This window comes from Sphaerodactylus townsendi, linkage group LG11, assembly GCF_021028975.2.
Source record: "Sphaerodactylus townsendi isolate TG3544 linkage group LG11, MPM_Stown_v2.3, whole genome shotgun sequence".
NCBI classification, from domain to species: Eukaryota; Metazoa; Chordata; class Lepidosauria; order Squamata; family Sphaerodactylidae; genus Sphaerodactylus; species Sphaerodactylus townsendi.
Genome location: NC_059435.1, coordinates 40,995,180 through 41,067,268, shown reverse-complemented (window position 1 = coordinate 41,067,268; position 72,089 = coordinate 40,995,180).

Below are 72,089 nucleotides of genomic sequence, written 5' to 3'. Positions count from 1 at the left end.
GTTGTAGAAGTGAGATACAAAAAAGAAATGAAATTAACCACAGAATAAAAAGTTTCATGTGTTAAATATATAGAGGAATTACAAAAAAAAAAAGTGATTGGGAAAACAACAGAGTTCATAGAAAACAATAAAGATTCTGTAAATAGTATAGCTTGATAATCTGGGATGCTTTAGAAAGCCTTGCTACTGGGAATTGAATTAATTGCTATGAACTCAGAGATATAATAAAAGAAGAGAAAAAAATCAAAAATTATCTTACAACAACAATTGAGTGAAAACAGAAGAACAGGAATTTAAAAAGAAGACCTGGTAATAAAAGTTAAAAAAAAGGAAATTGACAAAATTAAACATCAATTAGATAACGAATGAGATATAAGCAGTAGCAAAAAAACTTAAAATACTTGGAAGCAGAAAAATTTTGAATGGAAATTAGAACAAACCAGGAGAGAGATGACTAACAAGTAAGATTAAAAAACAAAAAAATAGTAGTTTAATACTGAAAAATTAAAAGATGAGGATACAAGAGAAATAATTACAGAGGAAAAAAAAAAAGATGAGAAAGAGATTTTGGTGAGATTATTTCGCTGAAATCTATATAAAAGAATCTTTGAGCCAAAGTGAGACAAGAAATGGAAAATTATTTAAAGAAATGTTAGAGATCCCTCAATTTAAGGACACAAGAAATGCAAAGATATTCTAAATAATCCCATTTAGTAAAAGAAGAAATTACTAAGATACAATTAAAGAAACTTAAGAAAGATAAATCCCAGGACCAGATAAAATAGCGGATAAATTCTACAAAATTACCTCAAGATTTAATTTGCCCCTATTTTGTGAGAGTCTTTGTGAAATGATATAATGGAAGGGAAACCACCGAATCATGGGCTACAACACATATAGTGCTTATTCCCCAAAGAAAAAGATGAACTAGCCTTTAAAAAAGACAATTTTAGACCCATATCATTTATTTGAATCAAAGATTATAAAAATTTTCACACTCAATTCTAGCCAAAAGACTTAAAAAAGGATGTTTAAGAAACTATATCTAAATATTCACCAGTCGGGTTTCTACCTAACAGAGGAAACAAAGATAATATTAGGATACTGGTAAAACCTGATAGAGTATATGGAAGAAAAATAGGTTAAAAGCTTAGTTAATATTTTTTTGGAGCCCTTGAAAGCTAAGGCATTTGACAATGTGAAGACTGGAAATTTTTTGAAAGAGGAAATAAAAGATTAAAAAGAATGGGAATAACAGGGGAGGAATTCTTAGAGGCAATTGATAAATTATATTTAGACCAAGAAGCCCAATTAATAATTAACAGGAGCGTTATCTAAAAGCCATTCCGATTACTAAAAGGAACTAGACAGGAGGTGCCCCCTGTCCCATACTCACTACTCTTTATAATTTATATAGAGATCCTGTTCAAAAAGATAAAATTTAGTAGAGACAATGGAAAGGGATATATACATTAAAAAGGACAAAATTACAAATACAAAAGTATCTCGCAGGATGGCCCGTGGCTCCCTGATAATAGAAAACCCTACAGAAAGAGATAAAAATAAGAGAAATGATAAAAGGTGATTGAAGAGTATGGAGGGAATAAGCTGGATTAAAAATCAATAAAAGATAAGACAAAAGTTCTTACATTAAATATGACACAAAAAGGAGGAAAGGGAAAGAAGAAACTTTTTCAATCCACAGGTTTTAGAGATAGCTAATAAAGTTAGATATTTAGGAATTTGAAAGCTTAGAGGGGAAAAAACAATTATTTATTTAGAAGATAATTACGGTGATGGGAATTTATGGAAAGAAATCAGCACAATGTTAAATCAATGGAAAAATATAACAGTATCACATTTCTGAGGCAGGATAAACATAATACAAAACATGTATACAAATTTCCCTAAAGAATGATGTTTCTATTTAAGAGAGCTTACGCCAATGAATTCTCTCAAGAGAAAACCATTACAAAATTGGCAAAAGGAAATCATAGAAATTTATTTAGGAAAAAAATCACTAGGATTAAATATACTTGCATGATTAGGTTTGAGAAACTGAGGAGGCTGACAGTGCGGTTTAAAATACTTATTTGAAGCAAATGCTATCTTGTGGATTAAAGACTGGATTCTATTAGAGGGAATGACCATTTGGTTCCTTTAATTAGAGGGATTCTATCTGATGAGAGGATGGCATGATTTCCTTTGTGGCCTGTGAAAAAGAGTTTAAAAGTACCAAAATTTTCCCACTCACATAAAATAAAAAGGAAAGCGATAGGATGGAGTGTGGAATAAATATAAAATATTTTTTACCAAAAACACCTTCCCTGGATATCCAAGATCCGAAACAATACAAAATAAAGAGCATGCAGACCTAACAAAATGGCCTACATACAAGGAGATACACTCAAAAAAGTAGGCCCAAAAAAAGGTATTAAAAAAGAAGAAGAAAGAACTTAATCAAGGAGAGAGATAAAGGAGTGTGGATGGTTTACTTACCGACAACTGAAAACTTTTCGAGAAGGACAAAATAAATTAGTGAGGAATTTGCAAAAAAAGAGGAAAGAAAAGAATTTAGATGTAAATTTGCTTTAAATGACTCTAATATAGTTAAAAAAAAGAATGTATAACCTACTGTTAAAAAATTTAAAAGCGGAAAAAGAAATGATCAAAGCGACTATGATCCTCATGGGCCAAGGATATGAAAAGAGTGATAAAAATGGAAGAATGGGAGGCATGTGTGGAGAGGAAACTACAAGCCATAAATTGCTTGTTATGTCAAAAATTTAAAAAGAAAATTTCTATAAAACATTCTATAGATGGCAACTATACTCCCATTAGATTAGCAAAAAAATAAGAAGGACTCTGATATCAGATGCTGGAACTGTAAAACATGGAAAGTAATGCGTTACACTCATCATATGTGGTGGAAGTGTAAAAGGAAAGTTGTAAAATTTTGGAATAAAAAGTGATTAATACACAATAAATAAGATCTTTAAAACTAAGTTAAAAAGGAAACCGGAAATATTTATTTTTGGGAATAACAAAGCGAATAACAATAATTAAGAAAAAATATAGGCTCTTTCTTTGTTTAATAACAGCGGCAAGATTAGAGAGAATAACTCAAAATTGGAAAAAGAAGTGTAACATCTATAAAATATTAGAAATGGGAAAAAAAAGAGAATATTTGAAATAATCGAATTGTATGATGAATTAACATGGATTCTGAGAACCAACCCGAAAAAATTTGTGAGAAAACTTGGCGCGGTAATTGTATTTCACAGCTACTTGGGCGTGGAAATGCGGATAAGGTTATCAGTTATAAGTAAAAAAAGAGGATTAGGATAGAAATATTTAGGATATATGCTAAGTTTTGAAATTATTTGTATTAGCAGAGATACTAAGCCATAGGTAGCACTATGATTTGCTTTGTCTTTACCCCTTTTTTTTTTTTCCTCTTCTAAAAAAATTCTAGAAAGACAGAAACAGCAACAACAACAATTACTAGGCGAAGACAAAGCGCCAGCAGAACTCACTTTTCTGTGAAAGTCTTATTTTTAGATTTAAGGAGGGAGATAAGAATCATTATGTCATGCCTAATTTAATTTTGTGGCGTGTAGTGGGATTGGCCAAGAAGGATGTTGGATATTACGATTAGTTTTCTTTTCTCTTTACCGTCAATATTGTATTATGTATTATGTTTATACTATGTGTAAGCAATTTTAATTTCAATAAAATTTGTAAAAAAAAAAAAAAAAAAAATTACCCCCATGGCCTGCAGCATTCCTAACTATATGTTCACAACATTCTTATGCCCTTAAAAGAATAACCACATTTCAGACTTTAAAAAACCACACGTGTTATATGCTAGAGTGATTTTGCAGTGTAATTCTAAACAGAGATATGCCCTTGTATTGAAGAGCTTTGAAGGGGATGGGTCTGTTTAGGGTTGCATTGTTGGTGAGCACCTTTAAATTTACTGAATTTCTATATGACTGGTTTCAGTACTCAAAATTAACTATTGCTGATATTTTACTATTACAATTTTTGAATTAGGAGGTCAGACACAATTACACTCAGCAAAACTAGACTTTTGAAAACAATGAGTTTAAGAAGATTGTAAACTATCTACAACAGAGTAAGAAATCTTCTTTAACAAATGGCTACAATATCATGCTATTATGACAGTGCCAGCTAAAAAAACACTTTCCTGGGAGTACACCCCACAAAGTAAAATGGAACTTATTTCTGAGTAGACCTGCTAAGCCACCATTGTGTAGTGGTTAAGATGGTGTACTAGGGGCTGGGAAACCCAGCTTCCTGCATGGTCCTGGGCCAGTCATACACTCTCAGCCCTGAACCTGGCTCATATTTGGATGAGAGATCTCCAAGGAATACCATGGTCATGATGCAAAGGTGGGCAATGACAAACCACCTCTAAAAGTGTCTTGCTTCAAAAACCCTACAGGCTAACCATGGGGCTTTCCCCACTGACAGAGTTGAACTGGTTTCTACCTAGGTTCGCCTCAGTGAATCCCCACTGCCACCGAGCTCAACATTGTTTTGTCTCAGTCCCCCCCCCCTCAGAACTGCGACATCCTTGTCACAGTTATGAACTACACTTTTCTGCCAGAACAAGGTCGATACCGCTTCGGAGCTTCGGAGTGGGGAAGCATCAAAATGACACCTCATCCGTTCAATCAATCACAAGCCGCTTTTGTGGCATGCGCAGAACAGGAGAGTCGTGGCAGGCAGAAAGCGCATGTAACTGTAAACTGTAAAAACTGTAAAAAAAAAAAAGAACGTTCCCATTTCCCGCCGTAACACAAGTGCCAATCATGATCGAGGAGCGAAACAGGCACCAAAATGATCCCACCCACTTAGCTCGGTTCCAGGGGGCCAACTCAGTTGCTGTGGGGACAGCCTGGAATCGCCCTCCACTGAAGGGAACCGAGTCGACCTTAGCTCCCTTCTGTAGTGGGGAAAGCCCCCATAAGTCAGCTGTTTTAATGGAGGAGGGAGAATGAGGTGGCTGATGATATAGGTGGGACATTTTTCTAAAGCCTAGCATACAAAATGAGAAATTCAAAGTTTTAGGTGGAATTGTATCAATTATATTCTTCATGGCTTTTTTTTTTGTTAGCTTCCTGCTCGGTGGTTTAAAAAAAAATCATATTCCTGTTCACACACCTATGATTTAAATGACATGACTTTTGCATGTTTAAAAGACAGTCAACCCTGTGATGGGAATGGAAGAAAAAAGGCTTTCTGCAGCTTTTTCAAACGTCTGCATTTGAAATACAATCTGAAGCCATGAATCAATAGCTTCATTCCTAGCATCTGAGCAAAGACATGGACATCTGAAAATAATACAGGATCATATGCAGAATATACATATATTTAAAGACAGGGACGTGATTATTTTCACGGGTGCACAAGTCTGAGCTTTTACCTGAGGCAAGAAGTACTGCTTATCACCTCGCCATGAAAATTGATCACATATGTTTTTTGAACTCTTGTGGAGCTAGAATTTGACAAGGTCTCCCCTCACGTTTTCTGCAGACCTTTTAAAAAAATATCTCTTAGACATTTCAAAAAATCTTTATTTTGCACACTAGTAATGGGGATCACAATAAGAAATGATGGGAGGTCCTGAGGGAACTTCCTTTATATTATATATTATATTGGATTGGATCCAGTAGAAGAATTGCCTCCCCCTTCCTGCCATTTGTCCCCAAGCTTCTCTCTGAGAATAGGTAGATAACCTAGCACCAAATAATGAAGAAGAAATGAACATGACCTAATTTATCCTTGGCCACTTAACACATACTTTAAAAATCACCATCAAAATTAGATCAGGTTTTGGTGAACCCCAAGAGGAAGAGAATGCAATGAAGAAGGAGTTACTACTGAGAATCCTTTCTATATGTGTCATCGTTTGCAATCCTAAAAACAGTTTCCTGGGAGTTAGCACCATTTAATAAAATGGGACTTACTTCCAAGCAGACCTGTCTGCCTTAAAGCTGGCACATGAAAGGCATTAATCTTAAGAACTGCCATAAGGCATAAGAAAGGCTGTCTCAATTTTATGTATTTCGTATGGTTTGCTTCTGTTGTACCATTTTATCTTTTCCAAAGCCTTCCCTATATTATAAAGATAACTTTCATTATCAGCGAAGAATTTCAAAGAAGTTTTTACAAGCTGCATAAAAAGGATCTCCCTCCTCCCATTCAGCTCCAAAATATAAATTACTTTCCTTCAAAACTGCTGTTTCCTAGGGCCTAGGTTTTCCTCCACTTTATTTTAAAAACCACACATATGAGTTCACTAAATATTTATGGATGTAATTTATGACTTGGTTGAGTGCCTCTTGCCAGAATTGAAAAGGATGTCTGTGTGTGGCCTAAAAAAATCCCATCTATGACTAGCCCTAAAAGCACAGAGGTGAACAGAAACTTCACATTAATACTGAAGCTGTCAAAGTTCAGTGGGGGGAAAAACCCCTGAACAATGACTTACTGCCCAATTCAAAGTCTCACCTAACCATCCAATGAATGCCTCATATAGGGCATTCATACCTGTTCCAGAGCAATATCACAAACTCATGATGTTACGCTTGGGGTACTGGAGAGTCACAAGAATTGCAAAGGTCATAGGAGAGAATCTAAGGTGCAGAAGACTTTATTGGGAGAACATTGGACGAACAGTATATTCAAAACAAACCAAATATTAATACGTTCCTAGTCACAATATCTCAAAGATATGAACACCAATCAAATTGTTCAGCCCAAACCATTAGAAACACCAAAACTGCTTTGGAATGTGCTTTGTTCCAATAAACCTGACAAATCAGCACCAAGGGAAAGGCCAATGGCACTGTATGAATAGAAAAGTGAATAAATCATCTTAAATTTCCGTCTTCTTAGCAAGTGTGACAAGATGGTCATTCATAGACTCAAGATTAGAAATCCTAGTACTGACTCAAGGGTACCACACATCTCCTTATGCCATCACTTGAACCAAGGCTGTACTTGCTTGGAGCTCCTTTATATATTATGCAGTGGCAAATCAATGTTTGCCACTCAGTGTACACAAGGCAAGCTGTCACCAATCCAGACTTAATCTTTGTGTATAATAATACCATTTATGAACTAATGTCCATTGCAGATCCATTGCATGTACTCATAAGAGTTGGAAGGGGGGAATTACTAGAGTACCTTAAAATGCAATGTGAGAAGGGAGTGCTGCAGTTACCTGTATGGCATTTTTATATCTTACAAATATATGATTAAAGTTCTGCTGCTGCTACATCTAGGTGGTGCAAGCTTATATATCCAGAGATATAAAACGAGTAATGATCCCAAGAATTCCAAGGAGCCAGAGCTAGCATGGTGAAATGTTTCACTTTTTGCCTTTGAGCCCCTGACACATATCCCAGAAAAACAAAACAGGTCAAATACTTTTACAGCCCCAAGCAGGTCCTAGGTGGCAAAAACTGGGAAGGCAAAAGGTTAAGCTATACCCTTCACTGTAGCAAAAAAAAATAGGCTGTGAATATGGAATCCATTGGAGCTAATGGTGGGAATACGGCACCAATGCGGGCAGAACCTTTGCAAAAGCCTTTTGATTACATTCTTTCCAAGAAGTTTGGAAGATAGTAGGTCTCAGAAAGCACAATGTTGTATGGAAGTTTTTTAAAAAGATTATCTTGTTTACATCTTGTGGTAGTGAATCTTTAAAAATTATGTGCCACAAGTTTAGGTTTGCCAGTTCGGCCTCAGCAAATACCAGGAGATTTTGAAAGCAGTGCCTATGGAGGGGGGAATATGGGGCATCACTTTTGGATGATATCCTAGGAATTTCCAATATCTCTACACTTTCTTTATAATTTTTACTATAGCCACATGGGAAATTTCTAGAGTGCCACTATGGAGGCCATTTTCTGGCTATTTTTGCTCCCACTCCTCAATTTCTTGATGGAGCAGGGGAATTGGGAATGAGGAAAGGGGGTAACCCACAGTGGGTGGTAAGTACACAAGATCCACTTTTATTTGCACTTTGCTAAGTACTTTCTTTTGCCTGATTTGAATCACTAGTCAACTTATTGAATGACACTTAGTTCTGGTATCAGGGATGATGAATAAAATTGGTCTCTAATCATGCTCTATCATGTCCCTCCCTCTACATAAGCATTTTCCCCAAAACTGAACTAATTTTTCCTCAGAGGGAAATTGCTCTGACCCAATCATTCTAAGTGCTCTTTAGTACGTTAGACATTTGGAGATGCCATATTAAAGCCTGCTCTTAAAATTCCATTTAATTTCCAAATAGCTCGCTTTGAAAAGTGAAGGAAGCTGCAGTGCGGGCGGGGAGGGAGCATAAACACCTTTGAACTCGCATAACTAGTTTCTCAATTCTTCAGCTCACAGCCACCATATCAGAAGAAAAACAGAGGTAATCTCTGAAAATACATTCCCACATTGAGGGATTATTCCAGTGGTGGGATCCAAAAAATTTAGTAACGGGTTCCCATGGTGGTGGGATTCAAACAGTAGCGTAGCGCCAATGGGGCTGGGTGGGGCATGATGGGGGCGTGGTTGGGCATTCTGGGGGTGGGGCATTAATAATTTCTCTGTTACTGTAAAAAAACTCTTACTGTAAAAAAAAAGTTCCTAATTTCTAGCTGGTATCTTTCTGTCCATAATTTAAACTCATTATAGCAAGTCCTATCGTCTACTGCCCACAGAAACAACTACTTCTCCTCTAATTGACTGCCTGTCAAATACTTAATACTTTCAAATACTTAATTTTGTTTCTAGAAATCAAAAGAAGGATACTTTCCTTAAACAAGGAACTTTACCACATTTCTAAAACATGTTTTTAAAACAGCCCAACAGGGAGAATTATCCCGTTTTCTACCTTCGCTAACCAGCCACATAGGAAACAACAGGACTTTATGTTTTTTGACCTAATGGAATTTCTAACCCCCTCTCGGCACACATAAATAATTAGTAACCCACTCTAGGGAACTGGTGAGAACCTGCTGGATCCCACCTCTGGATTAATCAGACCTGCTACAGGGGTGTAGGCTTGGGTTACAGTCTAGAAAACCCCAGAAAATTCTGAGTAAGAAGTGGATAGAACAAACTAGCTTTCTCCAAATAAACAATATAATATTGCTTCTTGGCTTTTGAATGAAGTTTTATAGATTTTTGCACTCAATTTGAATATTATTTGACAAGGAAAGGATTTTGCACAGTGGGATATTCTACTATTATAAACATTTGCATATTTTAACTTTGGTTGCCAGAAATCTAGGCCATTCAGCTTTCCCCCTCTCTAGTGGATAGTTTTTAGATCCTAGCTTAAATGTTTAGAAAAATATCATGTTCAGGCATCTTTAAATGTGTCCTTTTATGGGACTTTGCTTCCATTGCCACTGGCTAGAATCCATGGGGATTCCGAACCTGTCATCTCATTCTCAAATGAGGATTTGGGAAAGCCTGTTCAACAGCAAATTCCTCTATATTACATGTTCATACTGCCCACAATCAAGAGACCTTTCCTCTTTCCCCTGGTAAGCAAATTGCTTATCATAAATGTACAAGTCGCACCTTGTTCTGCTGAAATGCAGATTTCTGTCTGAATGGAGCATGTGTTAACTAGTCTCTGAAGCAATGTTCTCTCTCTCTCTCTCTTTAGAGGTCTTGCTGCTCCCTGCCAACACAAGGAACTGCTTTTTTGGAGTTTTTGCTGCTTGCTTTTCTGGAGTGCCCTTATATTCCATACTTGTCTGGGTGGCCAACTGAAAGGGTAACCTTCAAAAAGCAGGAGGATTTTTTATTTTCACTTGTGTTTTAAAGATCAGAACAAAAGTTTTAAAGGTTTAAAGGTTTATTTTTGTCAATGACCTACAGTCTTGACTAATGCCATTCAAGTGGACATTGTATGTGCTGTTCCTTTTCCGTATCAATTCAACCTCATTTTTCTAGCCTTGATGAACCCAGCACTAGTGACAGTCTGGGAGGATGTTGTCTGTGAAGCAAAGAAGCTTTAATTAATCCACTTTAAAGACATGCAGCACCTTGAAGTGTGAGTGGAATAAAATCCCTTAATTAGCTCAATGCTGGCACCAGCTCCATCTGGATACACATTAAGAAAAGTAGCTCTGAGTTGACAAAGGGAAGTATTTGGCTTCTCTTTGGCATGTCATTGGAGAGATAAAGAAATTTTCTAGCTAAAGACCTCTATTAGCATACGGCTAGCAATTTGCTCGTTTAAATAGACAGTGGGGTTTTTTAAACTATTGGCTACTTCTTTTTATTTTAAATAAATCTTGTGCACATTCTAGCTAAGGTTGCCTCCTTATTTAAACTTAGTTCAACAAAGTGTTTTTTTCTAAGGTACTTTAAACTTAGGTGCAAATGTAGGCTAAAATAAGAAAATAAAATCTGCATCTATTTAAATATATTAAGAAATATAAATGAACAATGCCATGGGTATTTTCTCTCCTCCTGGGAGGTTTAGCAACCCACATTTTCACTAAGTGAGCCCAGTATTTCTTAACTCCATGTAGCAGACATAAATGTCATATATTTGTGAGGTAAAATGAAAAGTTTCATTTTAAAATATCAAAATAATAAACTTTCTTCAGTGCATCATAGTTTTTAAGTGCAATTTTTAAAATCTTTTCATGAAGGTCATTTTGAGTCCCACTGTGTAGGGAAATAGTAGAGTGCAAATATTGAAAATTCAATAAATAAATACATTTAGAAATGTATTCCATATAACAAAAAGATGCTATGAGGACATTTTATTTCAGTCGTTTAACACTGCAGCCTAACATATTCTAAAATTCAGATTTGCAAGGGGGGTTACATTAAAAAGGGGAAATTCAGAATGTTCATCAGTATTCCTACAGGAAGTGCAGCTGTTTCCACACATCCAAAAGGGGGGGGGAACACAAGTAAGCAGAACTGGGCTATCGAGGGTGGTGATGTCAACAGGTCAGACCCAAGGATACCATTACATCTAGTTTGGCCTTGAGCTCTTCAGACACACAGGCCCTGCATGCATGCATCACTTACTCCTCAATTGCCAGCTTCACAATGAGGTTTTCCCACTTTTTTTGTTTAAACTGAATTCTCCTGCTGTAAAGTATCTTCAGCCTAGCCGATCTGCCATTTTATCAACCTGTTGTCTTTATATATCCTCCAGCTGGGAGATTGCTCTTTGCTGCCTCATGTGCGTGTGTGTGTGCGCATGCGTGTGCGTGCGTGCACAGTGGTGGCATTCAAATAATTTAACAACCAGTTCCAGTGGTGGGATTCAAATAATTTAACAACTGGTTGTATACAAGCACCATTTTAACAACCGGTTCTGCCGAAGTGGTGCGAACCTGCTGAATCCCACCATTGTGTGTGTGTCTAGCATCTTGGGTCTAGCATTATTTTGCTAGACCAAGTAAATTTCATAAAGATTTCACTGGTCTACTGCTCCAGCAGTAGACCAGCAGTGTTATTGTTTTTAAGAAAGCTCTTCCAATTGCTCTGAATTGTTGCCATGAAGAGTGCGAGGAACTGCTGTTGAGTGGGCAGGGGAAGGTGAGAAGGAGTGGGGAAACCTGATGCATACCAAACGCACACTATCACCCTTTGCTTTCCATGAGAGAGGAAAACTTTCAGAGGTTCTGGAGAGAGGAAAACTTTCAGAGGTTCTGGAAACTTCTGAGTTTCTCTTATCTAAGGTGCAGTGAGTTTAGGAGAGGGGAAAACATGTGTGTTACAGAAAATCCAACTAGAAGGGAAGCAGACCACAAGTACATAAATGGCCTGAAGAGGTTTCCCAGTTCCTTCAGTGGATGGAAGATATACCACGAAGGCAAAAAATATGTGCATGTGGAGCAATCCACTCCACTGAATAGAATAAGGATGCCCTTGTGTATTCAGCTCTGCAGGCACACTGGAACATGACCTGTGTGCCTAAGAAGGCACTGACACAGTAGAAGAAAAATTCAAGAAAACACATAGGCAAAGAGCCTCAAATTTGTCTTGTCTTATTTATCTTTAGTTTTATTCTGCTTCAGTGTTGACCATTTTTCTGAGGCTTCTTAATGCAAAAATGTTAAATGTAAACTCAAAAACAAGGCTCCTTGTGCACTGAAATATACCTTTCCTGGCAAAATTCCATTACAGTCCATTAAAGCACACACTGTTCTAATCTGGCAGCAGTTCCATGCTGCCTGTTAATAGCATTATTAGTACTGGAGAAGAGCCAAGCATCCTACTTTTCTACTAATTTGTCCAATAAAATGGATTATTCGATTAAACAGTTGCTTCTTGAAAAAAAACACAGACATTTGAGGCCATTTTCTCACAAGTGCTTAGTCATTTAACAGTCTCAATGAATAATGTCCCCGCATCCAGAGCTTTGCTTGCAATATGCTTATTTGCTCAATGTCATTCTGGAGTCCTGTATGAGTCCAAGGCAGAAAAGTCAGGGTGTATGCAAACCTACACTCCACCTCCAACTCCACAGTGGATCCAGTCTTATGGGATCAAGCTTTTCATCGCCAGAAGCAAGTGTGGTGACTCTGAATTGTATTCCTGGTGACCAGAATTTCCTTCCATGAAATATTCTTCTTAATTTAGGTAAAGTGTTTTTGACCACTTATATGAATAAGATGTTCTGGTCCATTTTAATTAATTGTGGTTGGATCAGTTTATCCCATTTGCAACCAACTCTTTCTCTAAGCAGCATTTATCTAAGGGAGTCAACATCAGACTAATTTAAGCCATTCATCTATGGAATCAAAGTTTTTTTTAGTTTCTGGCAAATCCATTAAACTATAATTCAGAATCTAGAAGTACTGCAACAACATAAATATTAAGCAAACAATGTGGATACAATCCAGTCAACATTAAGCATTTTTAACTCTGATTTCAATAAAATATTAAGCACATTCTTAGCTATCTTCCATGTTGGACTGTGCCTTTTATTTTTTATTTTATTTAAGCAGTAAACATACTGGCCCCATTTCAGAACTCCTCTTCTAATTAACAGAGTGCTTTAACTATGGATTTAATAAAAACATATTGAGTTCAGTGGTGCTTGGGAGTAAATAAATTCACTTCCTTTTATGCCTACTTAAACCTTAAGAACATTAGCTGTTTGGGGCTAATTAACACCTATTCCCAATTACTTCACAGACCTACAGACATGCAACATTATTCACAGAGGAATCTTAAAGCTCTGCACTGCTCTAATGAGAACCAGTGCAACGTACTGGTTAAGAGTGCCTGATACCCAGGTACACCATAGTCGGATGGTTGGGGTAGGGATGTCATTTCTGCTGGGATCAACTGAGTATCCTAACAGTTATAATCTTGGTATTTACAGCCCAGATTTATGGAGCAAAGCAGGGATGAAATGGATGCCAATGTTAATGCAAGGGATTTAATATCAGGATTTAATGGATGCCAATCTTAATGCAAGGGATTTAATATCACAAATTAAGATTGCTTAGCTTCAGCTAGTGCCCCTCCTAAGGGCACAGCCATTTGAATTTGATTCACCACAGCCCAGCCTTAAGATCGTGCACTTGACCAACTTCACAAAAAAATCTTGCAAATGCCCACACCCTGATTTCATCAACGAACCAGCCAAATCACCCTGCACACTTTCTCCTAAATGTTAACTTAATCTTAAACCTCCTGTCCAGCTATAAGGGTCATCAAATTTCCAAAGTTTGTTTTTAATAGTCCAAGCTCATCAAGATTTGGAATGCCCGTGTTTTGATTTCATCACAGCCCAAAATTCATCAAGTTTTGAACACACCTAAGTAATGCATTGTCCAAGAAAGAAAACAGAACTTTCCTTTGTCCTCAAAAGACTGCCCCTCTTGTCATTGCCAGAGGGTCAATTTTTCCCATAACAACCCAAGATCATGGCAAATTGCCATTGAATGTCTCTCCTTGTGCCTGATGCTATTTTCCTGTGAGAAGTGCTGGTCGCTGCCTCTTGTTCTTCTCGGACCTTTTCTGGAACAATAAATATCACCCTCCCCTCAAAACCCTCCTCTATACTCACTACTGATCATCTCTCTCTAGTTCCTATGCTCCTTAAAATTATTTTTTCCAAATAATTTTTATTTTATCAACAAAGAATTACAGAAAAAGAAAGTGAAAAAAGCTAGTCTTGAACAACCATAACAGTTATAATATCATCATCATCAACAACAATAATATGTTTTAAATGAACAGAGATAAAAAAGGAAAAGATAAGAAAGAAAGAAAGAAAGAAAGAAAGAAAGAAAGAAAGAAAGAAAGAAAGACTAATCATGAGAAAAACAAAGAAATCACACTGCTGATTCCGAATTTGTTCAGAACTAGTGAATCTAAAATCCAGACCCTTCCAATCCACATGTCAAATTTAAGGTCCCCAATATCTGGGGAGGCAAGAGCTTAAAAAAAATCCCTTGCTCTAGAGCCAGCAAAATAGCCCCTATCAGCAATATGAAGTTTGGAAGCATTAAGAGGCTCAACCAGAATGAAATGCCATTCCACCAGAAGTATCCAGCTTCTTAAAATTCTGTGTTGTGTGTGTGTGTTAGCAACCTGCAAGTGTATTTTTATTATTTTTTATCCCTTAATAAAATTGTAACCTTTCTCCCTGTAATTCTGGTTTTTGAGTGGATTTCTCTGGGTACAGTCCTCCTTATATGTTAGTGGACTCCCAACCCACCTCTCACAAAGCCACTAGCCAGTCTGTTCCCAGCTAATTCCTCCAACCACAAAAAGGAACAAACCAAACTAACCCAAGTAACATGTGGACTGTAATCTAGAGAACTAGGTTCAATTCCCCCTTCCCACATGAAGCCTGCTGGATGACCTTGGGCCAGTTACAGTTCTCTCAGAACTCTCTCAGCCCACACAAAGGCAAGGAATGGCAAAAGACCTCCAAATGTCTTTTGCCTTGATAACCCTATGACTTATGGTGACCCCTGTAGTAGTGGCATACCTAGGAAAACTGGAGCCCTGGGCAAAACCTGAGTTCGATGCCCCCCATGGGCAGCCACCCTCCCCCACCGTGACCAAACAATGATTTTTTCCACCAGGTCGTTTCAAAGTCACCATCACACTATAGAACATGCCCCAACTCACAAATCTGAACACAGAAATGGGCCATTTCCACAGCAGAAATATTTTTAAAAAATATTTTCAAAATGCTTTCAAAATGTTTTATTACTGATATGAAAACATTTTATGGTGTTGTATCCAGTCCCCCCAATTGAGGGAAACAGCATCACTTTCAATGTTATTTAAACTGGGGACCCCAGATTCTCCCTTTAAGGTGGATTTAAAAGGAGAATCTGGGCTCCCTCGTTTAAACAAGTGATGCTGGAATCCACCCCCAAACAGCATCATTTTCAATTGTGTTTAAACTAGGGAGCCCAGATTCTCCTTTTAAACCCACCTTAAAAAGAGAATTTGGGGTCCCCAGTTTAAACAACATTGAAAGTGATGCTGTTTTGGGGTGGATTCTCCCCCACCCTGAAACAGCATCACTTTCAATGTTTAAACTGGAGACCTTAGATTCTGCCTTTAAATCCAGGCAAAAGGGGGGTGGATTTAGAAGGAAAATCTGGGGAAATTTGGGGGATGCCTGCTGTCAGGGGTGCAATTGTTAAGCTAGCAGCACCAAAATTTAAGGGTATCTTTAGGAGACATTCCTAATGATACCAACCAGGTTTGGTGAAGTTTGGTTCAGGGAGTTCAAAGTTATGGACCCTCAAAGGTGTAGCCCCATCTTCTATTAGCTCCCATTGGAAACAATGGGGGATGGGGTACCCCCTTTGGGAATCCATAGCTTTGGACCTCCTTGACCAAACTTCACAAAACCTTGGTTGTATCAGTAAGAGACTCTCATGATGATACCTCCCAAGTTTGGTGAAGTATTGTTCAGGGGATCCAAAGTTATGGACCCTCAAAAGTGTAGCCCCCATCTCGTATTAGATCCCATTGGAAACAATGGGGATGGGGCACCCCCTTTGGGAGTCCATAACTTTGGACTCCCTGAACCAAACTGCACCAAACCTGGGGTGATAGCATCAGGAGAGTCTCCAGAAACATTCCTGAAATTTTGGGGTTGCTAGCCTAAAAACCGTGCCCCCTGCAGGCCAGAAACGGAAAAAACACTGAAAATCCAAAAAATCCCACAAACGAACCTGCATTTCTGGCGCTCACCACAAGATGGTGCCCTCGGCAACTGCCCACTTTGCCCAATGGGAGGAACACCTCTGCCCTGAAGGCCCCATCAGCTGACTTGACAGCATTTCCCACCACCACTGCCCTAACAAATCACTCTTCATCACTGCTTCATGTTTGTCCACTGGAAGAGACTCTCAGTTTAAGGCCTCTGACTGGGTCAGTAGGGTGGCTGCAATCCTAAGAACACTTTCTAGGAAGTGAATCCCATTGACTACAGTGAGACCTATTTCTCAGTAGACTAGCTTAAGATTGTGCTCTGAAGTAGTGTCCCATTAATAGTTTAAATACTCATTCAGAATATTTTTAAGTGTCTGTTAACAAGGCCCTAGGCAGCCACCTGTAATACTCATGCTTGAACCTGTCTTGAAATACTTCTGGTAAACTGTGATACAGCAAATTCCAGTCTCTGAGCAATAGTCATCCAAAATTTCTTTCTAAACTAAAAGTACAAATCCCTTTTGCCCCATTTCAATCCTATTTAACCACTGACATCACTCCTTATGAAATCTTTTATTTGTTTGATTTAAAGGAGTGCTTCCAGACCATCTAGATAATCAACATTTGCAAAAGAATAAGTATACCAGAAGAATGTGCAGAAGAATTAGTAAAATAAACTATACAATTAAGTAATAATCACAAGATTCATTATGAAATAATACACAGACAGAATTTTATTGTTTTGCATTTGTTGAAACTGAACATACAAAATGAAATTGCTGGACGATATTATGTTTTCTTCTATAAATGTATGCTCTTCCATTGAATAAGTCTCTTCCATATTTCCTGTTGATTACTTCATTACTGACCAGCCATTAAAACCAAAATTGTAAAATCTAATGTAACAGCTGGGGTGTACCACTCAATGGAAACTAGTCAAATCCCTAAATAAATATATACCATATTCTCTAATATAATTATGTCAGATCCAGTTTTAGAGATTAGTAGTCTTCAAAAATAATCCTTAGGATTCTGGCACTTCACTCATACTGTTTCAGCTTGAAAGGGCACAAAGAATGTGCAAACGTAGAGGAGAAACAAGGTCAATTATCAGCAGATATTAAAACTATGAAACATGTTGGTTGCAACACCTTCCACTCCCTAAAGAGAGGCAGAGGCCCAACGGGGGGAAGCATGTTGCTGGGGGTGGATGTTTGATAGCTGCCTTTACCCTAGGCACTCCCCACTCAGGCACACACACAAGCCCTTTCTGTTAAAAATCCTGTCAGGAAAATTAATATATTTGCTGCCACCAAAGTTCTGAGGTAAAAATTGGACTTAGGCTTTTAAACAGTGAAAACAAAACTAGATTTTATTTTGCAGGTTGTTACAGTGGGGTACTTAAATGTTTCTAGTTCCTTTAGGCAGATATTTTCTTGGAGGTTGCAGAGCAAATGCAATTTCCTAAATGGTTGTTTCAGTTACACAATATTGCTTCACTTAAATATGGCTGTTTCAGTTTCCAGATAACTTCACACATGCACATGTGTCTGTGTACAGGGTAAACCTTTTCAACACAGTTCTGAACACTCTCCTAAAACTTCCACTCTTAAATCCAAAGGGAACTCAACTGGTTTGGGACAGATTAAGCTCTGGGGTTTCACTAAACTCACTCTTAACTCTGCCAGTTAAGTTAAACACACACTCATGGGCTCTATGGCTCCAGTATCCAGGTGTGGTCTCCTCATGAGACAATAGCCAAGCCCTCTGTGTGGTTTTAGGAGTGTCCCTGTGTGATAAGCTTCCCTCTTGTTTTCCACCACCACCAGGTCTCCTAGCCTTTGGTGAAAACAAGGCTCTTTCCTCTCAGTCTTTGAGATCTCTTTGAGAACACTGATCCCCAAGCCATTCTCCCTCTGTCTCTGGCTCTCTCTGCCTTTAGACACTATGCCCCTGACTGAATCTGAGGACTGACACGATTTGTGTGTCACACAAGCTCATAAGCTGCTTTCAAAACTCTGAAATCTCCCTCTCACTTTCTGACAGGCTTTTCCTGCTTTTACATGAGCCAGCATGCCCTATTTGTGGCTCCTGGCTACTGCATTTCACCCAGTCAATCAGATGGCGCACTGGTTAACACTTGGTGCTCCTGCTCTGGCTGAACTGCACCTTTTTAAGTTAACCATATAAAAGCCTAATCCATCACATTGATCAACCAGCAGTATTTGTCAATGTCACCACCAAATAGAAGTGTGTTGAAAGGTTCCCATATACTGTTTCTGCCCATCATTGCACCATTGGGAAATGTTTTGGGGAAACAGAAGCGGTCCCCATTTCTCTGCCCACATGAAATATTTTAGCACTCTGTGCACACCCTGCTTACCCCAAGCCAGTTTGCTCCACAGCAGAGTCTCCCCTTGTTTTTGTTTATGTGTGTGGAGACCCCATTGATCGCTCCAAGCTGAGCTTCCAGAGAGTACCATATGCAGAACTAGTCTGCCCTTGTCATTCAGGAACTATTGAAACAGTACAACATATTTTATTTTTCTGCTCATTCTATGCTGAGATTCGGGTTAAGTTCTTAATCCCTATTCTAGTACTAAGAACCGACACTTCTGTTGCAGCTTTGACATCCTTCTTATTAAATAGTCCTTCTGTAGATCTATGTGAGAGGATAGCCAGTTTCCTACAGGGCGCTATAAACCCTTGCATTGTTAGCAATAAGTGTCAATTTTAGGTACTGTGAAATTCTAACATATGCATTTTTATAATTTTGTTTTCTACTCTGTTTTATATTACTTTTTAATGTTCATCAACTGTGGCTCCTTTTCATTATTATACTGGATTATACTTTTGATGCCATTAAGGGCTTATGTATGTATGTGTGAATAGCACTGGGCTGAGGACAGAACCCTGAAGCACCCCACTAGTCACTTCTCTCCAGGATGGATAATCCAATGGTGAACACGCTTTCCTTTATGAATATTGCATTTGGAAGTTATTGGGTGTGCCGAGAGATTACTCTGAGCCCTGCTGCCCACTAAGAATGGTCCCTGGTTTTATCATCACAATAACCATGTAAAGTTTATTGTGAAAGATAGTAACTGATCTGAAGTAATATTTCTAGAGGACAGACAGAAAGATATATATAGATATGAAGAACATTTGGCCTTACTGTTTAAAACTCATTTTCTTGACATCTTCATATACAAATATCTGCCTAATGAAAATCAGTTACGTACATCTGATGAAGTGGATTCTAGTCCACAAAATCTTATGCACAAGATTACTGTTAATTTTCAGTGGACCAAGTTACCTTTCTTCAGCCCTCAATATAACGGCATTTACACCCACATACCAGTGATACCTTGTCTGATTTCCCAGAGCTAGGCAACCAGGTCCCTTGAAATGTTGTCCCCCATCTCATTGGTTCTGGAAGCTAACTTGAGCAAGCGGTTTGCCATGTGTTCCAGTTTTCACAAATGATTATGTGCCACAATGTACACTTTTTCTGCACCTTCCTATACAAATATATAGAAAATATCATAACCTAATAGAGCTGATTTACTTGCAGTCATGGACAAACCTAATATCTAGTGTAAAGAAAATTGGTTGTGAAGAGTAAAAGCTAGATTGCCACATTTGACCTTCCTGTGAGTTCATCCCAATGACTCACAGCTGGGCTAAATTCAAATGTGAACAAGTAGAGGATGTCTTGTCTCATATGAGACAAAAAAATGGCTACGCTTAGGTCTTTCTCTTCCTCCTGAGGGCTCTTAGGGAGGTATACTTGGAGGGCTTTGAAGCATAAGTCTGCTAGGTAGTAAAACATCAAGAATGTTCAGCAGACAGGCTTGTAGGTTTTGCTCTCTGTCCATCTTAGAGACCTTTGTTATCCACAAAATGGCTGTAGTAAGTAATACAAGGCATATTCCTTCAGTGACCTCTGTATGAACCTAGTCCTAGAAGGACTATATTTGAGTTAAGGTAATGCTGAGCAATAAAGTTTCCTCAGAACAGGAGACTGCCAAAGTTTAAGTATTATATTTTATGATCTGGATTATTGTCCATTGGAAGGCACTGGTGAAAACACATGCTCATTTCATCTAAGACTCCAGCTTTAACTTGAACCACAATCCAAAATATACCAACAGAGGAAAATGTACTCCTTCAGTCACTGCCCTGCAAGTCTTTCTGGCTTTTTTCTCTAAAGAAAAACACTATGTGGTCAGATGATATCCTTCTGAAAACAGTTGCACTTCACTGTAATTGGTCCTAACAAATTTTCTTCATTTGCCCTGTTAAATTACATAATCATACAAAAAGTATTGCGCTAGAAGTTAATTGTGGTGAGGAAAATAGTAATCCTTATGACAGACAGGTGGTTACAGAGGAGTGTACAATGCAGGGAACCAATTCTGTATTCTCCATGAGTTTTTTCCTGAGGTCCTTGTTAGAGTCTGGGGTTAAAGGCAGGTTTTGCCTCATCTACAAGGGTAGTCCTAAGTACATTGCTGAGCTTTTCCCACATAAGTAAATGTCAGAAAATAATGGGGTTTATGTGGGGATAGCATGAGCAAGAATACTATGGCACAAACATTTGTGAGACAAAATTCATTTCAGCACATTCTTGAATGTTAACATTCTGAACATGGCCAATCCCATGGTACTAGGGGTGTTTTGACTTGGGTTATTTGCCCCACATTCAATGCAACTGGGAAATGTGTTTATTATTTATTTATCAAATTTATATCCCACCCTATCCCCACAGGGGCTCAGGGTGGGTCACAGCATAATAGTGCATTCATGCATCTTCTACTGTTTCTCCAAATTTTCTTTGATCTTTCTCAAATCTGCTGGTTGGCTAACCTCTGGGTGGAAAAGTTCAGATTTTCCTGGTCCTGCTCACACAGTAGCCATTTTACCCTCAGCAGCCATTTCCTCTCCCTGTCATTAAGATGTTTTCTGACTGATAATTCTGACTCTTGCCTTTAGTGATTCTTTTTTCTGAAGCAATGGTTCACATTTAGCACAGTTTCACCTCTGTCAAAAGTTGCATCCCATTTACTTTGTACTATTGTCCACTGACCCCCTGTCTACATGGCCTCACCCAGTGGTGAAATTACAAGGGGGTGGGGGGCCCGTTGTACCGGGCGCATGCCTGGAGTGTGCAAAAATCACCCCTTCCCCCCTTCCCTCCCATCTTTCCAGGCCTGGCCCCGCCCCACCAGCCTGGCCCATTTTCAGCTGGAGAAAGCTGTTTTCTGCCAGCTGGAAAAGGTCGTTGGGGGTGTGAGAAAGGGGCGGAAGACACATTGGGGGCGTGAGAAAGGGGCGGAAGACACGGAGTGCGCCCCGGGCGCACTCCTACCCAGCTACACTTCTGGACTCACCACTTTATATACATACCGTGTTTTCCCGAATATAAGACAGTGTCTTATATTAATTTTTGCTCCCAAAGATGTGCTGTGTCTTATTTTCAGGGGTTGTCTTATTTTTCTGTGTTCTGTTCGTCGGGCATGCTTCCAAACAAAAACTTTGCTACGTCTTACTTTCAGGGGATGTCTTATATTCAGGGAAACAGGGTAGCTTGTGGAACTGATTTGGAGAGAAGCAACAGAAAGAGAAAGGATGACCTCCAGATATATTTCTCCACTCAAAATTGCCTCCTCTTGAAGTATTCTGTAACATATTATTAGACAGGTATTCAGAGAGAACCCCTACTGCATAACTTTACCTAGTCTGTTCAGGATACTTAGAGATGGTTAACTATGCCCTTTTCCACAGCCTTCTTCAACTGTTGACATACATGGTTACAAGGTTGTTTGAAAGGAACAATGCATGATTTTTTCAACTTTAGTATACATTCATTAGAACCTTGAAAGATCATAGTTTTGTGTAACAGGTACAGAGGATATTTGTACATGCAAAATCAGCAGGTTGCCCATTCAGAGAGAATGACAAGCGCACATATTGTGGGCTCACTCCCACACTGCTGATACTCATGGTTGGCAGACTGTCAGAATGTGTAGTGGGGTTATGTGCTGATTTTATGTAACAGTAATCAGTTTTAAGCAATTCTATCCCAGTTTCAATGTATGACTAGAGGAAAAGATTACTGTGGTTTTGCCCTGACCAGAGAAACTAGGATTTTCAAATCAAAACATTATGTTCAAGATCTTCAGCATCAGCTCAAGGTACAATTTGCTTGTTATTTTCTTAATGAAATGCTCTCCAACTTCTGATGGGCCATTTAAATGGCAGATAAATATTCTTTGCCTGTTTTGACCAGTATGGTACAGCTCTGGAAGGATGACACCAAAGCTAGTCCCATTACTCTGGAATAGATGAAAACCAGTATTAATTTTAAGACTTTTAAGAAAATTATACATTGTACATTTAGACTATTTAGAATTTTGTGAGAACATATAGTTCACAATTCTATGGCAAATATGTTAAGTAGGTTAGTTCATAAAACATTCTCTAAAATATGTTCAACAGAATATTTTCTCAGTAAAATATATATATTAAGGATGTCAGCTGTATAAAAGCTTTACAATTTCTCCATTTTTCAGCTCACACTCTCTGTAAATCTCTTCTTGGACAATTGCAAACCTCAGTTACATTCCTCATGGATTTACAAGGCACAGGAGAAGCAGAAAAACAGCTCCAAATGAATGTGTGTATTCAGAAGTGTCTTGAAGCTGTTCCAGGCTTTTCAGGTACTTCTGTCCGATTAATCTTCCTGAAGATTTTGGCAGTATTTGTAAAAGCACTTAGCAATTGCTCTACTTCACTACTTTTCAGCACATCCATTGTAGCCCCTTGATGGGAATAACTCGTGGAACTATGGATGAAAAGGAATATTGAGTTGGAGTTTGGGAGCAAGACCACAAACGTTGGTCAAAACGAAATTCCTGTAAGGAAGATTTACCATTTGTGTAACAATCTAAATTTTGATCATGAACCAGATTTCCAGACTTAGTCACATCACTGTCCAACAACCCCTAAGCGCTCATGTTTATGCTAATATAAATAATTGGTCTATATCCGTCAATTCTGATATTTGTTTCTGTGGACTTTGTCCCAGATTTGAAGGGCCTTCCCAGACATTTTTTTAATGTTCTTCTTAGTGCAGCATTCATGAAGTACTTGGTTTGGTGTCAACAGTATACGATCCTATCCTCTCACAAAGGATAGAAAGGGTAAGTTGCTCTGGGTAAATTGCAAATAGGGATCCACACACATTCACTGGAATGAGAAAAGTGTCTTACAGAACTGAAGAAAATAACCATGTAGTACTGCATTTCCTCAAAAGAAAGATGAGCCTAAATGTAAGATGACTCTTAAAAACATTATACGCCAATATTACTTCTGGGTTGCTGCATGATTCTATAAAGGCTATGTTTGCTGCCTAGAAGCTGCAGATACAGACAATGTACTAGGTAAGTGAGAATACATACAAACTGCACATTATAGTAGAAATGGGGCAGCCAGTGAAAATGGAGGTCAAGCTGAAGGTGGAAGCACTCTGGAGAAGTGGCATCACAGATGTACAGCAGAATGACAGCTTGGTAGCAAAAAGGTAAACAAGGTGAACAGCACCATCCAACAGGCTGGCTGTAGGCTACCTGGCTGCGGTGGCATAAATCCAAAACCCCAGCTGCCGGCGCAGCGAGGGCAATGGCCAGGAAGAAGCCCCAGCTTCTGCCCCAGCTATGTCCCCAGACTGCCCCTGCTATGCCATTGGCAGGAATGTTGATTAGGCATCCAGTGCTGTGTCCTGCCACTAGGGAGGGCCATGGCAGCCGCTGGCCAGCAGGTTCACCCTTCTGCCAGGGCAAGCTAACATGCATCTCCCACCGGCCAATTCACACGCACACCCCTTTGAAAGGGGCTTAATGTCAGAGAAAATAGGGTTCCTGGTGAAATCACCATTGTCAATATGACAGGAAAGGGGGAGAAGCAGAAATGAAGGGAGCAGCAGGAAAGGGGGCACATCCTTAGGGCATATTTCTGTGCCCTCTTCTGGAAGCTGGCTGAATCTAACAGAACCTACTTTTCTCCTATCCATTCTGATACCATTTTGCTACCTAACAAAGGCTTTGGCTTATTTTGCTTATTTACATGCTGAGAACTGCCTCACAGTTTTTTAATCACTTGGAAAGTCTGTCAGCAAAATAATTTCCCCCCCAGCCAGCATAGATGTATTTATTTAAAGTTGAGATTTCATGCAGCAGTGATTGTTTCGGGGAGGTGCTGGTGTGTTGAGTCAACTGTTTCTAATAGCTGCACTAAATCTGCAGCAGTGCTGTTGGCTTCATTTATTCTGGATTAAGGTGATCCAACCCCAATGAAGCCAGCAAAATGATATCTACCTAATTATAATTATGGGCCTTGGAGCAGCCAATTGTACTGGGGTTACTGGAATAAGAACTTAATCTAATAAAAACCAGGGTATTTGCTAATGCTAGCCTATATAATGTGGTTTTTACTATTTTGTCAATATTTATTACATGGTAACACTTTCCTTTTCCATCTTTACACTGTGATTTTGCACTGCTGGCCCAGCATACTTATTATAGCTTACTTCTGGGTTGCTGCATGATTCTATAAAGGCTATGTTTGCTGCCTAGAAACTGCAGATACAGACAATGTACTAGGTAAGTGAGAATACATACAAACTGTACACTATAGTAGAAATGGGACAGTCACTGAAAATGGAAGTCAAGCTTTCCTGTACCTCTAATTCAGTTCGGACATTGTTACTCAAAACTATGATTTAATTAAATTGTGACTATTGTGCTTGTTCAATTACATGTCACTATGGTTAGTTAGGGTCTGGTCAGACCAGGATCTGAAACCTTGATTTGAAGTTGATTTATTAGTCCCAGTTAATTCTAACTATTTGGCTTCATTAGAAGAAGACAAGACTCACCAGAAAAGACAATAACGTTAAGAAAAATGGAAGACAGAAGGAAAAGTTAAAGACAGTAGGAAAAGAGGGAGACCCAAGATGAGATGGATTGACTGATAAACAAAGCCGTAATCTTCAGTTTGCAAGTCCTGAAAATGGCTGTTAACAGGACATTTTGGAGGGCACAGAAGTGATTTGACAGCACATAACAAACAATCTCAACTGTGATTTCGTGTACTGTAGGAACACAGATATCCTGATTTAATGCTAGAATGTTCCCTGGTGATGACTTCATGCATGCACTTCACAACTACTAAGATGGTTAGCCAGAGGGAAGGTGATGGAACCAGCATTTGTCAGGATATTCCAGGGTCATGATGTAGAGGCAGGCAATTGCAATCCACCTCCCAACATCCCTTGCTTTGAAAATCCTACTGGGTTTCCATGTCAGCTGTAATTTGACAGCAAAAAAAATGTTATTAATCAAACATCTTCTCTCTCAACTCCTCTCCCCTAAATTTCTTGTTGTTGTTAGATTCTGAGCTGATGGGCAGGGTCAGTCATTTTTTTAATGTATTGAAGAATGTTTACTTATCAAAGCTCTTTGTAAAAATAAGTGTTATTATTTTAAACTGACAGGTGGTAAGGCAAGCACATCTACTGTGATTAATTTGCATGAGCTGAGGGCAAAATAAAAGTTCCTCATAAAAACTAGGTTTAAGCAGCAGACTATTTTGCCAAAGAAAGGGGCAAAATTCCAGAACATTGCTGTTATACAGTTGCTGCAAAAACAACAAAAAATATTTTAGCAATTTAAACATCAACAGCTGAACCTGTGCATGTTTGCTCAGAAGGAAATAGCACTGAGTTTAATGGGATTTTATTACTATTACTAAGTTTAGTACAAATAGGACTTCTAAAAAGGACCTCCGCTGAACACCTTCCTTCAAAAGGTGCATTTAGTATCTTCCCCAAAAGCCTGGCAGACACATTTGTCCAGGGAAGCCTTCAAGGGCTTCTGTTATGCCTGAGATTTTAATGGATTTTTTAATTGATGTTTTTATTGAGCATCTCCGTAATTTAACTCTTGGTGCAGAAGTAGATATTTTGGAGGGGTGGATATAGGCTCCAGTTAGGGTTGCCAATTTCCTAGTATTAGAACTGATCTCCAGGCAACAGAGATCAGTTCACCTGCAGAAAATGGCCACTGTGGAAGGTGGACTGTATACATTAGACTGCATTGAAGTCCCTCCCCATCCCAAACTTCACTCTCCTTAAGTATTTCCCAATCTGGAGCTGGCTACCCTAGTTCCAGTCCTGTGATTCTCTTATAAAAAGGGAAATGGGGACACTTGTAGGGAACAATCAGAGGTCAGGGTTCTTCCTTCTGGCTGGCTGCCTATTCTTCCCTGTGATTGCTCCCATGTCATTTTCCCTCCAGTAACTCCTGGTTTTGGAGCCTAGATGGGGCAGAGTGGGGAGTATGAGAGAGAGGGGGGGAGAGGGAGAGAGGGAGAGAGAGAGAGCTTTGAAATGAGTATGAGGGATCAGTCAACGTGGGAGAGTTAAGTCCCCCTCCTTCACACATGCTAATCTTTTACTTCCCATGTTCCCTTTTCTCTGTATTCCTGTTGTTTCAGGACATGATCCATGTAACACAAATCAAGCCATAAGTTTCTCAGTTGCTCTGAGAAGCTCCAAACACCACAAGGGGGAAGGAGGGTTTTCAGGCTGTTGTCCCACACAACAGTGGAGACTACCATTGGGAGGAAGGCCTGTTTTCCACTATCTCAGGTCTCACATTTACTGAAACCCCTTCTTCCCCCAGCAGCATTTGGAGCTGCAACAGAGAGGTTTTTAAGGGTTTATTCCTGCATGTTTGTGTTGAGCACCCATTAACTGACTTGTGTCACATATATTGTGTATTTTTGGCCCTCAGCAAACACAAGTGAGACTCTGCATTTGTGGATACAGCAACCAAGTCCATCCTCAGCAGGCAGTCCTATGAATGGCTGGATAGAAGCTCCATTGACCCTAGTGGGAGTGACTTTGACATAAGATTATGCTGGTAATACATTGTTTGCAGGCAAAAGGCTGCCTCTTCAGAAGCGTCTAGTCCACTGGTGATGGAGGAGCTTTAAGGGAGGTGAAAGAAGAGGCTGCTCTGTGAAAGTGTTCTGTGTGATTTTCAAAAATGGGCAGTTATTATCATGTCTGCACCATTTTAAACTAAGCAACCTTGGGACTGAATTGGAGAAAATATGCTAATTTGACTTTGTCTGATGACCGTTTTCCAGTCCTCCCAATGGCTGGGACAGCACATAAGCAAAGGGCTAAACATGCCATAGATATGTCACATTCAGGCAGCAAAATGAAAATTCTGACATTATTTCCCCAAAAAATGGCATCCCTTCTCTTTCTGGCCTCACCTTCAAAGCACATGCTTTTATGCAAGGCTTGAACAACAGGTGTTCAATAATAGCAAGTGCCCAAAAACTATATCCAATGATGTAGTTCACTAGCCTATAATTAATTACCTAGCTTTGGTCAGATAGACACTCAAAACTTGATGCTATATACCACCTGAGGTTTTTTTTTTCTGTTTTGTTTAGCAATCATTCTTTCTGAACCACTGTTGCCTCTTCTGCCCAACACACGTGATTGGAATTATGCTTAAATAAAGATAGAACCTCATAAATGTTTTTTTTAAAATGCTGCTATAATCTAATAGTTCTTTTATGAGAGAACTGAAGTGTAATTTTCCCATGTAGAGCCTAGCCAAACAGTGTAGGATCATTTTAAACAGCCACAAGTGAGGAGGTGCCTTGGCTGACAGAACCGATGGATGAAGTGCAGATTTTATTACCCCATTGACACAGATGAACCACAAGAACAGTCAGCTTGTAAAATCAGCAATTGCGAAGGAGCGACCTCATGTGAAGGAGATCTGAAGGAGATGAGGAAAGACAATGGTCATGAGCTAAGCAGCTGGAGGGATTTTCTCCTTAGTGCAAAGAGTAAAGTCATCACTGGCAGATCCCAGAGATCTGACCTTGGCTAGCACTTGCTGCCCTAACACTCAATCACAGCACTGTACATAAAGTAGATTCATATGATGGACAAAAGGCATTCATCATTTTGTCATAAGTTGCTGAATTAGCCAATGCAATTTATTGGCTCACTGCAGGCTTACCATGTGCCGGCCCTCAGTGAGAAAACTTCAACCCCCACCTTCAGCTGCCTTCACTTGATCAAGTGAGCAATGGAGAAAAATGGGAGGACAATGAGGCAGATAGTGTTACATCACTTCCAGGTGATCCATGATGCTTTCCCTTCCCAGGCTTCAGCTCCCCAAAAGCTCCTGGGACTAACGGGGCTAGCAACCCTGGTTCATTGAGAAGACCAACCCTGGTTCATTGTGAAGACTGCTGGATTCAAAGAAAGTATGTAATAAGCAACACCTGATGGACAAATCCCTTGAATGGAACACACATGAGCATACATGAAACTGCCTTATACTGAATCTGACCATCACACAGGGGCGTAAAAAGGCAGCCCTGGGCAAACTGTGGCCCTGAGCAAAACCTGAGTTGGATCCCCCCCCCCCCCACCATGGGCGGCCACTCCACCACGACCAATTTTTTTTGCACCAGGACATTGGTGCCTGCAGGGGGTGACGTTTTTAGACATATCAGCACCAAAATTTCAGCATATCACCAGGAGACTGTCCTTATGCTACTCCCCAAGTTTGGTGAGGTTTGGTTCAAGGAGTCCAAAGTTATGGACTCCCAAAGGGGGTCCCCCATCCCCCATTGTTTCCAATGGGAGCTAATAGAAGATGGGGGCTACAGTTTTGAGGGTCCATAACTTTGGCCCCCCTGAACCAAACTGCACCAAACTTGAGGAGAATCATTAGGGCAGTCTCCTGATGAGACCCCGAAAGTTTTGAGACTGTGACTTCAGAAATGTGCCCCCCCCAGCCTGCAACCCCCATTGACAGCAATACAGAAAACTCAATGCAGAACAAAGATCCTTGGGCAAATATCTGGGATGTTCCTGCAGGGGGCGCATTTCTGGATGTATTGGCACCATAATTTTAGGGTATCATCTGGAAACTGTCCTTATGGTACCCCCAAAGTTTGGTGCAGTTTGGTTTAGGGGGTCCAAAGTTATGGACCCTCAAAGGGGGTACCCCATCCCACATTCTTTGCTAAGGAGATGGGGGCTACCCTTTTGAGGATCCATAACTTTGGACCCCCTGAGCCAAACTGCACCAAACCTTGGGGGTGCCATCATGACAGTCTTCAGATGATACCCTGAAATTTTGGTGATGATACGTCCAAGAATGCCCTCCCTGCAAGAACATCCCGAAATTTGACCAAGAATCTTTGTTCTGCATTGAGTTTTCTGCATTGCTGTCAATGGGGGTTGCAGGCTGGGGGGGGGCACATTTCTGAAGTCACAGTCTCAAAACTTTCGGGGTCTCATCAGGAGACTTCCCTAATGATTCCACCCCAAGTTTGGTGCAGTTTGGTTCAGGGGGGGCCAAAGTTACGGACCAGCAAAACTGTAGCCCCCATCTCCTATTAGCTCCCATTGGAAACAATGGGGGATAGGGGCACCCCCTTTGGGAGTCCATAACTTTGGACTCCCTGAACCAAACCTCACCAAACTTGGGGAGTAGCATAAGGACAGTCTCCTGATGATTTGCTGAAATTTTGGTGCCACTAGTTTAAAAACCACGCCCCCTGCAGGCCAAAAATGGAAAACCACTAAAAATACCCAAAAACGAACCCAGCATTTTGATGCCCCCCACAAGGTGATGCCCTGGGCAGCTGCCCACCTTGCCCAATGGGCATTATGTCAGTGCCATCACATAGTCAAAGTCAGCTTTGTCTGCTCAGACTGGCTGTACTGACTCCTCAGCTGCTCTCCTGGTCTCAGGCAGAGGTCTTCTACATCACTCACCTTGTCCTTTCAAGTGAAGATGCTGGGGATTGAACCTGGGCCACCGACCCACGACCCCTCCCCACACAGTGTGTGACTGATACATGTCTCCCAAATACTGGATTTTCACCCATTATTTTTTCTTCCAGAGGCACTGGAAGAAAAAAAATCATGCCAAAATATCAAACAATTCTTCAGAAGAGAAGCAAGAAACTTCAAGTGTCAACTGCAAAGGCTATATATAGTGGAGAAAAAAATGCCATGTAAAAGTCAGGAATGGCATATAGAACATTTTCATTGTATTCATATGGGATACAATTATGATCAATGCTTCTTTTATGGTTACACTGCAGTAGTGGGGACTCATCAGACATGACTTCTCAAAGTGACTCAGCAGGGCAGGCACTTTCCAGCATCACATAACAGTTTTTTAAAAGCTTCGAAGACAAGACATTCATGAAATTTACTACACACCTAAACCTTTCAACACACATGCCAACTATGTTGGATCTATACTCAGGTGAGTGAATACAAGGTAGCAAAGAACTGAGATGGCAGAATTAATTGTCCCTGTTCATACTGCAGGGGGAAGGTCATGGAGCATCACTTTGAGAATGCTTCTGTGTTAAAAAAACACACACCTGCCCACAGAAAACCACAACAACAAGCAAAAAGGAGGAGAAGCATTCTTCCTCCTGGAGATTGTCTACCTCTTATGGCACCTTAACAGCTACCAAAATTTTATGCTGGGTGGCCTTGTGCCAGTCACGTTCTCTCAGCCTAACCTACTGTGCAAGGTGGTTGGGAAGACAAAATGAAGAAGGGAAGAGTGTTGTGAGCCACTTTGGGTCCCCACTGGGGAGAAAACTGGGTCAATAAATAATATAAACTATGCTGTCATTTTATGCTGTCATCTGCAGAGAGAACTGCAGACTTTTTTTAAACAAAAAGTAACTGTTATGCATAGGTATGAAAAACAAAGCAACTCATGTTGTACTGAACAGGAGCTGTCTGGACAGACTACTATGTGCAGAGTGAAACCCAGAGAACAACCACCCCTCATTGCAGAGGCAACCCAGGCCTTTGGTTTTCTTCTTGCTTGTTGGGCCCCTAGATAGGAAGCTTCTCTGAGTGCTTTTCCCCTCTTTGCCAGTCTCACAAAGAGGAAAAAGAACATTTCTCACTATTGAGGCTGCTCTTTCTGCCACTCAGTGATCCCTGACACAATGGGCAGACAAAAAAGGACAGGCAACACATCTCTGAGATTCTGTCTCCCATCCCCAAGAAGGAAATAACTCCCCTAACTCCATGCTGTCATTTTAGCTCAGTGTTTGCAGAACTGTGTTACAAAGAACGCACCATTATATAAATAGGATGTACCAGTATTTATAACATCCGTCAGAGCCACGTTACTCCTGACTGTATATCTGAGCTATAAACTCTGTTTTCTCCTTCAGAAAGAATCTAGACATGCTTCCAGGAAGCAGTGAAATGCGGTGCCTCCTTTGCTGCAGACCAAACCATAAAATTCTGTTCTAAATTAAACAAATGTCACCTGTCTGGCTCAGCCAAGTCAGAGCTGTCTGTTAAGCCTCAGGAAAATCTGGCTTCTTTCATCAAGAGTTTAAGAGCCACCACTCAGAATGTTACAAATTCCCACACAGAAAGAGGAAGAAACCCCAACCAGCAGAGGGACTTGATTGGCAGATGGTTCAAGACAAACAAAAGGAAGTCCTTCTTTGCAGAACACGTCCTTAACTCATGGGAATCTTGGCCTCAGGAAGTTGCAGCAGGCACCGGCATGGATGGCTTTTTAAGAGCAAACAGACAAATTCATGGGAGTTCAATCTGTCAATGGCTATTAGGCATAGATTGTGAAGAAAAGAACTTTCATGTACTCAAGTAGTATACCTCTGATTAACCAGCCCTGGAGACAAACAAGGGGGCCCTTTTTGGGAAGTTGAAGACAGAGTGCTGGATTGCAAAGTCTGGTCCAGCAAGACAATCTGTACATTCTCACATCCTTAAGGGTCACAAAGGAATGACTTTAGCACATCCGGTAATAGCTATTTATTTATTTACTTTGTTTATACTCTGCCTTTCTCTCCCAGTGATGAACAGTAGGCTGACCTGCCCCTGAAGGAAAAATCAGCCACTCAGAGGACCACATAGGGGTGCTGCTCCAGCATCCAGTCACCTTCAAGAAGGGTGTTGAGAAGCTGGAGGGAAGATAGAAGAAAGTGAGAGGTGAGTTCTGCCTCAGGAAGAGAGCAGTGACAGCTCAGGTCCGGCTCAGGAAAAAGAGCAGAGTGAAGGGTAGCTTTGCCTGGTAGTGTGGCAGAGCGGTTTAGCTCTATGATAAGACAGTGCTTAGTAGTTAGGCCTGTCTCTGGTGCTGAGCAGACCTGGTACAGTTTAGTCTGACACTGGGGAAAGGTCAGGCTGGTGTGGATGGAAACCTTGGTATGTGAGAGGATCCGACCTAGTGGCTAGTCAATAAAGTGGCTAGTCAGCCTGTTTGTGCCTGAAAGCATTGTAGAAGAGCCTAACTACTCTCTGAAGTCACAACCATTACATTACATGTGCCTCATCTAGTTTTCTACTTGTCTACCTGGAGACCTATGCTGCTGATTTGTTCCTTTAAAGCCAACCTGTAAATAAATAAATCTTCTTAGCTTTTTATATATTAATCTAGTCTCAGTGATCTCATTAGTCCCCTTGTGCACCACAAAACTTACATGACAGCAGCAAAACCAAAACCTATACACTCAACTAATTTTGGAACACCTGGAAAATGAGAGAAAGGTTTTGTTCAAAACAAACCTAAATCCCAAAAATCTTAGGAGGCTGTGCACGTCCCTCAAATAGTTTTTTAAAGATTATAAGTTCCTCTCTTTCCTCCAGTTATCCTTCAACAACCCCGTGAACAGGTTCAGTCTGAGAGCGTGTAACTAATGCAAGTTATCTCTGCAAGCTTCCATGGTAGTGGGGATTGAAACTTGAGTCTGCCAGATCATAATCCAACACTCTAACCGCAAGGTCTGTATCACACCCCAAGAACTGCTGGCAGGAGAGACACTCTTTAATTAATGAGAACAATACCAGAAAATCACTTCATTGTCTCAAAATACAAAAGATGAAGCTGCCAGCAGGGCTGCGGGGGGGGGGGGGGGGCCTTGATCCCGGCAGGCAGCCCTCCCCCACCGCTTGCAAAGCCAGTTCCTGCTTCACAAGTGATGAGGCAGCCCCACGCAGCTGAGTACAGGGGCCAGCTCAGCCAATCCCTGCATTCAGCCGTGCAGAGCTAGTATTTTTCAGGTTCAACTTTTTAAAAACCCAAAAATTTTCAGGAAATTTTTTAAAAAGCAATTTTTTGCTTTCTGAAAAAAATTAGGTCTTACCATATTCAAAATCACAACTTCCTATCAACAGATCATTCAAATTTTATTTTTTATTTATTTTAAGTATTAATTTAAAACATTTCATGCTGCCTTTCTACCCAGCTCAGAGTCCCCAAGGTGGCAAACATTTCAAACATTCAAAAAGCATTTAAAATACATAGGTATATAAAATATTCAAAAAAAAATTCAAAATAAAACAAATATATAAACATAAATCCGTAAGTACTCAAACAGGGAAAAGATTTAATAAGCATTATTGAGGGAATGTAAAATAAGCTGCTGGTGGAATACAATGATAGAGGGAGACAGACAAATCTTCTTGAGGAGGCAGTTCCAAAGTTTTGGTGCCACAACTGAGAAGACTCTGTCTCAGGATGCCACCCATCTAGCCTCAGCTGGTGGAGGCATCCAAAGCCAGGGCCTCTGAAATTGACCAAGAGTTGTCAGGCAGGTTCATATGGGAGTAAGCGGTCCTTAAGGTCTTCAATTTCTAGGTGAGCTAATTGAGCATTATGTTTTGCTGCATTACTCATATGGAACAGTCCCATAGGCAAGAAAATACATTGTGACATGGTGTTATAATATTTCACTAGTAACATGGCTTGTTCTAACCTCATTTTGCAAAATGTCTGCCCTTCTCTTTCACGAGGCTAAAGCACCCACCCAGTGCCCTTCCACACCAGAGCAGGCTGCACCTCAGAGCCTTTTTGCCAGTGCAGCCACTGGAAAATCAACTACCCGTCCTTCAGAATACAGCCCACACTAGCAATAACAGTGAGCCACACAGTTAATTCAAAGATTTATAATGTAGTGATCAATCGAGAGCTGCAAATGCTCTGAGCAACTCCACTCGGAAACCCTGCTGGCTTAAAAATTAAAGCTCTCCATACTCATTAATGCAGGAAATGAAACTGAGAGATAAAATAAATCAAGTGAAAAGCCAACGACACATAAATCATAAGCTGTGTCAATGCTCGGCTGTCATATAGCTGAGCTGGCACCTTGGAGTCTGGATTGGCACTGTGGAACACCCGTCCCTACCTGGATATATGTCCCTCTAGGGGCCAGCTCCTGCCATCAAGTTATAGGAGCAAGACAGAAACACAGAGCACAGTTCGAAGCCCTGAAGCAGCAGCAGCCATCATGCCTGTGCATTTACAATAACTTCATGAAGGTCTGTGCAGCTGTTGTCTGGTCACAGAAACCAACAGCGGATAGAAGACAAGATGGGGCTCTGGTCTCCCCCATTAGTGTAGCATATTCATAAGCAGAAACATACACATACACCCTGCTTTGTTTTATCTTTTTTTCATTTAATGTTCTTGTCATGCTTTTTGTTTGTTTCCAGTTTTATTTTTGACATTCCCAACTTATTTATCATCCCTTTTATGCCCTTTCTGTGTCCTAGGTGCAAAAATAACGTTTTGAGTTGCATAAGTGTAGCAGGAAAAGGCAGTGCTGGGAAGCACAAAATAGCATTCATTGTCTTGATTCTCACAAGGGAGAAATGAGGTTGATCCATAGACTTTCAGGTCAAGATAGTGGGGATGCAAATTTCAGTAGCATTCCTATTCATATGCAGTTCCTAGGCAGGTAGCTGATGGAAATTTGCCAAGCTTCCTGCCAACCTTTATTTAAGACTAAAATGGAATTCCGTAAGCTACAAGATCTTTATATCCTGACCATTGCATTGACCCTGACAGAAATGACATCTCAAATTGAAATCTCCCTATCTGTCCACATGTGTGGTCTTTAAGCTGTCACCTTCTAATGGTTCTCTGCATAGTGTGGCCTATAGTGTTGCCATTCCCCTGCTGGTGGCAAAAGATTCCCCACTCCAAGCTCCCTGCAGCATTTAGCTGACCAGTGAGGGGACTTACTAGCTAGAAAGGGAGGCCAGAGGAAGACGGCATTGACAGACCAGTATCATTTATGGGAGTGACATCATCATGCTGCCAACAGTTGCTCTGGTATTTGGGCAACTCTATGGTAAAATGTCTTCTACTACAAAGTTTCTGCCCAAATACGAGAGCATCCCCATGATTGTCAGTGACACTGACTTGGTGATGCCAGCCTCGGGTAAATTCCACACATGGCAAATATAATGGTTGTAGGGTGCAATACAAACCATTTGTGTGGGGGGGTACTTCACTCAGATCCCGACCCCAAAACAAGTTTGCTCATTTTATTTGCCTCAACCCAGGATTTTCAAAAATCGCTAAACCTACAATTCTTTTGCAAAATCCTGGGTTGGAGCCACTCCCACGCAAACGGCCAGGCTGGAGTCACTTTATTTCCCTCCCTTCCACCCCATTCACTGTAAGTTCCTCACTGTCCACCATCAGAGAGAATCCTCCCGCCTGCCATTCTGTGCAGGTTACCCAGCAGGTTGGGGGCAGATTCTTTGAGGGCCCCACAGGGTGTAAAGCCCCCAAGCATATTGTCTCCATGGCAGCGAGTATGACCGATCTACAGCAACACATTCATTATGGCCCTGCTGTTGCAGAGAGGTCGCTTTTTATTTCTAATGTTTTTTGTGTTGCTGTGCAGATACACAGGTGCAGCCAATTGTATTGTGGGATTGATAGCGGAGCCAGGAGAGAATCCCGCTCCTGGAATATGTCTGAACTAAAAACGATTGGAAAATTTATTCTGTCTTGTATTTGTTTAGGTAGAAACTGATTTGTATTAGGTAGAAATAGGATTTGTAAGTTTCCCTGTATTTGTGCTTGTATGGAACCTCCTTGGCCCAGGGCAGAGAGCCATCTCTGCCCCACCCGGACTTATCCCATTCACGTGTAAAGTCTCCTGATGCACGCGGACAAAGGGACCTCAGCCGAAGCGCCTTGCCCTGCCTAATCTCGTCAGCAGGCAGATAAGGGGACTCACGTCATCGCTCTTTGCTTCCTGACCCCGGACACCTGGAGAAAACCTTTGTGTGTCCCCCGTCAGTGGACACGTCATCGCCTCGCCCTGCTCTGGCGCGAAACTTGAGAAGGGGATGCCTATCGGACACTGATTGGTTCCTGCATGTTGCAAATGAATGATTGGTTGTTTTGAATGGTGGTAGGCTGTCTTTGATTCTCCCGGGCTCCCGACGGGAGAAAGTGTACTTAAGGTGTTGTAAGGCTGCTAGGCGGCGCAGTGTTTGTGCGGAAGGGAGGTGCTGACACTTAGGTCAGCATCTCAATAAATCACTTTTATTTATCCAAGCCTTGTCGGGTCTTGCTTGGGTTCCTGGGCGCTGCCGAGAGCAGGATACCTCTGGAACGGAAAGTGTTATCCTGAGCAGCGCGGTAACAGGATGATCGGCATGGCTGTGGGAATTCATTTCTGTATGCCAGCACAGCTACACATGTGTTGCAGGAAATTAAAAAAAGAGAAGCATCTCCATGCAAAGGAGCGAAAGCAACCTAGATTATTTCTATGGGCTCCGATCACTGCCTAAACGGCATGCAGGTGAATAGGAAAAAGGAAAACAGGTTCCTATATAACAACTGCAACCCGTTAAACATTTGTTGTGCAGCATCCACCTCTCTCCAACTGCCCTTTGCAGCTAGCAAGTCATCCCAGCAACATCCCTTGCAAAACCAGTGGCATGCCTGACATTGGCCTATGCTTTTCTGTTGTAGCTCCAACTCTATGACATTTCTGAGGTAGTAAGGGGGACATTGTTTCTACAGATGTACAGGAGAAACGCCAAGCATTTTTATTTTACATAGCTTATAAAGAGGTATAGGCTCTGAGAAGGGTGTTTAGGGGGTTTATATTATTTTGGGTTGTTAAGCCACCTAGAGCCATGAGAAAAAATGGAATATAAATACTTTAAGTAATAAATAAACTCAAGAACAATATTATTTGATAAAGCTTCTGGCCTACACTTGGTTTTTATTCCACAGCACTATTACCCAACAGAGAACCGTTTTTCATGACTACCTCATCAAGTCATTACACCAGCAGATGTTAATAAATATACTCTGTATGTACTGATTCAACAGTATTGTAAAAATTTAATACATCATCTAGAGCAATTTGAGCATCCAGAATGTGAGTCACCAGGATATAAACAACCTGGTGCCAGTCTCAGAGTTCTTCAGCATCGGTTCTGCAAACAGGGATGATGAATGCATTTGTGCCCTCAATCCTGTAAGCCCATTTGCATTATTTCCTGATCGTTCTTGCCTACAAAGTGGAGCAAAAAAGAAAAAATGGATATAGGGAAAAGTCATACTTTGTTTTTGTTTTTGAAGAACTGTGCAAAAAATGTTTTTTGTTCAAGAGTACATGCATAAGCATTGGTTATATTATTCCGACGATGCAGGTACAGTTTCTTATGCCTGTGGTTTTTCACTTGATGACTACATCTGAAAGATATCAGCAGCATGAGTGGAATATCCCTTCATAGATCAAACACCACAGATAAGCACTTTCATATATATCTTCCTGGACCTGGTATAAGTAATCCATGTTTCAAATGTTTGCCAGCAAGGTGACCTCTCACCATAATGCCATTTTCAATTGCCAACACTGAATGTATCTCCTAACCATGTGATGGCTCTTCATACACACAAACATGTACACACTCCAATGCAACTCTTACTTAATACCCTTCCGTCTGACATTGCCTGCTCACTTTAAGCAGCTGTTCCAAAGATTTATCATCTATCTACTTACCATTTTTTTAAAAAATACAAAAATGTGATCCTCAGGAAAATTATTGCTGCACCAACATAACTCTAATTACCTCACGCATGTTTACACTGTACCTGAACTGTACCACACCCTATCCTATGCAGATGACAAACATCTATAACCTATATAGTCTTCAGATGCAAAGAATTCAGAAGTGTATGTTGAAAACTAAGCAACATATTTGCTAATTATGAATAATTTCCTAGACAAGCCTGTGCCAAATAATAAATGTGAATTTCTCATACTTCATTTCTAAACTGCTCATCAATTTCTAAGATGTTGAATAACACAATAAATGCAAAAACTGTTCAATCCCTCAATGTGTATATTAAGGAGTTTTTGGTTGAAGGAGTTTTCAGTATTAGGTTTTAAGGAGTTTTCAGCTGAAATCTTTTTTAACCAAATAAGCCAGTGTGCATATTGCCTAAACACTAGTAGAAATGCCTTTCAAAAACAATCAGAAGAATCACTGACTATTTAATAAAAGAGTTTCACTCTTAGAAGGAAAGCTCCTCTTTAGTATGTTCTTTTGCACAAACCACAAGATCAAAAATAACCTCCCCAAAATGAACAAAATTGGCAAGCTAAAATTGGCCAATCAACAAAGTCAGCTAAGGCTTTAAGTGATTAATATGCCATTTAAAACTTGCAGCCCTACTTCAGCTGTATCGGCTAACATTTATATGTAGATAAAATCAAAGCCTGTTACTTTCAAGCACTAAACAAATGGGTCTGCTTGAAGAGTTGATGGCATAGACCTAACGGAAAGATCCCTCTGGAGGGATGTTCTGCATACCAGATGTGCCTCCAGTTGATTCTCAGTGTTTCAAAGAACAGCATGCCACAGCTGCAATCAAATTTATTACCAGGAAGGGTTGACAACAGCAGTGTGTTTCAGGAGAAAGCATCAACTTCCCTCTCATCTGATGTGAGAAACAAAAGCCACAGTGGAATGAAGATCATATTTTTAAGATTAGCACACATGTGCAAAAGAGCAAAGTTAGTACACCAAAGCAGATACTTTAATTTCTTGGTTTGGGAAAAGGTAGGAAGCTTTACTTTAGGAACAACAGCTGATGTTCTGAAACCATTTACTTTTCAGCAGATTTGGGACAGACCCATTGACATCTGTGTGAAAGCCAGAAATATCACTGCATGGCCAACACTGACCCTATGCAATATTACCCTAAGGCTGTTCTCTACGCTCCATGAATTTATCAAACCCCCTTTTAAAGCCATTTAACTAGTGGCCACCGCCTCATTTTCTGGCAATTAATCTCTTCATGAGAACCAGCATGGTGTAATGGTTAAGAGCAGGTGGCCTCTCATCTGGAGAACCAGGTTTGATTCCCCACCCAAATACTAGTCAGGGAAAGTGAATCACCAGCTCAAGGCCACTCAGCAAGCTTCCCTGGCATGAGTGGGGATTCAAACATGGGTTTCCCAGATCCTTGTCCAAAACTACTATAGCATGCTGGCTCTAGACAGCGCCAATTGTTTTTAAGTGCCATCCAAGGTCTTCAGGCACTGCACCCAGTGTGCCGATCACCACTGGGACCACCTTTACTGGTTTGTGCCAGAGTCTTTGTAGTTCAATCCTTAAATCCTCGTATTGTGTAAGTTTTTCCAGTTGCTTCTCATCAATTCTGCTGTCACCAGGAATTGCAACATCAACTATCCACACTTTCTTTTTTTCCACAATCGTGAGGTCAGGAGTATTGTGTTCCAAAATTCATTATTATTATTATTATTATTATTATTATTATTATTATTATTATTATTATTATTATTATTATTATTATTATTATTATTATTATTATTATTATTATTATTATTATTATTATTATTATTATGCCTCTCACTGAAACCATAGATGGATTACTCAGTCTGAATGCAATGGAAACAAGATAGAACATCTAGTTAGCAATGCAATAGCATGAGAAGTGCAGAAATCTGAAACAAAGCAGAAAATGCTATAATTTCCCTCCACTTTCCTCTCCACACTCTTTCCAAAGAGCAATCGTTGGTAAATTTGTTGGAGAGAAGGAAGTTCTATAATTTGTCAGTACAAGTTCCGTTGTGGGTTTAACAGTGCTACTCCAGTCTAAACTCGTTGATTTCATTCTCTATGAAATCTGACACTGAAATCTAAATGCGGAAGGGTGATCGGAGGTGACTGGGGACAGTTGCAAAGGCGACACCATGCCACCTCCATGGAGATTCAGGCAGTGCAGAAAGGAGGGAAAGTTCAAATCCCTTCAGCCTCTTAAATCACACCACAGAACAAGCAGGTTTATGCCACACTTTTGTGCAACATAAGCCTGCAGGGCTCGGTGTCAATGGTCCTAGGCTGGAACACCGGTGGAAACCAACTAAAGTTGGCTCCAACCCCAGGAATGTCCAATCCTGCCCCCCCCCCCCGTGCTGGCATCCACTTGGACATCATTTTGTGGTGGCCCAGACTTCTGGGCTTTCCCACTGCAGAGCTGTGGGTCAGTGGGACAATGGTATTTTTGTCCTTCCACTGGTGTGAGTGCCCCTTATGCCAGTAAAGGGAACAAACACATAGGCACAGCTCTCTGCTGCTCCCACAGTACAATTGCCCTTCCCTCTGGAGTGGGCTGCCCATCTTCCATTAACACAAGCAAGCCCATAAGATTGCTGGCATTATACATCCTGAAACAGGCAGCCTTAGTTCTCTGTTAGGTTGCTGACCTGCAAGATCCTTTCCTCTTATTAACTTGCCATGTTGCCATTCCAAGACAATTATCTGATCTGAATGCTATCTGGTCACTGCAGACCCCATTGGTCCGGGATACAAATAATTTCTCTTCTTTTGCAATTCCACTCTTACTTCAGATGATGTCCATTATTTAGTTATCTACAATCTAAGTACACAATTAAAGCATCTTAGTTCTTACCACAGAAGACAGCAAACTCTACTTACAAGGAAACCAGAGGAAGCCCAAGAATCTCACTACCTCAAGTTTTTGCCCCACTACTTCTGAGAAATATCTACAGGATTGCTGTTAGGCAAGTGAAAATGAGTGGATGAGTCAGTGGTACAACTATTATTCAGTGGGTCACTGCTCAGTCCACTTTGTAGCTGTTTCTGCTCATGACTACTCACCTAACCAATCTGCTGGCCCAGATTAAAGGATATGTGTGCATCCTATATTCTACAAGCCTTTTATCAAATACTGTAAGTCATGTTTTCACATCTTTCAACCATCATTTAAACAAAGAGAAATGATTCTTTAAACGCTCATCCACTCCATATTGTCCTCCTTTTTTAAAACTGAGGTACAGAGTCTATTTTGGGCCTTGTGCTCAAGATTCCGCACAGCACAAATATAATGTTTTTAGGATGTTATAAAAAGTTTTTTGTTGTTCTGATGGGGATGGAAGAGCTTCATAGACATCCCCCTCAAAACAAAACAAAAGGAAAAAACAATACATGCATGGAATCACTAGGATAAAAAACTTTATTCATCTACTTTTTACAGTGAAATAGCAAACAGGTGAGATGCAAGCAGAGGAAACCTCTGTGGGTCCTTACTTTGGGTCCTTATTGGGAAGAATGGTGTGGTCTCAGTGGAGTAAATAAATAAATTTATAGATGACAATCCAGTCCTATGCAGAGGAAGGCCACTGGTTTCAGGGGATTTAGAAGCAGCTAATCTGGGTAAAATCAGGCTGCACATCTGCTTGTTGTCCTGTAAAAATTATGATCCAGAAAGTTAGCTACAGAGGAACTGGCAAGGACTGTAACTGTTATCCATGTAACTGTATTGAAGTGCTAGTGAAAAACTGGGAATAAAATTCCATGGCAGGGTGAAATGACGAAGCAAAAGGAAGCAGCATCTTGTGGCAGGGAACAAGAAAGGTAATGCGGGCATGTTAATTTTAAAACCATTGAACCTGAAAACCTCTGTTTGTTATCCTTGCTTAGAAAACCAAGTAATTCATTTCTGTGGTACCTGACAATTCAGTTCAGAGTTCAAGTAGAGTTCAGGCTCTGAGGGAGCATCATGAAAGATGAAACTGAAAGCATTGTTTTTCCAATCATCCCTGTTAAACAAATCATGCAACAAGAGGAAATTTTGCTGAGAAGCCTTTCTGCCTAATGTTTTCCCTCCCTGCATCAAATTGCTAGGCTGGTGGTTTGAAAATAATATTTTTTAATTCTAAACCAGCACACATGCACACATCACGTTCTGTCTTTGCTAGAATTAGCTCTGTCCTATTTGAGATTAAGCATTTCCAGATACTTTCTAAGATGATGCTGTAGCTAATGTTTGAATTCTTCTAACGTTTCCTTTCCCTTAGTGAATTCAGAGGCATTTTCAGAGTCAACAGAGCATCCCCTAGTATTTTTCAGCTCATTTTCCTCATCCCACCCGCCCGCCCGCTCGCCTCCACACACACACACACAAAACACTGGAGGGCTTTTCAGGCTTTGCTTTAAAAATCAGTAGCTGCTATACCTGCTTATAATACCAACTGTATTAAATTGCCCCAAAAGCTCTCCAGTGGCAGATGGGTATGGTGACTGTGGGAGCTGAGGAAAGAAGAATGGAGCCAATATGGGCAGGACCTTCATAACTGTGCAATGGTCTGCCCACATAGCATCTAAACTTACAACAAGCTTTTCAAAAAGATCATGCCAAACCAGGTTTGGGAGAGATCAGAGCAAATGCGAACCTGAAAAGTAGACCATTGAAAAGAGACACTGGGCAGTTCCACGTGGCATTACTGTATTGGTTCTGGCCCCAAACTGCTTCTGTTTATCCCCTGGCTGTCACACATTCTCTACAGCCATTAGCATTTGTCCTGCAGTGGTGCAGTGGCTAAGAGCAGTGGCTAAGAGCAGGTGCACTCTGATCTGGAGGAACCGGGTTTGATTCCCAGCTCTGCCACTTGCGTTGTGGAGGCTTATCTGAGGAATTCAGATTAGCCTGTACACTCCCACACACACCAGCTGGGTGACCTTGGGCGAGTCACAGCTTTTCAGAGCTCTCTCAGCCCCACCCACCTCACAGGGTGTTTGTTGTGAGGGGGGAAGGGAAAGGAGATTGTAAGCCCCTTTGAGTCTCCTACAGGAGAGAAAGGGGGGATATAAATCCAAACTCTTCTTCTTCTTCTTCTTCTTCTTCTTCTTCTTCTTCTTCTAGTTCTCTTGGGACCATCTTTTTAAAAATAACTAATTGTTGCCATTTATGCACTTGTGGTCTGCACCACAGTGAGCATTCATTCCCTTTGGGTCACATTCTTGGTTGCACACACATCCCCCCCCCCCCCCCCCCCGCACTCCTGAACTCACCATGTCACAGATCAGAGCAGCCCTGTGGCTTGCGAAAGTGGGTAAAAAAAATTTCCTGACTGTTCAGGAAAGTGAAGCAGATCAGTGTGTGTCTGGCTTCCTCCAGGTTTTCCACTCCCTGTTGCCTTTCCGCACCGAAACAGGAGTAGTTCCACCCAATCCTCTCCCAGCTTTTCCAGCAGATTGATAGGACTCCTTTTTTTAAAAAAAAAAGATATTGATAACTAAAAGAAGAAGAAGGTTGAAAACGGGACAGGCAAAATGGTGGCTGAGCTCAGAGGAATCAGCATGGTACTTCCTCACATGTAAACAGAGAAATGAAGTGAGAGCCCACTCCTAAGCAAACATCCTCAGGGTATGTAATGCATACATAACGAACCTGTCTCATTTGTGCTCGAGGGTAATGTTTCCAACGCTTTTGCTAGCTTCTCCCAATTCTCGCATACTTCCTGTGACTAAACCATGTCTGTGGGACAATCCTGCCCCGTGCTATCCCTCCCCCTGCCTTGGTAATAAGAATTTTTGTCCCTTGGGTTAACAAATATTAAAGTATTATTTTTAATAAATGCTCACCTGATAAGGATTTACCACTATAATAATGCACAGCAGCAATCATTGATCTTCCCACATGCTTGCAGCAATTGTAGCAATTTTTCTTTTCTGCCATTTACTTCCTTGCATTTTCAGATTTTCTTCAACAGACACCAAACAAAATCAAGCAATGCATATAAGGAGGCACTACAGCACGCATTGCTCGTTCTGGCCGCTCATCAGAGCAACAAAGGCAGTTTCAGTGCCGAACCCGCACCTGAAACCAGATTGACATGGATCTAGATAATCCATTTCTTCCAAGTATGTCTATAATTGACAAGCCGCCACCTTTTCCAGGATCTTGCCCCAAAACAGGATATTGGTCACTGGCCTATATTTTTAACATTGCCTCTGTGTTCAAGGAGGGCCGTGAGTAGGAGGTTGACCAGAATCTTTTTTAAGGTTGAAGGTACCACTCCCCCCTCTCAGTGATGCATTAACTATTTCCTGAACCCATCTGGTCAACCCACCCTGACTAGCTTTAATTAGCCACAACGGGCAAGGATCCAGGATACAGGTGTTGGGCCAGATTCCCTCAACAAACATGAGACATTCTCAAAGTGGAGATTGAAGTCCCCCAAGACAATAGTTCTCCAAAACCATCTCTGAAAGTGCCACCAACAGCTCAGACAAGTATGCTGTTGAGCAACCGGTTGAAGAGTAAATTTTCAGGAATTCTGCCATTCTATGACGCAATGTCATTTTGCCTCTATGATGCAATGTCAGATACAACCTCTCTATCCCAGATACAGAGTGGGAGGGATGTCTGGTGATGATAAACACCTCTTTATGAGCTAAAGGGTCCCTTCTGCCCTGTCCTTCCTGTCTAGGTTGGTGTTGTATGGTATAGCCAGATAGTCAGAGCTGAGTCAGTGCAAGACCTTCCAGCTCGCCCACCCAGGTCTCTGTGATACATGCCAGTTCAGCCCACTCATCCACAATCAAGTTGTGGATGGTGGTGGTTGTTTTTTGGACTGACCTAGCATTCATCAATAACAACACTAGACCTGTGGGCCAGTCAATATGTCTCCCAAGACTCTGCAAGCTGAGCAACAGCCCAGAAGAGGCAATAGCATGCAGACATCTTTAATTTCCCTAATAGCAGTAAATAGCTAGGCCATGCCTATACCTTGATACCCAGTCCCTTCCCCTTTATTATGTTTCTTTTAATGAGTAACTAGTATTTGTTGAGTGTGTTTGTTTTCACTTCTGATTCTGGTGGAAACTGTCACAGAATGGCCACTGGGCAAATACATTGTCCTTAACCAGCTACACCAGCAGTCCCCGATCTTTTTGAGCCTGTGAGTACATTTGGAATTCTGACAAGGCATGGTGAGCAAAGCAACAAAATGGCTGCCCCAGGAAGCAGAACTAGCTACACACATGATTGCCACACCCACTTCCTAAAACCAATTGTGGGTGCCTGAAAAGGTGTCAGCCACAGTGCCTAAAGACACTACCTTGGAGACCCCTCAACTAGAGACATTTATAAAACTAAAAGTTATGTCCTGGCTGCTTGGAAGCAATTGACTAGGTGAGTGAGCATGTGACTCCTCTCCATTTGACTGCCTTTTGTCAACAGCGAACTTTCAAAAACCAGTTTGCAGTCCCAAAATCCAAACACTGGGGTGGCCCTTAGAATAGGTAGCATTTCTCCACAAGGGCAATATGAATTGATTCAGCACAGCAGATTTATAATGAGTTGCAATCATTATAAATTAATTTGTTTTTCATTTATATACAGGGAAAAAGAGTTGCAACTTGTTAAAAATACACTGTGTGGAATGAGCCATGGTGATTCTCATGCATGTGCAGGGGGAGGAAGGTGTGGCCTAGCCCCTCTTCTAATAGTAGATCAATATATTGATATAGCACACAGGCACTTTTAAAATGGAAAACAATCAGGTGATGCTGTGCTAGCCCTTACCTGGATAGCCCAGCTTGCCTGATCTTATCAGTTCTTAGAAGTTAACCAGCAATGCCCCTGGTCAGTATTTGAATGGGAGACTGCCAAAGATGTCCTTGGGTCACTATGCAGAGGTAGGCAATAGCAAACCACCTCTGACAGTCTCTTGCCTTGAAAAATCTACAGAGTTGCCATACATTGGCTACAGCTTAACAGCAAAAAAAAATGCTGTACCACAACTGTTGACAACAGCCCCCTTGCACAGGAAACCCAATCAAATTGAGCTACATCTGTGAGAAAATAAACTGATGTGGCAGCTAGAAAACTATAGAGAGGGAGAATGTGTGGAAGATCTACGCAATTCTACTGCTATCAGATTGGCAGCTAAGAAAACACAGAGCTAGGGCCCTTCCACTGAGAAACCTGTTGTTTGGAGGCTTTAAAAAATAATTTTAGTTTGGATTGCAAACCCGTGCAAAACCGCTGTGTGGAAGCAACCCAAGTGCACAATCCAAAGGGAGCGCCATCCAAACTTTATGATGGTGTCCTGGCATGAACTATGTTTTTATTACATTCACACGTTACCTGTTTTAAGTTTATAATTTTTAAAAAAATCTTTGGGGAATCTTAAAGACCATAAAGTACGGAGCAAGCCAAAGACATAGGGTTACTAACAACCTGGAGATAAAAGGTCCTGGTCCTTTAATAAAAGTGTGATGCGTGGGAATAAGCACTTGAAACTTTCTATGGGATGGAGGTAAATAACATCACCTGAGAAATAACATCTCTTTAATCTTCCCTTAAAGAAGCTGGGCATTTTTTCTACAGGCAGAGGTGGGATCCAACCAGTTCTCACCACTTCTCTAGAAGTGGTTACTAATTTTTTCTGAGTGCCGAGAAGGGGTTACTAAAGCAACCTCCCTGCCCAATAGGGACTGGAGATGCGTGTGTGCGGCGGCGCCACTGTTTGAATCTCACCATCATCGGAAACTGTTATTAAAATTTTTGGATCCCAACACTGTCTACAGGTTGATGGCAACTCTACCAGGACACCCTAAATCCACCCTTTTGCTGTGCACTTACCCAATAGATACAAAATCTGAGACATCTTTAAGTGGGCAGATGGTGATATGTGGAAGTCTGAAAGATTATTTGCTTTTGAATAGTTCCCAAAAAATCTAGCTCTAACACCATTATATATACAAGCATGGAATTTTTAAAATCCTATTTTAAGATAACTTTGTTTTTCAGGAAAATGTAACCATTAAAGTCAATCTGTAAGGTAATTGCGTTGTAGTTGACTAGAAGTCTGCCATACGATTATAAATGTCATGACTTCAAATTCCTTGAGAGCCCTGCTGGAAAATCCTATTTGTCTTTATATTCTCATGCTATTTTGTTATCAGAGATCTATAAGCCCACTTCTTTCAAGAGCCTTCTTTTTAAAAAAAATTGACTATATTTAAATTGTCAAAAGATGTCAACTGGTTGTGAGGGACAACCTCATGCTGGCAGTAATTACTAGAGGGCAATGATCAATGGGGGTCTTTTGTTAGCATCATGGGATCAGTATTGACTCAGGAAGTTAAGTGCCTCAGTGGGTTAGGCTGAGGTTGAAACAGACAGGAATTTTTGCCCTTGGCGGCTCAGAAGCCACTAACCTACATTTAGCCCATTAATTATTCCTGTCCAAATGGCAGCGATCGTTATGATCCGCAATCAGCTGAGGAAGAGGAAGTCACAAGGCAACACAAGGACTCCATTTACAGCACCAGGAAACACATCTTTCCCGGCCAGTCACGGTGCCTTTTCTAAACAGGTGGCAACACCTCCCTCAGCTCCCTCAGCATAGTTCTTTGATGAGTGTGACACTTCTTTCAGCTTTGAAGATGCCATTTATATGGCACAATGATCTGCTAATCTTTACAGAAAAGCACTTTGCATCTCTGCACAACCACGCATGCTCCTACTTGCATAGACTGACTTATGTTGGAAAGTGACCCACTGCGTCCCTGACCCTAGTCCCTAAATATAGGTTGGGACAGAGTTGGGGAATCAATAGAGCTACAGAGAGTGCAGAAAGGACCAACACAAATGATCACAAGGTTGGGGTGCCTTCCCTGTGAGGCAAGACCTAAAACATCTGGAACTGCCATTCATACACAAAAAAAAGATGACTGAGGGATGACAAGATATAGATCCACAAAGTCATGCATGATGTGAAGGAAGTGGTTTGAGAGAAACATTTCTCCCTGTCTCATAATACTAGAATTCTGGGCCACTCTAGGAAACTGACAGTAGTTTCAATGCAGATACTATTCTTTCACACAGTGGCTACTTAGCTGACTTGTGTCAAGACCTGATTTTTTGGTCATGGCCAGTGGTAAAACTAAGGGGGCCTGAGGGGGTAGATGACCCAGGCGCCATTCACCTGGGACATGTGGGAGGCACAGACAGTGAGCTGGCAGTAGAAGGGGTATGGGGACATGCAATGGGACATGCAATGGTATGGGGACATTATGACGTGCCTCGCCCCTGTAGCCCCATCCTTGACTTTTGTCCAAGACTCCAGAATAATTACAACCACCTCTGGCTATAATGTGTGTCTTAGTTGGATTTAAAAGGAGTTGGACCAATTTATGGAGACTAGGTCAATCACTGGTTTTAGTCATGTTATGTCTAAATAGGGCCTTGAGACTCAGAGGCACAAAACTCTGATCCTCTGATGCTAGGCAATAGTCAGCCATTGAAGCCTGTTTCTGGGGACCATGCTTGTGGGTTTCACTGTTGCATTTAACTGACTGCTGTTGGAAATGGGATGCTGCAATAGACAGACCATTGGTCTGATCCAGCATGGCTGCTCATATGGTTGTAAATTCCTGTGCAAGAGTTATGAAAGGTTGCAGCAGCACATATGTGTCTAATTCTGTTTAGGTTAAGATGCATTTGGAGAGTTAAATGACATTTGAAGCCCACTAGTATCTATAGTATTTCAGAAGAGTTCAACTGGGCTCTAAACTTTGCATGCAAAGATTAGGACTTTTATCTAGTTTATCGTGTTATTATGGGGTTTCTTGTTTCTCCCACACTGTTCATCTTGTCAACAATAACATTATATTAATTTCTGATGTCAAGGGGTTTAGAGGCATATGGGAAAGTATGTTTACTGAGCACTCCTCCATGATAAACTGTATACATACAAGTAAATAATTTAGTTTGCATTTTCCAAACATTAGTACACATTCATAGCTGCAGCCTGAAAACTTTTTACAATTGATTCAAGTGTGCGAGAGAGCAATGGACCTCTACACACCAACATTCCATCCAATGTGCAGTTTTTCTGCATGTGATAGGCCGATAGTTGGCCTTAACCATTAGGCAACAGAGGCAGCTGCCCTGGAGTCTGCATTGGAAGGGCCTGACCACACTCTGCCCCTGACAGAGAGGGTGGTAGCTGTCTTGACAGGAGGAGCTGGTTGCAACTGCCCCATCTGGGGTTCAGGCTGTTGGCTCAGCGGGGAAAGCTACTTCTTTCTGCCCCAGACAAGACTCGGGCAGCCAGCTTCCAGTGGGTGAGGGCCACTCATTACTTGAATTCAGGGGGGAAGGTTCTAGGAGATTCTAGACCCAGCAGGGAGGCTAGCATGGGAAGCAGTGATTTTGGGGCCCAATCCTATATTTTAATTTTATTTATTTATTTATTGTTTAGACTTCTATACCGCCCCATCCCCGAAGGGCTCTCAAGGGTTCCAGGATCACTAAGACCATCCCTGTACAGAATCTCGAGACCATCAATGTATAAGATCCATTGAGTGATCCATCCCCCAACAAAATGAATCAGGCTGTTATTTTTGAACTAGACTGAGAATTTGCTTATATTGGAGGCGTACACCCACCTCTATATCAAGATGATCTTAAAGAAGAGGGAGATTCCTTAAATAAGCAACAGAAGACATTCCTAAGCTCAGAAATATTTAGTCAGCAGTGTCTGGATAATCTGAATTGTTTAGGGAAAGACTCACCTATTGAGCAGAGCTTGCTGTCAACCATGAATTATGCACAGGCAGGATAAGGAATATCAACATCACATTAATAATCTCCTTCAGAGTTCCCAAGGAGAGCAACAGCTTAATCAGCTCTCCTTAAAAATGATGGGGTTGCTTGACAATAACTGCATGGAAAGATGCAAGCTCATGTTATTCACAGGTTTAGTGTTCCATCCCCCGTTAGATCTGGCTTCTGCACTACTACCCTGTTTCCCTGAACATAAGCCCTACCCCGAAAATAAGCCCTAGCATGATTTTTTTGGATTTTTGGAGGATGCTTGAAATATAAGCCTTACTCCAAAAATAAGCCCTAGTTACAGATTCCCTGATGCAGCTGATCTGGTTACGTGTGTGTGTGGGGGGGGGGGGGTAAAATCATGGAAAAAATAAGACACACCCTGAAAATAAGCCCTAATACATCTTTTTGGAGCAAAAAATAATATAAGACCCTGTCTTATTTTGGGGGAAACACGGGTAAGAGAGTCCATTTTAAGAAACAACAGATGATCTTGTCTCTGTGCCAACAGACTGGGATGAGGATTCAAATTCTGATTCCTTTGTAAAGTAGGCCAATCTGCCTTTGTGGAATCTGAGTACCATCAGATCTCCAAATGTTCATATGAATAGACCTCTGAAGGAACATTTCTGTATTTATCTTTGGGAAAGGGATTCAGGTGCTTCTAATGTAATGCTTTTTATGTGCAGAAAAGGAAACAAGGAAATATTTTGAAAAGCCATGCAGAAATACCTGTACAGTTTTAGCATTGTCTCCCCCCAAAAATTATGGAAAAATAAAATTGTTCTAATGACATTTTTAAAATTTTAATGAAATACTTTTTTAAAAAAAATTACTCCATGAGGAACAAATGTTCAGTACCAGCTTGCCAGAGTTCTTCCTGCACCTTGATTTTCCCCTAAAACCACTCAATCTAACATCATCTGCTGTTTGATCCAGCAATCCAAATTAAATTGTTTAAAAAGATAAAATCAATTTGTTTCAGGAGGATAGTCATGCCAGTAAAAGAGATTCAAGTCCAGTACCATTATCTGATGAAGGGGGCTCTGATTCTGAAAAGCTTATGCTCCCAAAGTATTGTTGGTCACTAAGGTGCATATTGTTGGTAATTCTCTCTCTGGTAAGAAATACCTATTCACTACAGCAGAATGCACAGAGGCAAAACACAGCTGAGCTTACCCAGGCATGCTTGTGTGATGAAAACTGCAGAAGCTTGGAGCCAATTCATAGTTTCTAACTAATAAGAGGAATGTTTGTTCTAGTTAGAAAAGTAGAGAGTTAGGTTCTCTATTATAATCTAACTAGCTTGATGATGAGGGATGCTATCTGCATCTCCCTGCATACCTGGTGCAAGATGGAGGAGTGTGTGCATGAATGATGGAGAGTGGAGAAGGAAGGAAGGAAGGAAGGAAGGAAGGAAGGAAGGAAGGAAGGAAGGAAGGAAGGAAGTTCCCTGAAAGTAGCAATCTACACATCAAACGGTAGTGTCAGAGCAGTAGAGAAAAGGTGTCTAGTGTCCTGATCCCCTCTAGCTATCTGACTTACTGATAGGTCCTCCTCTGTCATTGAGGCAGGAGACAGTGCAAATACCTTCACTTCCAGTACTATCTAGTTCATAAGCTAGATAGCTCATAAGCAATCTAACTCATAAGCAAAAGTTAAATTTTTTTAATGTTGAAGGCTTTCACGGCCAAATTCAACTGGTTGTTGTGGGTTTTCCAGGCTGTATGGCTGTGGTCTGGTAGATCTTGATCCTAACATTTCACCTGCATCTGTGGCTGACATCTTCAGAGGGGTATCACAGAGAGAAGTCTGTTACACTGTTGGTATTTGGCAAGTGCCAGTCACACAATCCAGTAATGAAGGAGTTAATGTTATGCATGCTAATTTGTTTGTGAGGTCAGAAGTCAATGACCAGGTAATTGACCCCTATTGGTCAAGCAAGTCTACATTCAGGTCTACACATAGGCAATATAAGTATATATTCTTTGTTCTCTCTCTGCACGTGCTCTCTAGTAGATTATTAGCCCACTGATAGCCAAACACAAGCTAGCTAATGGAGCTAGCCAGTTAGAAAGTTATTTTCTTATTTTTGTATCCAAGTTTACCCTTCCTTTCTTTTATAATGCGTAAACTTTATTTTCAGTAAGCAACTGCCTCTGTCTCTTTATTTGCGCAAACTCTGCATTTAATAATAAGAGTGATATAAAATCACACCAAACATATACAACATATACACTGTGTCCTTCTCTCTGTGATACACCTGTCTGTGATACAGACTTCCCTCTGTAATACACCTCTGAAGATGCCTGCCACAGATGCAGGTGCAACGTTAGGAACAAGAGCTACCAGACCACAGCCACACAGCCCGGAAAACCCACAACAATCAGTTAGATGTTTTACTTCAACTCTAAATGCCTGCCCGAATCAGAACTTATAAATATAGGTCACAATGGCTGATTACCCACTGCAGAGTGTTTCCCTGCCCTTGCCCCACTCTGGCGCAAAAAGTTGCTCCAGAAGCGCTCTCATTTTCCCCACAGAAAGCTAGAAGCGCATGTGGGGCATGAGGAAGCACATCAGGACAAGAAATCTTGCCCCAACGCGCCTTGGTGTGCCTCAAAGAGAAGCACATCGGGACAAGATTTCTTGCCCTGATGCACTTCTGGTCCTACCCATGCACCCAGTGCTGGTGACTGGACAATCAGTCCCTGCAGAGGTTGTTGTACATGCAGGAGCAGATTCAACCATCTCTCATCTCCTTCTCTTTTCTCAGTTAAACACTCTACCATCCGTACACTACTGTTACTTTCCAAATAATTCCCAGGTTCATCACACATATTTATTTATGTACTTAAATTATTTATATACCGCCTTTCTGTAGTCATATTCAAAACATGCCTACAATTAGCTTGTCCTTATGTGTGTCCCTACATTTAATCCAATGAAAGTTTAGCTCAATGGGACAAATAGCTGTTTCAGGTCAGGAAAATGGTGCTGAGAGTCATGTTTAACTGCCCTTCTTCATGTGCTGTGCAGTCCTAGTCCAAATTGGATTTCCATGTATGTTTTAAAAAATTAAGTTTAACTATTTCTAGGAATTCTGAATACATGACTGATTTGGTCCTGAGATTATTTCTTGCTTCTGTTGAAGTGGACTGTGGATCACAAAAGCTTCAGTGCATCTGCTAATCTTTAATGTGCCACCAGATTCCTTCGTGTTTTTACAAGAAAAACTCTAATTTTATTTTTGACTTTGTGCCCCCCCCCCCCTGCAAAAAAAGGAATACATGGGAGGAATGAAATTAGGAAAAACAGGGGGAAAGGTTTTTTTAATGGAGGCCTTCAGCATACAAGTCCTTTAACAAAATAAAAAGTCAAAGATCCAGACACACCTCAAAGTCATGTTATTTTACGCTATTCATACCACTTTCCTTGTTTACATAGGACATTTTTTGTTTTCTTTTCCAGAAGAATGCTGCCAATCGGCCAGAGGCAGACATGTTTATCAAGCTGTGTATCTTGAAGTTTGACATAAAATCTGTGGCCTTTGGTACAGCCAAAAAACTTTCTGTCAGCACCTTAGAGACAGTTGCCCACAGGGCTGGCCTGGGACCAGAGAGCACAAGCAAATGGTCAAGTAATTGACTCCAAGCCAAAAACCACAAAAAAGAGGGAAAGTCAAACTTGAGGCAAGCAACCCTTTTTCTATCCACTCTGCTTAACATTCAGGGGAGGCTCAGGCTTCTCAACCCAGATAGAAAGAGTAGGTTTTTTTCTTCCTATGTGAGGCTTTGCTTTACCAGCCAGTCTAGGGATACATCGTGATATTGGATGTAAAAAGTGGTGTTAGTAAGATAGTGAAAGCCTATCATATAAAATAGCCCTCTAGAAAAACAAAAATACTTTTTAAAAGATACTTCTGAAAGTGGTAACCTTAAGTAGATACCATTTAGATTTCTCAAGCAGAAGAGGACCAAAGCTGGGGGTGGGGGGTAGTGAAGAACTTGTGTTCAGATCTCTAGTTGTGACTTAATACAGCTGCCCCTGGAATGTAACCACCAAAAGCACAATGATGGAGAAGTGACTAGCGGGTTTAATGCAATAGTATGTGGAGAATGGCACACATGTGCATGTACACACACACACACACCAGCTTTGGGAAACTTTTGAAGTGGTTGTGGCTCAGTCATAAAGCATTTGCTTGGCATGTAGAAGATCCAAAATTCGATTCCCAGCATATCCAGTTAAATGGATGAGGTGGTAGGCCTCAGACCCTGGAGAATCACTGCCAATCTGATACCAGGCAGTACTGATGGATCAATGGTCCAATTCAGTATAAGGCAGCTTCATGTGTTCATCTCAAAAAAACAGTCCTTCTGCCTGGGATTACCAAACTCCTGGAGTTCTCCCAGAATTATGGCTGATTTCTAGACTACAGAGACCAGTTCCCTTGGAGGACAGACTCTATGTCCGTGGTGGCGAACCTTTGGCACTCCAGATATTATGGACTACAATTCCCATCAGCCCCAATTGGCCATGCTGGCAGGGGCTGATGGGAATTGTAGTCCATAACATCTGGAGTGCCAAAGGTTTGCCACCACTGCTCTATGTCATCACATCCCCACTGAGCTGCCTCCCATTTCCAAACTGTGCCTTCCCAAGGCATCACCACCAAATCTCCAATAATTTCCCAGGCCAGAGCTGACAACCCTAGTTGTTCAGATTCACATTCATCGTATTTTCAGCTGTTATCATCTATGCATGTGTCTGTTGCTCATAATGTCCCTGAAAAAGACTTAAAATAACAGTTTATTGTTCATTTGTTATTCAGACCCTTGTAGGGTTGCCAACTCTGGCTTGAGAAATTTGGGGGTTGAACTTAGAGATTTGGGGGTTGAACTTAGAGATGGCAGGGTCTGGAGATTTCAGCAGGGTATAATGCCATAGAAGTCACTATTCAAAGCAGTCATTTTCTCCCGCAGAACTGATCTCTGTCATCTGAAGATCACTTGTAATTCCAGGAGATCTCCAGGCCCTGCGAGGAGGTTGCCAACCCTGCTTGCTTTCTATGTGAAGAATAACAGAGGAAGGACATATCAGGAGGGGCCCTTGCAGCTCAACCATAGGCCCCTTCTGCATGGGCCATTTAGAGTGGTGAGGGGCCGGTAAAAACACTGGAGCGCAGCTGCAGCGGCAAATAACACCCCCCCTGCCCCCCTGGCATCTTCTCGAGTCTTTTGGAAAATACCGGCTTCCATTCTCAGCTTCATGACAGAGTGAGGAGTTGATCCAGTTATAATTACACACACTAACCACTATACAACACTCATTCTTATAGCTTTAGTTTAAACAAACCAGAGACTTAGAATGAAGGTTGCAATTCTGTGTGCAATTATTTGGGAACAGGTCCTTCTGTACTTAGTTGGACATTTCCATGTAAACCTGTATAAGGCACCGAATGGAAGGCAGCATTTTCCAAAAGACTTGCTCAACGAGGCCCTTTTCACATGGGCCATTTAGAGAGGTGAGGGACCGATAAAAACACCATTGTGGGGGAGGTGTCCACAGCACTGTTGCTGCTGGAGTGCAGCCGCAGCAGCGAATACCCCCCTCACGGGTGTTTTCTTGACTCACTCATTGAGCAAGTCTTTTGGAAAATGCCAGCTTCCATTCAGTGCTGAGCAAACGGCACCGAGTGGAAGCCGGCATTTTCCCCATGCCACTTTTTTCCAGCTCTTATCTCCTCTCAGCTGTCATTGCTGTACAGAGGCCAGGGGACACGCCCACTGGCCTCCATCCCGGAAGGCATCACCATGGCCATGGGGGCATGTCCCCTGGCCTCTGTGCAGCGTCAACAGCCAAGAGGAGGTAAGAGCAAGAAAAAAGCAGCGACCCCGTGGGCCACTGGGGCAAGGGGCCATTTACAGAACAACGTGCAAACAGCCCCGGGGGGGGGGGGTGCACCGACTGCAACTATGTCAGTGCACCCCTGCTCGCCCGCCTGTGCAGAAAGGGCCCAAGTGAGTCAAGAAAACGCCAGTGTGGAGGGTATTCATTGCTGCTGCTGCGCTCCAGCGGCAGCAGCAGTGCGAACATCTCCCCCACACCAGCATTTTTACTGGCCCCTGACCACTCTAAATGGTTTATGCGGAAGGGGCCTATGGTATGCCAAGGACCAAGCAGAGTTCCTTTGCACACAGACCTCCAGTACCATCCCACATCCTGTTAAACATATATTCCTGGCTCATGCCTGTTCTTCCCTTCTTATCACCAGCAAACTTTGTTAACCTCCTAGGCCTTCTACCTTCAAGACCTTTGTCCTCCTTTTTGGTCATATTTTCCTGAGGAGAAAATGTCACTGGATGAAGAGAGTACTTCCGTATCTCCTGCAGCGGGAAAAGTGCTGTGCTAGGCAATGGCAGTCTCTGGATTGGTTAGGGCCAGTACGGACAACGTTTCACTGTATTTCAGAGATGAAATGTTCACACAAAACATTCCTGTAGCAACAAAGGGATGATTGGGAAGTAACTACTGTTCTCAGAAGGTATACACCATTATAACAATTCCTGATGAGTTCTTATTGTCCAGTGTCTCATTCCTGATGAGTTCTTATTGTCCAGTGTAATTAAATCCACACAACAGACCCTGTTTCAAAACTCCTGTCCTGACAGAAATAATAAAACAAGATTAAGGATTTTAGGGAATAATTAAAACCCATAGAAGGCAATTCTCCAAGCAAGCTCCTTGTCACCTAGTTTTCCAGCTCCTGATCCACAAAAAGGTTTTTGTTTGACTGGAGATTAGGAAAAAGCAACCTTCTCATGCAGAACTTTTTAGTTAATATGGAAAATCTCGTTTATGCACGATTCCAGTCTGCTTAATATCTAGTCATCATTTTTCAGTTGCATTCACAGTCATCAAAACTCCCAGAATTAGAGAAGTCTTCAGGCTGTCATTTTTGTAAATCATTCTAGCTTTTCCATTGCCTCCATCCTTCCCCTTTCCTCCTCATGCACATTCTGTCACTTGTGTTGGGCACAGTGCCCACGGCTGTGAAGATTACATCTTTCGTGCTTCACAAGCACAGCCAGCATTCTGCAAGATTTATGTCACAAAAGCCTGTGAGAATGACTAATAGTGAGGTAGGGGGAGAGACCACTGCAAATTTAACAGCTATTTAAATCTGAGTGCCACTGCAGACATTCAAGGGGCAAAAATGTCTCTAGATTCTACAATCAGGTCCCTCACGTTCTTTTTCTAAATGTGCCATAAACAAGTTTTTTTATGAGAAACTAAGAAATTTATGAGAAATGAGGCATTTTAGCCAAAACGATTCTTGAGGCACTTGAAACAGCAGGAATGGATGTGCCCCAGAAGTCTCCTCAAGTGATTTTCTGCAGATTTCCATCTGAAGTATTCTACAAATATTCTTTAGATGTGTAAATATCCGATGAACAGCTAATATTTGGCATTTGATTGAATATATTTGACATCAGAAAGAGACAGTCAGTATCTAGAAGGAATCATCTAATGCACTAAAGCATTGTTGCTTAGACAATATCACACATACACATAAACACTAGACGTTATTAGAATTGTTAACACAGTCACCGTGACTGGTGTATATATCACAGATACGTATTGGACAGTACTTATGACAGGATGACTAGCAATTTTAATCACTCCACTTACTCTTTTGTTTTTAATGTGTTGAAGGCTAAGCAACACCTTACTATTTAGATTTCCGTGCTGTGTGAACCAATGTTTCTCTCAGGTTCTTTTGCCTTCCCTGAGCTTAGATAGATAGTTCAATGTGTGTTCTGGGTGATAGGTAGAGTTTTTCCTCATATTTGAATTAGGTTTGAAAATCTGATTGGGTTATTTTTAATCCTTCTCCTCACTGGCTTATTTTATACTCCTTTCTCCAACTAGCTAAGGGATCCTCTCTAGCTGTGGTTGGAAAGGAGCTCATTAGATTCAAACAAAGAGTTGCTTCCAGTTGGGACATGTGCTTTTGTAAGTCAGTCCAGGTATGCTAGTGATGGGCTCTCTCCATTTTGGAAATCAACATGACTGTCTCCATTTTTCACAGAACTTCTTGTACATGTAATCGTTTCTGCCCTTTATGCCACCATACCGAATAAGGCAGGATGAACCAGATGAGGTCAGTAAACATTCTTGACACAGCTTGTTTTGATCCTTGGTGAGAGTTCCCCAGAATTCAAGAGTACATTCAAATTACATCCTCTGCTGCCCAAATAAGAGTGCAGCTTTCACCTTGCAGGTTTTGCTGCCCTTTTCCCCATCTCCGGTCCTTGGGGCTGAGCCTCCTCGCCATCTAACACCAGTGGCATGAAACTGGTGTTAGATTTTTCAGAGGGGTTTTTCAGAGGGTTTTTTTCAGTTATTGGCAGAGGTGGGATCCAGCAGGTTCTCACCAGTTCCCAAGAGTGGGTTACTAATTATTTGTGTGTGCCGAGAGGGGGTTACTAATTGGGTCTGCTTTTCCGTCTCCACACCCTTGCCTCCACACCCTTGGTTCTGGCCCCAAACTGCTTCTGTTTGTCCCCTGGCTGTCACACATTCTCTGCAGCCATTCCTGTTTTTTTTTTTCTAGTTCTCTTGGGACCATCTTTTTTAAAATAACTAATTGTGGCCATTTATGCACTGGTGGTCTGCACCGCAGTGAGCATTCATTCCCTTCGGGTCACATTCTTGGTTGCACACACACACACAGAGGTGGGATCCAGCAGGTTCTCACCAGTTCCCGAGAGTGGGTTACTAATTATTTGTGTGTGCCGAGAGGGGGTTACTAATTGGGTCTGCTTTTCCGTTAGAAATTCCACTAGGTCCAAAAATCATAAAGTCCTGTTTTTTCCTATGTGGCTGGTTAGCGAAGGTAGAAAACGGGATAATTCTCCCTGTTGGGCTGTTTTAAAAACATGTTTTAGAAATATGGTAAAGTTCCTTGTTTAAGGAAAGTATCCTTCTTTTGATTTCTAGAAACAAAATTAAGTATTTGAAAGTATTAAGTATTTGACAGGCAGTCAATTAGAGGAGAAGTAGTTGTTTCTGTTGTCAGTAGACGATAGGACTTGCTATAATGAGTTTAAATTATGGACAGAAAGATACCAGCTGGAAATTAGGAACTTTTTTTTACAGTAAGAGTTTTTTACAGTAACAGAGAAATTATTAATGCCCCGCCCCCGGAATGCCCGGCCACGCCTCCATTGTGCCCCGCCCAGCCCCATTGGCACTACGCCACTGTTTGAATCCCATCACCATGGGAACCTGTTAGTAAAATTTTTGGATCCCACCACTGGTTATTAGTATGATGCTCTAGCATTATAACACTTAAGTGTTGTGTCAGGTATGTTTTTTTTTGGGGGGGGGGGGATTATCATCAAGGCCCAGCTGATTTATGACCCCATAGGATTTTCAAGGCAAGAGACATTTGGCGGTTGTTTGCCATTGCCTGCTTCTGTGTCATGTGTTTTCCATCCAATACTAGCCAAGGTCAGGACTGTGTGACCCAGAAAGGTTTCATGCCATCAGTGAGAATTTGAACCTAGGATTTCCTAGGTTCTAGCTTGGCACCTTAGGTTACTGATCAAGAAAAGGAACCCCCAAAGCCCTCTAGTGGCCCAGTGAGAAGAAAATGCTGCTGATGTAGGTGGGACTGGGAAAGATTTTCACTTTTCATCCACACAGCATCCACCCTGCGTTGAGTCCACTTTCCAAAAACACCACAGAAAGGCAGGTTTAGGAAAGATAGCAGCAAAGCTATGGGAAACTCACTCAGCATGCACAAGAATGCACTACAATGCTGTATGAAAGTTAGAAAAAAACCTCACTACACATTAATACCCAAGCCAGACCAAACCACTGGTGTGAAAGCAACCTGCGACGGCTCTCACTGTCATCTCCTCTGATTTCTCCCCTCTGTGCTCTCTCTCCTTTTTGAATGAAGAAAGTCAGGCAAGGTAAAAATGATTTGGAAGAGGAACAGGAAGTGAGGAGGTAGTCAGGAAATGAATCACTGTTTCAGCATGAAACGTAGTGGCAGCAGTATCTTTCAGAGGAAACCCAGAGAGCTGCAGTGAGTAATGCATATAATGTGAATTATGGGGCCTTCAAGACAACTTGCCCAGACATGGAAGCAACAGACAAAAGAATGCTGTATGTTTACAGAGCTGGCTATGGCTGATCAAGATGAAAAAAAAATGAATGTAAATCTGTTTCACTATTTAACTGGGAAAACTCTCTGGACTGGGTACAACATGCAAGTGATCTGAAATCTGTTTTCTAGATATTTTAAAGACATACAATGGTAGTTTTATACTTCTACGCTTTTATGCCAATGGTTTGTTTTTATATTGACAATTTATTATCTTTTTATTATTTTATTTTTGCTTGGATAAATAAAGCAGGACTGTGGAGGGGAAGCATATATGTTAACTAACTGAATAAACAGTGATAGCATGGAACCCTGAAACAGCTGGCAGAGTCATCCAAAGCGTATTTTGACCCCAGGGAAAAGGTGACTGTAGAGAGATACCAGTTTTTCATTCAAAACCAAGAGGTGCATACCTGTGGTACAACACTAAAGACTTAAGCATCCACATGTAGCTTTAGGAACTTAACAGCCTCTTTAATTGTAAATAAGATAGTCAGTGAGTGGCACAAGAGACTCTATCCCTATTGTGAAAGAAACAATCTGAGAACATGCAATCAAATTGTAAGGGTAGCAAAATTGCCTCAACAAAGGGTTAAAACAATGTCATCAATCCTGGGCACATGAACAGAAGCTGAAAGGACGCTGGAAAGCAAGAACCAGGTGAACCATCTGTGAACACTAGCAGTGTGATTCAGTGCATGTATCATGGGAAGTTACATGAAAGGTGAAGGACAAATGACCAGCCTATGAGAAAGAATGCAAAGGATGCAGGAAGTATAACCATTTCCGGGTTCAGCGTTGCAGTAATCCAAATAAGAGGGAAAAATTATTCAAGCAGTGATTGGGAAACTAGATATTCTGTAGAGCGCTGTTGGCAGATCGCAGACTCAGAGTAAACACAGCTTTCAGCGACTCAACAGCTGTGTTTGCCCCAGGCAGCAGCAGAGAGGGGGAGGAGGCAGGAGGGGGATATGGTTCTTTCTGCAGCAGGCACACCCATTCACTCAGTTAGGCTGCTGCTTGGAGGTGGGGGAGGCTCAGTTGCTCAGCAGAGATGTCTTGTTCTGCAGCACATGTGCCCCGTTCCCTAGTCAGGCTGTTGCTAGGAGGTGGCGTGGGGGGGGGGGGTAGGAAGAGGGAGACCCTGGGTCCCAGAGGGGAATTACAGCCCTTGGTAAGGCCAAAGCTGCAGCAGTTGGTCAGGCGAGTCTTTGGTGAGTGAGGAGGAGGGGGAGCTAAAGGTTCCTGAGGAGATGTTCAAAGGCATCAAGTTCTACACAGTGGGAGACACAGACCCTCAGGAGACCTCCCGTGGCCCTGCTAACCTCCATCCATCCCCTGCCCGAAGCACCCTTCACCTTTCCACTTGCAGGACTTTCCAATTCCTTGTCTTCCTGCCCAACTCCCTTTTCAAGGACTGCACGTTGACAGTGGTCATGGTAGGCTTTGGGCACACAAGTCTTCTGGATTGGATTTAGGGCATGCTTGAAACACTCACAAGGGTTTGAAGAGTTTTGGAGACTGGGGGCTGGTGACCTTTAACAGTTTAGAATGCCTGATGCACCCCTCTTTCCTGCTCCCACATACTCTACTGAGATGTTGCAAGCCTTGGAGCAGCCTAGAATCAAATGGGGTACAGGAGAAGAGGATGAGCTCTTCTCTCTCCCCACCCTCAGACTCTTTGAAACTGGGAGCAGTGTTATTCTTGGCTTTGCCATAGGCCATGAGTAGATGTGCCCCCCATAAGAGTCAGCGTGGTATAGTGGTTAAAAGAAGGTGCACTCTAATCTGAAGAACCAAGTTTGATTCCCCACTCTGCCACTTGAGCTGTGGAGACTTATCTGGTGAACTAGATTAGCTTGTGCACTCCAACACATGCCAGCTGGGTGACCTTGGACTAGACCAGGGGTCTGCAACCTGCGGCTCCGGAGCAGCATGCGGCTCTTTCAGTCTTATACTGTGGCTCCGCATGGCCTGGAGGTCAGAGGGTAGCATGGGCGTGTCCCTCCAGCCCTTCAGAGCAGCGCTTGAAGGAAAGATGAGTGGAGGGGCCGAACTGGAGGCAGCTCCATGCGTGAGGGTGCTGCTTTTCGTGTCCCCTCCACTCACCTCTCCTTCCAGGGCTGCCTCTGGAGGGACGTGCCCACACTGCCCTCCGACCCCTGGAGGTCGGAGGATAGCGTGGACGTGTCCCTCCAGAGCAGCCACCATCCCCTTTGCCATCCCCACAGCTGCCATTCCCCCCTCTGCCCCATGGAGCAGGCGGCTACCTGCTCTGTCGGGCAGAGGGGGTTTCCCTGCCCTGCGCCTCCACCTCCCAGCGCTGGAAGGAAAGGTGAGTGGTGGGGCTGTGGAAAATGGGTCCAAATGGCTCTTTGGGTGGTAAAGGTTGCTGACCCCTGGACTAGTCACAGTTCTCCAGAGCTCTCTCAGCCCCACCTCACCCTCATAGGGTGTTTGTTGTGAGGGGGGAAGGGAAAGGAGATTGTAGCCCCTTTGAGTGTCCTTACAGGAGAGAAAGGGAGGATATAAATCTAACTCTTCTTCTTCATCATCTGATAGGTTTGGCCTTCCCCAAACAGCCTGATTTTACACCTGGGAAGGGTGTGTGTGTGAAAACATACGGCCTGCTCACATGCATTATGTGCCATCAGGTCACTTCTGACTTCTAAATAACTGACTTCCAAAACATCCTCTCATTAGCAACCTTGCTCACATGGCGCAAACTGAGGGCTTTCTTTATTGAGCCAATCGATCTCATGGTGGGTCCTCCTCGTACTGTCTTCAATGTAGCCCAGCATTATTGTCTTTTCCAGTGACTATTTTCCAGTGACTAAAGTTCAGTAGTTTCAATTTAGTCATTTTAGCTTCTAGCAGCATCATTGCCAGACAAAGCTTTTCTTGGGCTGTACTTTATCAGGCTGCAAAGAAGCATGAGGTGTGTTTGGTGTTTCTCATGTCAAAATCATGAATGCTGTATGTTTTTTTTTAATGTCTGGGAAAAAGCTAGATTGAACTTTTTCCCTTGGATTGGGTTTTTATGTGTGGAGAGGGATTGAGGGAACATTCCAACTTCATAGATAGATAAAATAATGTAAAAGTATAATTATTCATTAACAATTCATAGAGGTCAACATAATTTATTCTATCATTTAAAAGAGTTATTGATGATATTCATATATATAAAGGAAAAATATGCATATAATATTTGGGGGAGTGTCATTTTGTACTTTTGCCTTCAATAAAAATGTAGATCCAGCCCTGTAAGCAGATCTCTGGAGATGTAGAATATAACTTTTCTAATTGAATAAATACAAATGCAGCATATAAATACAATTATGAGTGTTCTCTCTCTCTCTCTCTCTCTCTCTCTCTCTCTCTCTCTCTCTCTCTCTCTCTCTAGCGCACACAAACGCACACACACTATCTCGAGCTATAGGTCCCCTGGAAAAATCACTGCTTGAGACCCAAGTGGTGTGTTATGTGACATAAACACAGTTCCTTTTCTTTTGTGCCAAGCTGATGATTCACTTGGCAAACTGAAGAGTATCACTAAAAATGCATATTGCTTAAATCATAATTTCTGAAGAAGCCCCTGAGTGAGTCCATCCTGAGCCCACACATTGTCAGCCTTGGACTGGGAGGCTTCTCCTGTCCTCTTGACTGATATAAAAGCATCTGCCTCCCTTGCTTTGGATTCGCTGCCCCTTTGTTTTTGGAAAGCCAGCAACTGTCTTCAGAGAGAATAGCCATTGCCTTTGAAGCTGAGACCATGTCTATATACAGACCTGGCATCTCTAAAGGCCTTTTATTCGCTTCCCATTGATATGACACAAGAGGCAGTTACCATGTCATTGCCAGCTATTGAAAACAGTTGTGGTTTACGCTTTGGAGTTTTTCAATATGGACCCAAGATCTCATAGCAGACAACTAGGCTTGTACTTCATCTGCATGTGTGGAATATTACCATGCCAATACAAATGCTGAGCTATGTTCAGATTAAAATCATGTAAATGCATTTAGATGACTTCGCAGAGGAAAATGCTATCACTAGGATATTAGTGATAGGTTCTTTAGCACAACTGAATAATACATAATAATGTAATTAGCTTTCTTGTTCTGATATTTATGTGCTACTTGGAATTGTTCTATTCATTTGTTTCTTTGAGCAAATACAGTTCTTATGTGGTGCTTGGAGGGCAAGTACCCAAAATATTATCATAACTTGGTATCGGGCAGAAGGCTAATGATTTCTGAAAAGAAATATTAGATATAACTTATTTCCATTCTTTGCAGACCTTTTAGGATAATTTTGTAAAACCATCCTAAGTAGAGTTGCACTTAATTGACTTCAATAAAGTGAAAAGAGTGTAACTCTGATTTGAATGGTGCTGTTAGCATATTGCAGGGGGAGAGCAAAATGCAGCCATGCATCTAAACACACTGAAATATATTTTCACATTTTCACCTGGATGCACTTTAATTCAGCCTAATTCCTAAAGCTGCAATCATGTACACAGCTACATGAAAGTAAACCACATTAAGCTCAGTTGTAACATCTGAATACATATGCACAGGATCAGACTCTAATGACTGCAACTCTGGGCAAACTTTCTTGAAAGTAAGCCCTATTCACCTTGATCAGACTTACTGATCAGCATACTAGCTTAGGTGCTGCATTCCATCTCTCATGAGTTGTTGGGTTTTTTTAAAAAAATGACTATGTAGAAAAGAAACATTTCTAAATAAATAAATAACCTGATCTGGCAGCACTCTGTAAACAGAATGCTTTTATAAATTAAAAACAGACCTGTTCCCAGATGTTCAGGTTGCCCCAAATTGCCTTGCTACATTTTAGATTGCTCCAAATCAACCTTCCTGCATTCTTTTAAACATTCCATTCAAGCAAACTTCCATGAGTCACTTCTATTATTATTTCCATAGCCTTTAAAATAAATTATCTCAGCCTTTTTCCCCCCAGCACAAAGGAATATGTTCTAAGTGGTACTATCACTTCCCCCTCCTTTTTCCCCTTTCTAAAAGCCTTAACTAGCAAAGGTAGTAAATTAATCAACTTATATAGATTTTCTTGAATTTGTAATATAGAAGATATAAGAGTTGCTTTTAGAACAGTGGAAGCTGGTTCTCGTTTGTCAGAAAGTGGAGAAAATGAAATTATTTCTCATTAGTAGAGAAATATTATTGTGCAAAACAATTTGTGTAAGTATTTTTAGAAATGTACAAGCTGCGCCTAATTATAACCATACTCATAAACTGACATTATCTATGTCCATATATACTAGATAATCTATTTTCTTCCCAGTTCCACTCCTCCCCCCGCCCCCACACACACAAGCAGCAATGTTACAATTTCTTTGAAAAAGTATTAATAAACAAGAGGGCTCAGGGTAAATGGAACAGTCTAGATTGCATGTAATTTAACTAAAACCAGTGCAAAAGTTCATCAACACATGTGATGATTTGCTGACCAAATTGTAGTTAGTTAGGGATGCAGTTCTGTGTACTTAAAAATATTGTGTGAATGCAACAAACCAATTTTCAAATACATCAGTTTTATACATGTCCATCTCAGGATGACTGACTGCTGCTCCTTATCAAGTGTACAAACCCAGGAATAATGCAAGGTGATTGACAGGCCGGCAGATAGATATTAAAAACAGCTTGGTTGGATAGCACTACTGAAGTCATCCTGGTTTGAGTCTACAGACTATAAATCGAAGCTTAAACGTTTGATAGACTCTTCACAGCACAGCTCTTGACCAAATATATAGTGCCAGCAGTGTGCTAAATGCTGCGTACCAAAAATCATTTGCTGTTTGGAAAATCCTCTTCCTATCCTTGCCTTCTGTACTCCCCTGCGTTGAACAACCATTCCAAAGAAAGAACACCAATTCAGCTCTGTTTTTGAAACCCTCCGTTTTAACCTGCGATGAATGTCTCAATTGATCAGTCCTACCAATTACGTGAGAAATGCTGGCAGCCCTAAAATGAACATACTTAACAAGGAAATGAGTTCAAGACGCAGACAGAAAGCCTGTGTCCAATTGCCTGTTTCTGCATTAATATGTCATGCAGTTCATTCCTAAAACCGCTGACCAAATCGATCTGCGTTTACACACCTATAATCAACCGAACCTCTTTAAAAGAAATACCTCTACGGGCCGTTTACAAGTCACAGAAAACTGCAGAAATGAATCAACATTAAGGACCAGATTAGCTGCTGCCTTTGTGACGAATGCCTTCGACGCCAGCGCGGTACTCACTGCTTCGGTTTATGTTGCCCTCTAGTGGCTGATGTGAGATACGACCGACTGTTTGAAATCATTGTAGAAGAGACCCTATATACCGACAGGCGATGTGAATGGATTATTATCAATCGCCCTTATTACCATTTGCAAAGGAATGGATCGCTTGCAATGAAAGGCATCTGACCGCCAGCGTTTAGTCAGTTATTTAGAGCAATAAGGTACAGGTTGTTTTCTGCCAGCTGGCTGATAAGAATAATTTAGTATATAAACTAATGTTTCCCTTTGTCACCATGACCCCTTGTTCTGGAAAGTACACTGAGCTCTACAGGGAAAATAAAATAGTTATCCCAGCAAAACTCTCAGAGTCACAATAAAGAGCTCATAAATCAGCTCCTCTGGGGATGTTTAATCCAAAGAGCATTCCGGAGTCTCTGGTGTACGCAAAAGCAGGGCGGCCTTGGGTTTGATACCTTGTGGGGAGTCACTGGTAAAAAGCATTGCTGAGCTTGTAATCGCAACTGGAATCTGCACAGAGGCAGACCCAGCCTCCTGCGTCTGTCCCTGGAACAAACATCACGTACCCATAACACACCCAGTTCCAACACAGTTCATTCTTTTCTATTCCTTCTGAAATGTCATAAATAGTTATGAGACTAAGTTTGACATGTGAGCCAAGACTGATGGTTATTTACTAACCTTTAATTTACCATGGATCTAACCTACTGGTGAACCACAGACTGTATTATCCTGCCACATGGTGAGGGAATCTTACCACTCCCTTGCTTCCTTGGATTTTGAATCAGGATCAGATTATTGTCTTCTTCGCCAAACAAGGCAATACAGATGACCCACTTTCCACATGGCTGCACCCATATCAAGATAATATAATTTTTACACCACAATAAATGGCAGTGTACGTTTGTCATGTGGTACCATAACATTTGTGAAGAAATGTCTGTGTGTTTTCAGTCTGGCCTTGTAGAAATGAGGTGGGATTCCATGATATCATCTATCTCAGAATGATATTGTTAGATGAACATTCAGCCTTACAGAAGACAAAATTAGTTACTGGGTGGATCAGATTCAGGTTTCCCCCAAGCCTGAGAAACCAGAAGTGACCAGAATGTCTCATGGGGTATGTGAGAGCAAACTGCTGAAACAATTATATTTTAGCTAGTTATAAAGGTACTGAGAGGACCACCTACGATCTTATCTGCCACAACCCCTGAATTTTTGGACAAACAGCTCATATGCCTGGTTTCTTGCTGGCAGGCAGTCACTAAGTGTACATGCCAGTAATGGAACAATCATGGGAAAGGAATATAACGAAGCTTAACACAATGCAATGTTTAGAAGAGCCTAGAAGTCCTTCATGTCAAATTGAATGAAGGCCAAATACTTTTGCACAAACAAGATTGCGCCAAAATTTACTCAGAATATTGATGAATTTAGAGAAATAACTATGTATTTTACTTTTGTGTAGAAACTTTTGGGTGTCCTTTTAAAATAGCTTAATTTAACAACATTGTGCCCACAGATAATTTGAGTTTCAGAGTTCAGGGGTTGACAAATGACAATGTTACTATTATGTATGTAAAAAATGGTATCTAGATGTTCAGATTATAGCCGGACTGGATGTGCTAACAACTATTAAGCTAGGTGTAGTCCTGATACATCAAAGTCAAGGGGAATTGTGCCAATGATTTCAGTTGGTGTTCAGCCTTCCATTAATACTTTGGGAAGAGCTAGATCAACCCTAAAAACCTACCTTATGCTAGAAACCTCTTGGGGATGTGGCTGCCACAAGGAGAGGATTTTTTATGTCACATGGGGGGGGTGTAACTGTATTATGCCTTGTGCTTTGCATAAAAGCCTTTCTTATTATCTGTTTTTCCCTGCTATCAAGCCCAGGGGGAGAAGGTCGCTTGGTATATAGCCCAATCATGTCAGATCTCAGAAGTGAAGCAGGGTCAGTAGTTGGAAGGGAGACTACCAAGGAACACTCTGCAGTAGAAGGCAATGGCAAACCACCTCTGCTTCTCATTTGTCTTGGCTGCAACTTGATTGCACTTCACACACACACACACACACACACACACACCCTGCCCAGTTTGTACCACTGTGAGCAAAACAAGCTTCTCTGTTGCTCAGTTTAGCAAGTCAAATTTACCTAGAAACAGTGATTTTGAATAATTTAACAACTGGTTCCGGTGGTGGGATTTAAATAATTTAACAACTGTTTGTTAACAAGCACCATTTTAACAACCGGTTCTGCCGAAGTGGTGCAAACCTGCTGAATCCCGCCCCTGCCTAGAAACCTTGATACTGTGGTCTAAAGTTGCAAGGAGGACGCCTTGGCAGATGGGTCTGCTCACCCTGCATTTAGACCCCTGCCCATCACCAGGGCTAGGTAGCTGCCTCATCAACCAGTCCTCAAGCCACCAAATCAAGATCGTCTGTGGGTTCCTGACATGCATTTATCCTAAGCTCAATTATGACCCCATCCAGAAGGGGGAGTGTGAATTCGCTGGTGGAAGCAGCACATGGCTGCACCAGCAGATTTGCCCTCCTCAGGGCACTTGTTCCGGCAGAGAGGCAAATCTGCTGACATGTGGCCACTGCCCTTCCCGGCGGTGGGACATGGCACAGGACAATGCACCAGTGTCCCTGCGCCCCCACTGCCGGCAGTCCAGGGGCATGGCTGGGAGAGGAGCCGACTTTAGTCAGCTCCCTCCTAGCCGGGCAGTTTGCCCCATTGTGCCAGTGACCTGGACTGCTGACTTATTCAGCCCCATACAGACTTCCTGGCAACGAGGAGGTTTTTCAGCATTTAAAGCCTCTCTAAGCCACGCCGAAGTCTCTTTGGGGGCAGGCGGGCGGTGCAGCCACGGTGCCGCAGTCAGGCACATGGCCACTTGGATGGGGCTGCCCAAGCTCATACCACATGTACTGTTACACTATTACTCTTTCACCCCCAAAATATCCTTGAGGTGGCTAATATAAAAGTAAGAATGCCACTGCTCATCAGTCTGGAGTGGCCGCACATCATGAAGGCCCCAGAACAAGATCCAACATATAATCGATTAAGATCCAATGATTTTTACACCTGGCAGATTTCCCTGTTCATTTTGTTAATCATAGTGAGGGGCGTCCTTCAAGAACAGGAGCCTTGCCCAGCTTCCAAATATATGCAAAGAAAATATGCACAGCATTATGGAGCACAGTTGATGTGGGGGCTGGAGAAATGTACTCTTGCTGGCACTCACCACTTTAAAAAATATTCTTAAAGCCATGTAGATGTGCTTTGCACACTTAACAGTAAAGTTTAAAAAAACACTCATCTCCCCAAAACTTTTAGATAAAAACTTCATTAAAAGTTCATAAAACAGATGTGTTGTTCTAAGGACAGACATCTGGATTCTCTACCCAGAAAGGCATATGGATTCCCTACCCCACAAAAGTAACAATTGTGCATTTATTGCACCCCTTTTTTCTTTATCATATCAAACTAGTGGTGTAACACTGAGGAAGAGCCTGGTTGATTGGAACAACGTTGACAATTTCACATAGAATATGTGATCTTATCCTTCAGCCAGATATACAAACTAGCCTAATGGAGTGGATCAGCTTTGTCAATTTCACATACTGAGTTCTTTCATGATGAGGACAGCTCAATGGGATGCTACTGCAGAGTCGCCTTCTCAGTTGCTTCAGCCATACCGAACATCCAGGAGGACAGGGTTCACATGAACAACAGCCATATTCTGGTGTGGAAGCTATGCTACTCTTTGCATGGCCTTTGTCTACAGAACTGTATCCTTCCCTCTTTCAGCTTTCCCCAGGGGACATTCCACAAACCTCATAAGGAATGATTTTTTGGCAACACCTGTCACTGGATGAAGTAGAGGAAAATAACTCAATTCCCCTTTCCCTCCCCTCCCCTGGTCAGTTTTCCTCTTTTGACAGGAAAAAGTTGCTCTGCCATCCCTTGGGCCAATTTGTGAAGGGATGCCCAGGCTACAATAAGCAGGAATGTTGCCCCACCTTAAAGACTAGACATTTAAAAAAAATATTCCAGCATTGCTGGATCAGAGTCGACTCCATGAGATGCATGAGATGGATCCTTGTCCGTTTTTCTGGCCAGTGGCTGAACTGCCCTTCTGACCTGATGTTCTTTCCTTCCTCATTCCTACCCCCAGGCCCAGCAAGCTCTCTGACGCAGCTTTCCATTATGGGAAGAGGAGGAGGACTGAATGCTGTCTCCTCGTCTCCAAGGAACCGTCTTTTATTTAGACAGAAACGACAAACACGGCGAAAACTGGCGCAAACAGACAGGGCCGGTGGGGGAAGGAAGGGGGAGCCAGAGATTCCGCCTGCCTGGGAGCTCGACAGCTGGGAGATCTGGCGGCTGGTTTACATTCCCGGTCCCGCTTTCTACCCTCCAAGGCAAACACACTCGGCAATGTTAGCATTCTTCGTCAGCGAAAGGGAGGCCCGGGGCGGATCGCTGTTCCAGCCAGTTCACACGCAAAAGCCCAAGAAAGCAAGCAAGGGCTCTGCTAGCCCTGCAAGAAGCCCCCCTGGACTTCAGTGGGTCGCCTAGTTCCCAGCAAGCCCAAGCTTCCTTCCCCAGCCCCCCGCCGCTTCTTCGTGGCAATCTTTTGTGTGGAGGGCCGCTGCTGGGCGCTTTGAAGCCGGGGAGATGGCCTGATATAGGCCTGTGGATTGAAGTGGTTCCCAGCAGCCGGCGTTACAAAGGCAGCTTCGAGCCGCTCCCTCCGCCAAAATCCCGGCAGGGGACCTCCCAGGCGCCTCTTTTTGGCCTCTTATGGTGCCAGCGCCTGGGAGGGGGAGGGGTAGCCGCCCCGGGGCAGCGCTCTGGCTGGCTGGGCTGTTGCTCTGGGGCGGGCGAGAGATGGCGTGCCTTCCTTCCTGCCAGCCACTCGGCCTTGTTTAAAGCAGGGAGCTTAGGCGGCGGGGCCTCCTTGGCCGGCTCTGCTAAACAAACGTCAAGGCAAGGGCGGGAGAGAGCCAAATCGCCTGGGAAAAAATGCAAACACTGGGAGGACCCGAGCAAAACAAAGGCCCGGCCAGGCGGAGGGGGGAGGACGGCCTGGAGACTTGGCCAGGGAGGGAGGGGGCAGCGCTGCAAGGCTCCTTCCGCGGCCACTGCAGACCTGGACCCGGCCGGAGGTGGCCCCAAGCAGGATCGATATATAAAACTCCCTTTAAGACTCCCAGCAGCGCCTCCTATTAGTGCAAGAGAACCACGCTGAATATTGATGTGTACAATCTAACGTCTTGTCTGTTGTCGTGCTGGGGCAGTGAGCTGAGCCCGGATGCTGGGAGGGGCGGGAATGGATCCAGCCCCCGGATCAGGCCGTAGCAAGGCTGCTGCACTGGCCTCTTGGCTCAGGAGATTCTTGGTTGAGGCCGAGAGGAGACCCAGGAAAAACGCCCCAAGTCAGAGCAGGCGGCTCCCCCTGCAACTGACCAGCGGACGCTGTGCCCAAATGGCTCGGCTCCCTGAGTCACGATCCTTTACTTGTGTGGTTGTGGTTACTCCAGGAATGGACTGAAAGGCGACTCCGCAGA